At 36.0% G+C, this 64415-nt stretch overlaps 1 protein-coding gene across 2 annotated transcripts; it reads right to left on the bottom strand.

Annotated features, from left to right (window-relative positions):
• Positions 1-12089: 12089 nt before the first annotated feature.
• Positions 12090-22332, bottom strand: AGA (aspartylglucosaminidase). 2 transcript variants are annotated; one of them, XM_077144542.1, is made up of 9 exons: positions 22180-22332; positions 19816-19969; positions 19075-19187; positions 18096-18208; positions 16773-16887; positions 16054-16129; positions 15096-15203; positions 14246-14376; positions 12090-12760 (listed from the first exon to the last, which is right to left on the bottom strand). In XM_077144542.1, the coding sequence occupies exons 1-9, from the start codon at positions 22307-22309 to the stop codon at positions 12660-12662; spliced, it is 1041 nt and encodes a 346-aa protein (XP_077000657.1). In that variant the 5' UTR covers positions 22310-22332; the 3' UTR covers positions 12090-12659. The 2 variants fall into 2 exon arrangements, with proteins under 2 accessions (XP_077000657.1, XP_077000658.1); XM_077144543.1 differs by having other exon boundaries at positions 15096-15195; positions 16076-16129.
• Positions 22333-64415: the final 42083 nt, after the last annotated feature.

Here is a 64415-nt window from a genome sequence, read left to right as displayed (position 1 = left end):
TTACCCAGTTATTTCTGTGTTGCATACCAAGCAGGGAGGTTCTGAACAGGCTGACGAAAAATCTCCCAGGTAAAAAATGATACATAAAAAATTGTCCCGTACACAAGTACTTTCAAAAACCCCTGACCCTTTGAGTCATTCTCTTACATTAGATCGGAATCTGAAAAGAAGACAAAACTCCTAGAAAGGCATCTGTATTTAGAGCTCAGTCCTCTTCCCCGTAGAATATTTATCTCTGATATGACACGGGTGGTGTGAAAAAATCCTCTCTTAACTACTGACTGGGAGTTCCCAGAATGAAAGTAGGTTTGAGGAAAGCACAAGTCTAGATGTTTTTGGATGAATGAATTTTCTGAATGAATACATGACTGAAAATGAGTTCTCTAAAATGTAAGAATAGACAGAAAGACATGCTTAGTAGCATCGGAAATGCATACCACGGTGAATTAAGGCATAGTTTAAAAAATAACATAATTATGTCTGGGCTTAGATCTGACTCTCAATTAGGCCAATCTAAAACCAACTTTCCAACACTGGCAAAAATGTTACCTATATCCTAAATAGCTGATACATCCAGAAGAATGGTAAAGAAATAAATAAGCCCAAACTACAGATAACCAAAAATGCCTGATATTGAACATCTTGGCAGAAGATGTAACTTCTCAGGATGTTCAACTTACAGAAATATTAGAATCAACTGGCTTTCCTTGAATTCAACTTCTGATGTCTTGCAGAATATTGTCAACATTTTAGCTGCAAGTTTGGTCTTGATTTTGAATGTGTTTTAATAAAAGTTATTGAAAAAGTAATGTAAAATAGTCATTAGAATTAAAATATATATTAGAATTGTCTGTAGTATCATTTCTGTGGTTAATACAGTACTTAATATGTCTTTTATCCACAAATATTTTAATACTCATATTAACCAGTGGAGCCATCCAAAATGTATACAGCAAAAGGTAATAAACATTTGTGCATGTTACAATACGGGAATGACACTCATAAATTTGAGGTAGGAATGGAAGGAATGAGGAGAGATTTTGATCTAGGGAGAACACACAGGTGTGAATTCTCACTAGTCTCAGACAATAACTGAGAGAAAAAAGGAGGAGAAAGTGTACATTTGGTATGTGGGCATATGTGTGCGTTTATGCTTATTCCTTCACACTGGATAATGAAATTGTTGTCTAGATTTGTAAGATGACATAAGGAAATCCATCAGAGGCTTTTGCATTTGAAAACTGCTGTTAGTCTATATCCTTACAAGAATATTATATTAGCAGAGATCTCCAATCTCCTTCCTTCTTTCAACCAGTTTTGTCAGAATCATAATACAAACAATTCAGTTTCAGAAAACAAAGCTGTTAGGGAATGTGAGTGCTAATGGGGCACTTGAAAGCCCTTTTTGTTTTGACAAGCCAAGTTCAAATAGCTTGTGGGAATGAGAACACGGTTTATTTTTATCTGCATCTAGGAATCTTATCCCAGGGAAAGTTTTGTGCCATGATTTTTAAACAGAAATCATGTCTAGAGTTTTGACAGTGTTTTCTACTGATAATCTTTAACCAATTAAAGATGATTCACCAGAGACCTTGTTCATAAAGGTTTGCAGAAAAGTCACAAAGTAGTTGAATTCAAAATGAAGAGTGTAATGATAAGTGAACAATTTTTGAATATTATACAGTAAAGAGAAAACATATCTCAAAATACAATGGAAGAACATTAATTTTAATATCATAGGAGACATTCTCTCTCCTAATTGCTCTTTAATGTAAACAAATTTCTTTACTTTGAAGTACTGTAACACTTAAAAGGCAATTGAGTCAGTGTTTGCTCTCTTTTAAGACACAACCTGAAGATGCATACAACTTGCCCCCCTGGCAACAAGTATCATTTTGATGAGCCAAAGTCATAGAATATTGATTCTGTAGGAGGGAGTGAGGACTGAAGGAGGAGAATCAAAATATATTCAATTCCTATTGTATGTCAGGCATCATGGTAGGTGCTTCATAGTTTATAATTGTCTCAATAGCCTCAAGCAGATATTAATGTCCCTATTTTTAACAGATGTGGAAAAGGCTCAGAGAAGTCAAGTAATTTGTCCAATGACATACAGATAATATAATAGTCATAAAAAAAAGTCTGTCAAATTCCAATATTATATTCATTCTGGTTCACTAGATTGACCCATCATGAAAGGAGTTTGATACCATTTATCTCAGTCCTGCCCAAATTCTAATATGCACATGAATTGTGCAAATTTTGTGACAATGCAGATTCTGATTTGGTAGGTGGAACCTGAGATCCTGTAGTCTAATGGGCTCCTAGATGAGTTGGTGCTGCTGGTTCATGGGTCATAGGTTGAATAGCAAGACTCTAGCTTACCCTCTTGGGTTCCACTGTGGAAAGCAAAGGTTCAGAGAGATGAAGAGCCTGAGCTCATGTAAGTACTTAGTGGCCAAGGTGAACTTTGAGGCTGGGTTAACACTATACAGGTAGCCCCCCACTCCCCATCCATTCAAAGTAGGGTTGCTTACTGAAGCCCTTTAAGAGGGAAACATTTTCGGAAAAAAGCTCAGAGCCAACAGTGCCGACAGAGCCGACACAACCAGAGACCTTTGGAGATATGGAAGGAAGGTTCCCCTGGTGAAGTCTTATGAATTGAGGAGAGAAAGCTAGCAGACTTCTCTGTGTGATTTCTCAACTGAGCGAGGTTTCCAGAATCCAAAGACCCCAGCAGACACCAGCCACGTGCTTTCCCAGCTGACAGAAGTGTTCCAGACACATCAGCCTTTCTTGAGCTAAGGTATCTTTGGCCAGATGCCTTAGTTTGGATATTTTCATGGCCTTAGAACTGTCAACTTGCAACTTAATAAACTGCCCCTTTTAAAAACCATTCCATTCCAGGTACATTGCATTCTGGCAGCTTTTACAAACTAAAACAGAACCCAAGATAATTTAAAAGAGGCTATTATTCATAGGATAATTTTAAATATATGTTAAAAGTTTTATACATAAATTAAATATATATATATATATATATATATATATATAAGAGGGTGCAGCTCAGCCAGGTGCCTCATCTAGCCAAATATTGTCATTACTATAATTTAAAAAGATTCCCTAACAGTCTACTGCCAATGAGACCTCCTACGCAATGTAGCATTTAGAAGCCAAACTGCCCAAGTCATTTTGAAATTCCATAGCTGATTTTAAAATGAAGAATAAGAAAGTCTCTGACACCATCCTGTATATGAAGAGAAGGAAAAACAGAAACACATAAATATCTCATCTGAAATTGCATGACGATGACCCTCTCCCCCATCTCTGTCCTCAGAGGAACTAATCAGGATGAGGCTAGGATGCTAACCGGTTGCATAAGAGTTCAAGTCAAATTAGATTTTCTAAATTAATTTGAATTTCTAATAGTCTGGCTTGGAAACCAACTTACTCTACACTTGTGGTCCCAGCTTCTTAAGTCTGCATGGGGTTGGCTAAGGCCTTTGCTTATTTTTCCTCAGAAGCCAGTCCTTCTTCCTTCCTTGTCCTACAGGTGGTGATTGCAGGAGCAATCCCCAATAACCGCCCTGCACACTAGTCTCTGTCTCAGACTCTGCTTGCTGGGGAACCTGTCTTCCAACAACATTCATAACAGAATGTTGAAACTCACGGCAACTCTGGGAGTATTCAAAATATACAATTGAAGGATTCTGGTACTGTGGACATGGGAAGATGCATGAAATTAATGATCCTAACTGTGCCCCAAAGGGCAGTTAACATATATATGCCTCAGTTGTCTTTAAAATGAGGGGGTTGATGTTATACCTCTCCCTAATTCTTTAGCCCTACTTAGGGCCCACAGGTTCCACTGAATGTCCTTTTCGAGAGAACTGTTGTTCCTTTCTTTCTGTAGAGAGTAATAGCTTCAAACCAGCACAGGTTCTATAGCCTCCATTTCAAAATATGATTTGTTTTTTGCACCTCAGAATACCAGAATCATGTGCTCAATTAATTTATTCCAATATCTGTAAGTTTATTGAAAATTTTTAAAACTAGAAGCTTAGCAAGAACATTGGGTATTGAATAGCATATTTTAGTGAAAATACAGACACTTGGCATTATAATTTACATATGATTTATGCAAATAGACCAACTACATAAGCAATCAATCAATCAATCAATCACTCAATCATGATTAAGCCCCATTAAACTGCTGGACATTGGAACCTGTGTGAGCTTCTCTGGTGGGCAGTACTCCATATTGGTTCACTGTCCAACACTAATGCTGAGAGAGGACTGTGTCCTGACTCCACATGAGAGGATACTGGAGGATACTCTGCCCTATGCATCTCTTCTTTGGGTTTTCATCTGTATATTTCCCTGTAATAAACTATAGGTGTAACAGGTTTCAGTGATTCTGTGAATCCGTCTAGGAAATTTGGTTTTGTTAATATCCCAAAGTTGTAGTTGGTGACAGAAATGAGAGCAATGCTGTGGGTATTGAACTGTCTGAAGTTTGCAGTTTTGCAACTCTGGGGAGTTGTGAGAAGACATTCTTTGGGTATTAAACAATTATCAAGAAATAAATTACCCAAAAATAAAGTTTTGCATGTAAGCAAGTCAATTCAGGAACCTCATTATGATGACGTTTCTCCCTGTCTTGAGTTTCTTGCAGGGGAAATACAGTGGAGAAAAGAAAGTCTGTAGGTATATATGACTCCCAACTTTACTCACACAAGCAGGGCTCAACTGGCACAAGTAGTTATATATTAATTAGTACATAGTTTTCTAGTTGCATTATTGGACATAGTGTAGTGAATTGGAGCAGAGGAGCTCAATATGAAACAAACTGTGGCTATTAAAGTACATGATATAACAGATACAATTGTTCAAATATAATATTTAGATTCTGATTTTCTTGTCTCAGTCTTGATAACAATAATATTGGTTAGCATTTATTGAGCAGCTTCTATGTGCCTGGAACTGTTCTAAGTATTTTAGACAGGTTGCTGCAACAACCTATAGCACCTATAAAGTAGGTACTATTACCACATTTGCTTATTATAGAAGCGAAAAATGAGGCAAAAATCCAGAATTTGAACCCAAGCAATTAAGTGTGATGGAATCTCCTAAGTAGTATATGTATGTGAGTACGTATGTGTATATATATGTGTGTAAAATGTATATGCTACTTTGTGTATGCATAAAATGTATATGCTACACAATCTCAAAACAATTTCAGCTAATAGTGCTGTGCTGAAAACTGCCTCTCCAGGGGAAAAAAATAAGTCCTAATTCATAGTGTTTGCTGAAACCTGTGGTGAAAATACCCCCACCATGGTTGATTTCAAGGTATCAGTGATTAAAAATTGGCCCTGCTTGTAAAAGTGGGCTTCAGCACAGCCCTGTATTAGCCTTATTAGAATTAAATCGAGTGAGCTTGAATGGCCTGATATTTCTTTTATTCTGAACTCTGCTTTGGTTTAATTTTCAATTGATTTAATTAAAATGGACAGACCAAGAAAGGAAGACAGATGATTTTGGTTTTATTTAGGAATGGAAAGAAGTATCTTGACACTTATGGTGCATTTATTCACAGGTTAGGAAAGTAGACTGCTAGTGACTGGGAAGGATTTTTCTTTTCCTAGATCTACCCAAATATCTGATTTTCTTATAATTATTATCTGTCACCATCTATATTATAGGACCCAAGTTTTAATTAAGGAAAATAAATGAGCAACAAATAGCTAACATGTAGTATAGAAAGATCGCTCTTTTCAATCTGTCGGCCAATTATTCAGTGCACTGTCCATGCATTAGAACTATTACAACTTTCTTTCCCTTTAAATCAGAAGCAAATAGGCTGATCGAAGCACCTTTAATTTCTGTTACGTCCATTTCAAATGTGATACATGTTTTAAGCTCTCAAATGGATATGCCTTCTCCAAACACTGAAATATGGCACTTTTGCACTTGCTGAACCTGAGTTGCATAAGGAAGAAAACATATATAGCAGAACAGTAAAGTGGCTTTCTAAATCAATCCAGGCTGTATTCAAAAGGGGAAAATTCATATTAACTGCAAACAAACCATTCATATTTTTTTAGCCCGTCTTTCAACTTCCAAAGACTCAAGTTGAAAGCATACCAAATAACACAAAAGCATCATTATACATGAGAGTGCAGAAAATTTTTTAAATATCCCTTTCTTAAAACCTTTAAAAAAGTCTAGGAATCTTTAAAAAAAATTGATCAGTAAAGTGATATAAATAGGTCTTAATTTATCTTCATAATAAACATAATTATTTATTTCACCTCTAATTTTCATTCAAATTTATTTAATTAAACTATTAGAAATGCTAAATGAGTTCAGACCCAAATTCAATCACAGAATTCCAGATGTAAGGAAACTTAACAAAGAAATTCAACAATTACAAAATATGAGTTGAAATTATACACAGGCTATAGTTCTAATTAAAAACACATTTATCTATGACTTCTTATCTCTCAAACCAAAAGGAATCTCTTCAGTGCTAGTATCAGAAATAAACATTTATGTTTAGGTGTTTATAGCATACAGGCAGGTTCCTAACAACTTCAAGTCACTTACTCCATAAGAATAAATAAGATCTATAAATCATGGTTTGAACAAGAGGAAGAAACATAAAGTATTATTTGAGATATATTCTCATTAATGGTCGTATAGTAGTGTTGTTAAAATTCAAGTTATATGAGTTACTATTTGATTATTTTATTCAAATGACTGAGGTTAACATTTAGATATTTTAGATGGTATTCCTGGATAAGGGATCTTTTAGAAATTTTATCATAATTCATGGTTCATTATTTTAATTACCTATAAGACAATCTCAGAGGGCCCTGGTCTTTTTGAAAGAAACATTCTTTAACTTTGGAACTTACAAAAAACTGCTGTCTCTTCCTCTCTTCAATTGGCTTGTAGGTCTACAATGTTTTACACCAATTATGAAAGGGGCATCGAATAATAACAAAATCAGGAATAAAAATATCAGGGATCTGTTACTAATTATCATTGCCAGTGTTAAGAACTGTAAAGAGACAGAGATTTTACCCTACGTGTCAGCTAACAAGTTCGACTACCACAGTTTTACGGATACCGGCCAAAGACAAGAGACTCCTGGGTCAGAGACCAAGGACTTTGTTACAGCAGAGCAGGCAGCACGATCTTCATGCTCACCTCGGTTCCCCTCATCCCTGAGTCCCATAATAGGATGGAGAGGCAGGCTCAAATGAATACTGCAGCCAAGAAGTTTGCATCACAGCTGAGGAAACTCAAGCTTAGGGAAATCTCAACCTTTTCTAAGGGGCGGTAAGCAAACCTGCTTAATCTTTGCATCAGAGGGATACACTGTCTTCATTATACTGCACAGCAAACATACCCATCCTGTGTCTAAGACAGAGACTCTAGCTCAATCTTCCAAGGATGTTTGCTATATAAATACCCTTGAAAAGGAACTGGAACAGAAGCTGTTTGTGCAAGACATGCAAAATTCCTAGAGACCCATGGAGAGATGCAAGGCCTATGGTGGCCACACCTGGTCTCTTCCTTCTCTCCTGGGCTGTGTCAGCTTCTGGCTTCCTGTGGCTTCCTTCTTTGTCTGAATGTCATTCTCTTACGAAGGACTCCAGTAATAGGGTTAAGATCTTTCCAGATTGAGGTGGGCCACATCTTAACCAAAGAGACCTTATCAAATGGCTCTACCTAAAATAGGTCCACACCAACAGGAATGGATTAATTCTAGAAACATGTTTTTATGGGGTATATACAGTTCCAAACCACCACAGAGAAGATACAAATATTACCTTTCTCATTGGCTTTTTGTGGGAAAGGGTTTAATCGTGTTAAGTGTTCAATTAATGCTGGCTATTACTATAATCATATAGTATGCTAGCACATAAGCAGATATTAAGACCTTTAATACTTGAGCCTCCATTATAAAAATTATATGCTTTAAAAAATATAAAAAAAGTACTCTTAGGAAAAAGATCACTCCCAACTTTATACTTCCTAGGTATTTTTATCTCTATGCTTTCCCAAACATTCCAAGAGTCTCATTTGTCATTATTTTCATAAAACCCACAAAAATTTTTTAACAAATCAAGCATACTTTGTGTATTGATCAGGATAGGGTAATGTTATAGTTTCCTTGGGTTCTCAAGAAAATCCCATGCGTTTGATTGGCTTAAACCGTAGGAACTGATTAACTCACAGTCCTGAGGTTAGAAAAAATCTAAATCAAGGTGTCAAGGCGATGCTTTCTTCTGGAAGACTGCTCTGGGGCTGGCTTCTGGTGATCTTTGGTCCTGGGCTCCTTCCATATGGCAATGCGCACGGTGGCCTCTCCTTCTCTTCCAGTTTCCATCGACCTTCAGCTTCTTGCCCCTCATGGTTTTCTTTCTATTAGTCTGAATTTCACTCCACTTATAAAAGGACTCCAGTAATAGGATCGAGACCCATCCTGATTGAGGCGGAACTTAATTGAAGTAACCCCACAAAAAAGTCTTATTTATAATAGGTTCCCACCCAAAGGAATGGATTAAGTCCAAGAACATGCTTTTCTGGGATGTATTTAGTTCCACAGCACCACAGCTAGGTAATGCTGGGACACGATAGCAAAGCTTTGTTTCTGGTTCACAGTACATACATCCATTATAGACTGTTAAGGGTGTCTGCTCATTATGGTCACTCAAGGACACAGGCTGATGGGAGCAACCATCACTGCATTTCCATGCTTGTAGGGGTGCTCAGGAGGGCATCACACTAATTATTTCTGCTTAAAGCCCATTACCAGAACTAGTCACACGGCCACACCAAAACGCTAGGCTGTGCAATCCTACCATTTTCCGGGGCTGGAAATGTTTGGTGATCAGGACACATGTCTACCATTCTTTATACTCTGGCTAATAAAAATAAGCTTCCGCTACAAGTTAGAGACAGTGCTGCCCCACATAAATAAATACATAGCTAATAAAAGCTAATAAAAATCCTAGTGACATCAATGTTCTCAGAATCACTGAAGAAAGTTGCTTAATCTGTATGTGTGATAGGCCAGTTTAATTTCACACAAGTAGTAAAGTGGTAGAACACTTTATAGGGCCAAGGGGGAAAAAAAAGGCAGATTGGGGAAGAAGGCTCTACAACCATCTCTCTTAACTTTTGCTATGCTATCCAACAGTCATACAGTCTATATAACCAGGATATATGTAAAGCAAAACACTACCATATGCCTTAAAAAGTTAGATTATGATTAAATTTTCTCTTCTTGCTTTTCCCACATTTTAGTGAACTACCTCTGAGTTCAATATAATTTTACTTGGATCACAATTCCCTTTACCACCTGTGCTATTTCAAAAGTTTCCTGTGTGTCTTTCATACAATCCCAGTGAACACTGATATGAAAACATCTTCATCAAAAAATGAGCTCCCTTTGTACACATCAACACCACGGACAAAAATAAATAAATCTATCTTTTCAAAAGAAAGGACATATCTGCAGCATTTAAATATTATATCATATCTAATACTTTTAAAAAAAAGTATTTTCAAAGCTAATTCCATTTCTATTTTTCTACTTTAGTTATATAGGGAAAATTATTTCCATCAAGAAGAATGTGACTTTATGAAAATACACCTTTTAAAAACATGTGTGGGCTGTTCTTGGCAGTTAAGCACCTGATTTGCAGGGAGTGTGGGAACATTGAAACTTTCAGCTTCTTTATTTTCTCCCCCTTGTTCCAAGACCCAGTATCAAACTCGAGCAAGCAGACACACTTCATGGGAACCCTCAAAGTAAGATTTCCTCTTCTCTGTGAGTGCAAAGCTGGAGGATTATTTCTGGTGGCTTTTAGGCTACCATTAGTAGTTGCCAATCCCCAATTCCTGGTCCCCCTCTGTGGAGACTCTGATTCAGTGGGTTTTGTTTAGTCATGGGCATTTAAAGAAAAAAAAACAAAAAAACTTTTATTTTGAACTACTTTCAAACTTACAGGAGTCACAAAATAATACAAACCCATATGGAGAATTCCAACACACCCCTACTTGTACCCCAGATCCACCACTTTCAGTATTTTTCCATATTTGCCATATCTATTAATCTATGTACCAACCCACTTTCTGAACCCTTGCATGTAGATCGCACGTATCATGCTCCTTGAACATGCAATATTACCATGTACATTTCCTAAGAACAAGGACTTTCACCCTTATAATCATTTCAAGCACACTTAGCTATCAAGTTCAAGGAATTTAACATTGATATAAAGTTTATAGCCTATATTCCAACTTTCTCATGTCCCAACAATATCCCTTTCCTCCTCCCTAGCAAGATTCCACCAAGGATCATGTATTGCATTTAATTGTCATTGTCTCTTTGGTTGCTTGTTTTTGTTTTGTTTTTAACTGTAGGAACATATATACAACATAAACTTTCCCACCTCAACCACTCCCAAGGCCATTCACTGGGATTAATCACAGTCACAATGTTGCAATACCCTTACCACCTTCCCTCACTAAAATTTTCACATCTCCCCAAACAGCAACCCTATACCCATTAAGCGCTAACTCCTCATTCTCCCTGCCCCCTGCCCCTGGAGAACTGTACTCTAAATTCTGTCTCTATGAGCCTGCATATTCTCAGATGTTTTCTTTGTAGTTACCATGGAGCTTAAATGTAACATCCTAAATCTGTAACAATTTCTTTTGCTTTGATGCCAACTTAACTTCAATAGTATACACAAAATTATGTTCCTATACACCTCCATCTCCCCACCTTTATGCATTTGTCAGATTATGTATTTATACATTATGAGTCAAAATCAGTGATTTCTCATTACAGTTCATGCATTTTACCCGTAGCGAGTAAAAAGTAGAGTTATAAATCCAAAGTACAATAGTCCTGGCATTTATAATATACCCATGTCATGACCATTATTGGAGATCTGTATTTCTTCATGAGGCTTTGATTTATTATCTATTGCCTTTTTCTTTCAACCTGCAGAACTCTCTTTAGCATCACTTGAAGGCTCAGTCCAGTAGTAACAAACTCCCTCAGCTCTTATTTATCTGGAAGAGCTTTAATCTCTCCCTCACTTTCGAATGAGTTACTGGATATAGAATTCTTCCTTCTGTTTCTCAGACTGGATGATTTCAATCATCTTATCTTCAAGTTCTTTGATTTGTCAGTTCCAGTCTGCTGTTGAACCCCTCCAGGGAATTTAAAATTTCTGTTAACGTGCTCTTCAGCAATGTGTGGTTCCTTTTTAATTTCCATCTCTCTATTGATAATCTCTTTGCATTCTTCTATTGTTTTTATTTCCTTTAGTTTTTTGTCCATGCTTTCCTTTGGTACAAAGCACATTTAGGACCATAAGTCTCTGTCTGGTATGTTCCAGGACTGGTCTTCCTTACTGGTGGTTTCTAATGCTTTAATCCTTTTTTTTTTTTTCACGGGCAGGCACCAGGAATCAACCCTGGGTCTCTGGCAAGGCAGGTGAGAACTCTGCCTGCTGAGCCACTGTGGCAGTGCCTAATGCTTTAATCTTGATTTAATTGTGACATTCAGCAAAGTGTGAGAACAAATGGCTGATACTACTCTCAAAACTATAGCTAGCTAGCCCTAATTATAAAGAACATTAAACCTTAAGAAAAGTGAAGAAAAAAAGAGAGCAGAAACATTAAAATTTGAGGGCTTTGCCATATATGCCATTTTATTAATAACTCCTAATTTAAAAGATAATGACTTTGAAGGAAAATGATGCTGAGAAAAGCACACATACAACTTGTAAACGGTTGTCAGAGATACACTTGATTCAGAACTCAGGAAAACAGTACCAAGCTAGGTAAAAAGCTTATTGACTTATTTCTATTTGAAATCCCCAACCTCTATATAAAAGGCTAGTAAAATCACAGTATAAATCAAGTTTCCTTAGTTATTTTCAAAAGAAATTATCAACATAAAATATTACCAAAACGATCAGAGATTTCTATGGCTTATGAATATTTATACATTGCAAGGTCCATCAAAAGAAACTAAAGAAAATCAACACAATTGCTCAGCATTAGATTACTTTTATTTTCTAAGATATGCAAAACAAAAAACATCTTTATTAATAGCATTCTTTCCTCTTCAAAGTATTAGGGGACATATGTAAAATTAATATTCAGTAATAAGAGATATATCACTCCAAAACACTGATTCAATCAGGTCTAATCATACTGTAATTCATTGTTACTTTTGTATCTGGGTCTAAAAACCTAAGATACTCTAAAAATTTAAGTATCTAAATTTGAATATAGATGATTTCTTTGGCTTTAATATATCACTGTGGAAAATAAATCCCCAAAGAAACAACTTCTTGAAACATCAATCAGAAATACAAATATCACTTAGAATTTAAATATATACAATATATACTTATTCATTTTTAGGGGATATACAACAGCATAAACAAAAATAGATAATATGTAAATTTCAGGTACGTAAGGTGAAAATGACACCAGCATACATTTATTTTCGTGCTTATCTTAAACAAGGAATTCAGAATATATAAGCTGTACTATATGATGACAGTAACCTTTTCAGTCTTGATTCTTTTTTAAATAAAGATGCTGACAAAGATGGATTAGATGCAGTGTACTTTTTCCTCAGTTGGTTGATTTTTTAGAGAATTATAAACCATGAAACTAAAATGAGTAAATGTTTCAAGTTTATTACAGGCAGCACCTGAGGCCAAGAAACAAGAAAGTTGTTTGGTTAAATATAGGATATACATATTTACAACCAACAGTATTACTGTAAATTTGTCTAGATGTGGGTTCCTGAGTACCTTATATCCATGTATACACAAAGTATAGGCACAAACTATGCCAGGGTCTCCCTCCTTAGTAGTAGTAGCTAATCGTTCATGAGAGGAAAGGAAGACATAGTGGATAAGCCATGTCTATGAGCTTCAAAAAATTGTCTGATTTTTCTGCTCTACACATGCTATGGCTGTTATCATTATTTTATTCTGTTGTTGAATCGTTTCCTTAGCAAAACAAACAAAAAATAAAAAATACCCTTTTAGGCACATGCTGAAAACTGTATGTCTCTAGACACGATGGTGTTTCCGTCATTCATGCACTGCTCACCCTGTGCTCTCCTTCTCCACTGTCCCAGAAGAGAGAACAATCCCTGCTTTGTCAGGTGCTCCCCTTCTAACCAAGCTCACCTCACTGCAGGGGTTTCCCGCTGCCCCGCCTAACAACGTCATGAGTGGGTTTCTTCCTTTGCTCAAACACCAGGGGTGGGGCAGGGGTGTTACCCTCCTACTGTCACTACTTTAAATCAGGAACTAGTCAAATTTAAATTCATTTACCAATTACATAATTATCACTTTACATCACGTAATTTCCAACTTTGAGCCTCCTAAGGTTTATTTCTTAAGAGGTAATCAATAAACCTGCCTTATTTTATACATAAAGCCTCTTTCCATCATAACTTATATTGACTTTTTTATCTTGATACTTAGAAAAAATAAGGAATTCCTCAAACAAGGTTCTTAAATACACAACTGTGGGAAGAAAAAGATCAAAGAACAATAACAAGCAGTCTAACCTAACAAGCCATATTGATCAGTAGATCAGTAAGCTGTGTATGTCCCCATCTGAAAATTCACTAATGAGAAACAGCAGTGGCTGATTGTGAAATGCTTTGAAACTGCAATAGGCTCACACAGAAAGTAAATGAAACAAAGGACATGCCCAAAACACAGTGCAAAAATAATTCCACTAATTTCTTTAGTTTAGTCATTAGTAATACACCATGTACCTTGGAACTCCAAAATGACCTAAACGGCTGAGACATTCAAATAAGAAGGAAAAGTAGGGAAGACAATTTATCTCTATCCACTTCTAATAAAATAATCTGAATAAACTGAAGAGCCCACTTCAACATGTACTGGAGCTGAAGCTAAATCTTGCCTAGGACAGAAGTTTTGAAACAGAAGAACTAGTAGCTGAAGACTAGATCAGAACTAGTCTCTCAACCAGGGGGGACTTATGGTTTATTTTTAACACTTCGTGGGTCTCGACATACCACCAACAAACATTTACCAGTGCCTATTCTATATAGTCTCTTTTTCTACTGAGCACATTACACTATTCACACATGTACATTTTTATCAACATTTGCAAATTCACACAAATACAAATTCCAAATGTAACTTACCATAGCTTCCATTGACATTCGCACATATAACAGCCCCAAAGAAGTTTGGAAAATACTTCTGAATTCTTGAAATCACTTTTTGGCAAGCAATGGTTGGATCTTCTGTTCTCATATATTCTACAGCTTGGTAGCTGATTTAAAGAGGTGAAACTTTAGTATCACAGAATAAACACTAACTCCAAATTGGAGTATTTTAAGCTGGAAATTTAAAACCACCAAAACTGTCACATCTGACAGAATTCATAATGAATAGGAATTGGAAACTTCTGTTAAAGCATCAACAACAAAGCACGTAAAGCTGGATAAAATGTCTATCTTTTCAGCTGATCTACCCATTAATTTTAGATAAGAAAGACTATTATTTCTGGACTTGGCTGAATAACAGTCACTTAGTTTATTACAGCCAGAAGTCATAAAGCATGGAGGTTATAGTTAAATGAGAAAAAGACTTACAATCAAAGAGGAAAACACTATGCATGTGCAAAATATCCAGCTGTAATGGTTACTTTTCAGTAATTAATTGTACACTGTGGCTACATTTTCTACTTTTATCATCAATTATCACAGTTCCTTTACTCAGTGACCTTACATAAATTATTTAAATAGATCTTAAGTTCTCTCATCTGTAAAGTAGGATGAGGAATACTATTCTATTTCAGAAGGACTGTGATTACTTAATTTGAATGATTATCATCATCAAAATGATAGGTAAAACATTTTTATGCAAGCAGTTTCCAGAATGCTCCTGTGCATATAAATTTTGTACGTAGCACAAAAATTATTTTCCAGCTTGACAGAGAGAGTATCTTCTTTAAAGATCTCTAAAATTCATGCACATATGAAGTCACACCTTGGGAGAAAGCGCATCAGTATGTCACCATCGCCAGTGGCTGCAGCTGCTCCCACAGTATCATCAGCATACGCCCCCGCTCCAGGTATTGGTGAATCTCCTATACGACTTTGAGGACAGCACATTAATTTAGGGTACAAAATCAAGTGTAATAATGAAATTGTTTTATGAGCTGCTTCAATAATGGAAGATACTTCCACTTAACCACTGACTGTTTTCAAAGAAATGCTTCACCAGCAAGAGAAGAGGTTTTCATTCATTTTTCAACTTAGGTTTTCTAAAACTGTATTTATCATATAAGAATTTAAGAATTTGATACCAGCCAGTTATATACCAAGACGGTATAGATTTACTGTGACTATTCTACTACAGTATCATCTAATTTCTGGATTATCTCAACAGTCTTAAAATTGGCTTCCCTCTTTCACAATCTGAATCTCTGCTTGCTATCTAACATGCCAACCAGTATCAAAGTTTTTCCTTGTAATAAACCTTCATTTCTACTACTTTCAAAATTAAAATCCAGAACTCCTTAAAATAACTTAAGACTCCTTGAAACCTGCCTCTAACTCCCACTGCAGTCCAATCCTGTATGACATCTTCCCCCACACCTCCAACCCAAGTTTCTTTTCCAGCCAAATTAAGCACTAACCTTGAAGCGTGCTCTTTTGAATGTGCTAGGGCCCTTTGCCTGGACATTCCCCTTTACCTCCCATTGGCTTGGGGCTCAGTTAAACACATAACTGCTAATTTCCCTAAGCTCTAAAGCATCGGCTATAAGTCCCTCCCCTTTGGCATTTAGCGGGTACTGGTATATTTTCTTCCATATTTACTCATCTCAACTGTGAGGCTGGAAGAGTGTTCTGCATTTCCATCTTCCCAGAGCATCTAGCACATATTATTGCATGCTTAACACTCAACATATATTTGAGAGATCTGTTCTTCTGGAAACACTAACCCATGTATTTTGAATTTTATACCATTTGTAGATGTACCAGCAGCAGTATGTCCTGTCTTATGGATTACAACCATGCCTAGAAGTTAAAAACACATACACAAACAAAAAACAAAAGAAAAAAGTCATTGTGGGTACTAACTTTAAAATTACCTCAAATATAACCAATCAAGCAGTTGGTAACACAAATTTTCAGTAATTTCATGTAGAAGAGAATAGGAAACTTGGAAATACTGAACTACCCCAGTAGTATAATTTGTGCATTTTAATGATCTGGTTTCATGGTTTTAACATCATTTAGTAGCTATACCATATCCTCACCTCTTCAAATTGCTCATTTTTAATACCTTTCTATCTAAGGGTAGTTCCAAAGAAAATGACTGACACAGACTAAGAGAAATTTTCAATGTTACAGCTTGGAAAAAATTATTAAAGATCACTTTAACCTGGCAAATAATATAAAATTATCAAAACTAAACATCAAATAAAGATTTAAAAATCCACATGTGGCTATTCATTGGATTACTGGGGTCATATATGGAATAATTAACCAAATAGTATACAGATGTTAAGAAAAGAATGTATATTTGTAGTCATACTTGGAGCTAAAATAATCAAAGTCAACTTTTGGTACCTGAATGGGGTGAAGAAATTATGAGCCACATGAAGGTGATTAAAATTGGCTAAACTTCGACCATCAAAACGCATAAATGGCAACTTACCAATAGTATCATGACCATAATTATCTCCGGGTTCTTTATAGGTAGGGCTATCGTGCTTTAAGATATCACGTGGTTTGTATGGTCCACAGTATTTTGAAGCATCTGGTATAACATTCTAAAAACAAGATTTAAGTTTTATTTTTAAAAAGGGTATTTTTAGAAACTGACAAGTAGTTTATGAATAATCAGTAAATACTAGCAAGAAACCAAAAGAGATAAGAATTAAAAGCTGAAGATTAGCTAAGTCTTATGTGAACAGATGGACATAATCTTCCAATTATCTATAACAGTCTCAGAATTACATAATATGGGTTACACATCCTACGTTGCATGGATTGGTTCCCTGATTTTTCTCTTTCTAGGCCCCACATTTTCAGTACAATAGTAGATATAAATGCAGATTTTTATTAGCTGCTAATCCTAAAAGTAACTAGGTCGACAACCTGAACTTCAAATTTCAGAATTATTTCATTGGTCAGACTTCTTAGATTTAAAGCAAAATTTGCTTTAAGATTTTTTTTTTAATCGGAGCAGACTTATGTGAACATGTTCTAAGCGTTACTCTAAGATTCTTTTATAAGTCCTAAAGGTTCTAGAAAACAAGCCAAATTCATAACTTTAGGTTGTATATATAGACTGACATTAAGGCAAGAAACCTATATGCTATGGAGATTAGTAAATTAGGTATCTCTCTTAACCCAGTTTTATGAAGGGCCTATTTCAAGTGCTAATCTCAGAAACTCATTGGGTATTCAAAGGTAATCAGGATTTAGGGAAGAAGTAGATAAGAAACTAAGTCATCCCACAGAAGGATGCTGGTTAGAACAGGTAAACTGACTCATGCTAACACTCCATTAATTTAAGAACAAATTATCCCATTAGTAACATCCTAGACAACTAAGAGTATAAACTGTTCAAGTCAAAAAAGGGCAAGATATTGGGCATACATCACAGACACAAAATCTAAAAAACTAATTGTTTTCAAACTTTTGATTTTTCAGTCTTAGAAGCTTTTGTTATAAGGAAATACAACCAGAGCAGCTCTGAATGAGGCAGCCCCTCTTCCCACAGAAGAACCTGCTAGTTTGAAACTACTGCCAGAGACCAGCAGCTTTCCACTCAGGCCATGCATTAGATGCAGCTATGGAGCTTTCAAGAACATCTGTGGCCAGAGATCCAACTTAAATGGCCAGCTCTTTTAATGTGCAGGCAGAATGCTGACCAGTGCCTACACAGCAAATAGGCACTAGTGGACACAGCAGACATCCTACCATTTAACATTCTCAAAGGATTTACTTTTTAAAATGAAATGTGTACACATACCCGCCAATGATTTGGCTGACAATTCCTAGCAAGCCAATCTGAATGAAGAGCTCGAGAAGTATTGGTAGATAAATCCTCATTGGTAAACCCCATACTCTCGGCAAACTTGGTAGCTGGAAGTTGAAAAGAAAAGCAGACACTAATCAAGTATTCTCTTTTAAACAAAGTATATATACACGAGGCACTCTGAGTCGATTCTTAACCCGTGTACAATTTACCCATAGGGGGACACGAAGACTTGGAAAGGCATATTCTCACGTGAACAGTTTTAGGGGAATGTTTCCAGATGTTCAACTTTCATATGTACTTTTTCCTATACATGATCTGCTTGAGACCCCTGCTGTGTGTTATGACACTTCTCCTTTCTGAGCACCCCTCCATGATCTTCCTCCTTCCATTTTACAAAAGAAAAAGCAAGCCGCACAGAATGCTTACTGGTCTGACTAGGATGCGGTGACCAAAGGTGTAAAATGCTTTGAGGCACTAAACAAAGGGTCAAGTGGATTCCAATGAAAGGTAGCAATTACTTTTGCTTGTCAGGTAGCTTCCAATTCTGTATTTTCAAAAAATTGACTACTGGAGTTGTCAGCTCATAGATCATTAAAAATAATTTTTTCATAGCTCACTATATAGCATGGATAGAGTTCAAATAATTAAGTGACCCTGGCATAGGAAAACTTCTTCCATTCCCATCTTTTTATGTTAGTAATACTCTTGGGTTTTATCCCTATAAAAAATGTAATAAAAAGAAAATTGATGTTGTATCTTGCTTTGGTCTAGTCATTATTCATCTACAGATAATAAACTATTTTTTAAAAATTCTATTTTAAAGATGAAGAAAGTGAATATTTAGCAAAATGGCTGGAATTTGAACTTAGATCTGCTTTTATCGACTATTTTACACACAGTCTTAATTTTCGCAGTGAATACTATGAATTGATAAAAGACTAGATAAATCCACATGATAGTTAAAATATACCTGACTCTCCTGCTAAAAGTGTATGTGTTGTATGGTCCAGTACTTTTCGTGCCACACCAATAGCGTTTTTAATTCGTCTAAGATCTCCTACTGCTCCTACATCCATAGTAGTGCTGCAAGGAAAAAACAATATGGAGTAAAATTTATTAAAGTATTTTCATAGGTTCATAGATAAAGATATTACTTTCGTCCAAGCAATAGTGTATTACAGGAAAAGCTCCACTGTCTTTGACACAGAATTGACAACACATTCCATGAAGTTCATATAAATTTCCCACAACCAGACAAAACTAAAAGAACAGAAGAATCAATTTACCATATACCTCAACAGCACGAAAATTCTCAGTTTCTCCTGGCTTGTTTTAAATATTGCTTTTGAAAAGGGACTTAAGGCTTTATTTAATTCAGGCAAACCACAGCATTTGAGTACTGTAGGTAAATGATGGTCTAAAAGGTCAAGGGGTCTCCCTGTTGTAAGGAGACTATCTACTTCCATGTGATACTTCTGTTGTTGTTACTATCATTATTATTATTATTACTGAGAAGGAAACACCTGGTCTTTGGAAAGGCCAAGTAAACTTAGGGGTTTGCTCCATGACAAAACTCACTCATTCTTCCATCTCGTTTTTACTAGGAAAATATCGTTATAGATGTTATAAATGTAAGATGAATGTTATATGATGTTATAAATGAAGTCAAGTGAAGGCGCAGAGATCAATAGATCCTAAAGAGCATTCTTACCCATCCATGATCATGGCATCCAGCGTGGTTTCTCCAAATTCATCGGGGCTTCCTCCAAAGCCTACAGTGCCATCACACTGCTCTCTCTCGCACACAGCACAGCCGTTCTCAACTGCATCCACGGCAGAACCTCCAGATGCTAATGTCCTCCACGCTGTTAATCAAAACCCAATAATTAACATTTAGAGATATGTTTTTGAATGCCAAATCCAACAAATCAGAAATGTTTTGAGAACTCACATTCTTTTGTTTTCAGGTTTGCTCTAAGTTAAACTGAACTTTTGACAAATTAGTTTATCAAATGCAATAAAAGAGTCAGAGTGCTACAGACAACTATTTACCATTAAGCATTCAAAGACTGTTTACTGATGTAAACTCAGGGCCTTTTCACTTATTAATACTTGTTTCTTCTGAGTATGTGATAAAATAAATAAATACCCCCTGCTTCAATTCTAAAAGGTACAAGTGAAATTACTAAAAGGCGGGTAAATTTAAAATCCATCATCTTATAAGTTTCTTCTACAAGATTACATCAATTTACCATATACCCTAACAGCAATAAAATACATACATAACTAATACTTTTGAGGGAATATCTATCATAGCAAATCTAAATAATACTGTAACAACATATAATTACTATGTGGGCTTCATATGGATTAACTCATTTAATTGTCACAATAGCTCTTGAGGTAAGCACTGCACTATTACTATTCTCATTTTAAGAAATAATTGAGACCCAGTGAGCTTATTAACTTATCCAAGGTCACATAGCTGGTATGTGGCAGAGCCACAATTCAAAAGTAACTATCTTGGCTCCAAAAGCCACATGCTCAGCACTACATTATGCTGCTTCTGGGGAGCATGGGACATCCGGGGAAAAAAGGTTTTTTGGTGGACAATTTCTCTCCCATTCCTTGGAGGATGGGTCCCACTGTAATTAAAGATTTTAAGCATCATTCCTGGACCTTAAGGTTTAAAAGTTCCATGTGAAAAGTTCTGTTTTTGTATGTGCAATTTACTCAGAACTGTCCCCTACCTGGGCTGCTGAACTTACTTTCCTCTCTCATCATTACTGGGAATTTCTTCCTCACGTTTCATTTTCTTTGAATCATATACACTGCTAATATACAAACTTAGCTCCACCAAGGTCTAAAGGCAATTCTGACAAAGAAAAGTAATGTATTAGCAGCATCAGATGATGGGATTTGAAGTTATTTTTGTGGCTGAAGAGCTGAAAGCCAATAAAACAAACAAGCACAGAACACAGGCATCTAGCTCAGACTGGGCGTGAGGGTAGTAAGTCAGGGAAGGCTTTCTGGAAGAGATGATGCCTTAGATTAGTGGTTTTCAGTCCTGGTTGCAAATCTGAATCGCTGGGAGAGCTTTAAAAAATACAGATGTCTGGTTCCAGCACTTAAATAAAAATCTCAGGATAAATAATACTCTATTGTAAACTATGAACTACAGTTATGGACTAGTATATAATTTTAATAGTATGCCATCCATTTAAACAAAAGAACTACAGCAATACAAATGTGAATAATAGAACTATGCGTGTGGGGGGGGGTACTGAAACTCTACTTTCTACATGATTTTTCTGCAAAGCTATAACTGTTTTAACAAAAATAAATAAATCTAATTAGTCAGTATAGAAGTGTTCACTGTAAAATTCTCTCAACTCTTCTGTATGTCTGACAACAGGCATAAAAAACGGGATGGAAATTTAATAAAACAAACAAAACAAAAATCTCAGGAGGCAGGGTGCAGGCCTGGCTAATTCTGAAATCCTCTGCAAGTCATTTTAATTTGCAGCCAACGTTGGAACTTATGGTTTAGCTAATTTTAAAATCAAATAAGTTACGCAGGTAAGGAAAGCTGGAAGAGCATGTCAGCATGTGGAGAAAAGCACAACCCTGAGAAAGAATATGCTATGCTGGGGAAAGCGGTAGTGGTCTCCATGCTGGCATGCAGGGTGCTGGGGAGATGTGACGGGTCAGGAAGGAGAAGTGGAGAGGCCGAATAGAGCCCGGGAAAAGAATGGGTGCCAGGCAGAAGACAGCGCAGACGCCACTTATATTCAAGCAGAAAGGTCAGAACTGCTTTAGGTCAGGAGCCCGGTGGAAAATGCACTGGCGCGGGGGCCTGAACAGAAGGGTAAACCTAAGCAACGAGGGCGGCGGCGGCGGGGAAGACGGAGTAGGGACTCAGCTGCACGAGACGCAGGAGCGGCCGCAGAGCCTGCAAGGAGACTGCGGAAGGCCTGGCCCGGGTGCGCCGCTGTTCTCTCCCCCCACCAGCGAACCCTCGCGGCGCGGCCACCCGCCCCCGGCCGCCAGCATCGCCCCTGCCGCCTCCCTGCACCTGCTGCGGTTGCATTCTTAAAAGGCCAAGTGTTGAGGACCAGGGGCAGAGGGCTGAGGCCGCGCACGAAGGCTGGGCCGAGCAGGAGCAGCCCGAAGACCCGCAGCAGAGGCCTCGACGTCGGCGCCATGGCTGGGCGCTGGGAGGCGCGGCCCCGGGAAGGGGCGAGGGGGACGCGCACGCCGCGCTCCCCTGGCGCCCCGCCCACACCGCGGCCACACCCACTTCCCGGAGGGTCCCGTCGGCCGTATCCCCAACTCTCGCGATACGTGTCCGGAGAGCCCGCGAGAGGCCTGGGGCCTCGGTGCCACTTGCTGGCCTCCTGCGCTGAGTGGCTTCGTGGGGTCAGCCAGAGTTGGTGCTTTCCAAACTGAAGATGTAACGTTAGGGAGCACCCTGCACTGGGTACCGACTGTAGGGGAAGCGTGCTTGCTCACAACCACATTCACTTTAGTTGTCCACCACCTTTTTGTAGGACGTCCTTTCCTCGCAAATCCGTGCGCTGGCAGCAAAGGGGAGACCGTGGAAGCGGAGCCCGGCCCTCTGCTCAGCTCACGGAGGCGCGTCTTCTACGCCCGGGGCGGGCACGCCGCCTCCTTTCCTTTTTGAGTGTTTTCCACCTCCGGAGCCTGGCACCATTAAGTACCAACTAAATGAATGAAAGGATGGATGCAGACTTCCCGGGCTTGGTTCCCGCGGCCCGGCTGCTGGGCGGCTGCACCGCCCGCTTCTGCAGCCGAGGAAACCGGCTGGCAAATCGTTTTAAAGCGCATCTATCAATCACTTCGAGCTTAAAAACACAATGAACTTAGTTATGAGAGTTACAAAATTATGAAAGTTATGAAATTGAATATGCAGTTTAAGCAACATCATCCCGAGCAGGGAAATGATACTGGTTGAGAAGTGTAGCAAGTTCCTCCTTGGGGATTTCGAGAGGGGAGAAGTCGCGGGTGCTGGGGTAATAGGGCAAGTTAATGAATGCCAGGGGAAATTTGAAAAAGAGTAGTAGGCAAGAAAGGAAAACATCCTTTGTCCTCTGAATTAAGGTTCATTAGCAGTTGAGCTGAGCCTTAGTATTTTCTATATGGCCTAAGGAGCCAGGACATTTCTTCAGCGAAAAATTGTGACATACAATGCATGGAAAATTGGTGTCTGCCTGCTGCTCATTTGTATTTCTTTTGGCTGAAGAAGCCTGGACTCTGATACCTCCTCTTAGAGCCACTCTTTTCTCAAAAATTGTCTCTCCCTACTTGAAATCAAAATTTTTATCAGAGAGGTTCACCTCATCTATTGGTTGGAGGAAGACAGAAAGGTTATACTGCAGTGGAAATGCATGTCTTAGGGAAGCTCCATGTGCCAATTTTCTCAAGGTTGTTTGTATTAAAAGTAATGTGCTGCCTTCAAAAGCATGTAACCTAGATGGTGACATTGCAGTATCTTTTAAAATACCCTGTGGTTATCCAGTTTGCCTTAAGTTTCAAGTCATCTGTTGCTATGTCTTAATCAAAGATATTAAATTACTCTGGATTTTTGGACTCCTAGATTAACCATTCGTTGGCTAATGCTTAGAGAATGGTTTGAGTTTTAGGTCTCACAGTCATCTCATGTGACTCTCACTTAGGTTTTCAGTTGGGCCTAAATATAACTGAATTCCTTTTGTTTTATTTTAGGTGAATCTACATGAAAAGGAAATCTGTTAATCAATTAGGCAGTAGATTTTTTTTAAATGACCCACAGTTTTCTTCCCTATTTTTCATTCTTCTAAATAATTAATGATACATAACAACAGAGATATGTAGTGTTACTGATAAAGTAATTGATTATAAATTTTTAATTTAAATTTAGAGTATATTGTGTGGTTGTCTTTAGTAAAATGTTTATATTCTTAAATAAAACTTAGGACCTTCAATCCTGCAGGAGGATTCTGAAGACCTGAATTAAAAAATGTATGCCCACAACACATCACCTGTGGTTAACTCATTTAATCTTCCTGAGTCACAATTTCCTGATCACTAAAATGTAAATATAATAATAGTTTCCTTATTTAGCACTCTAAGTTTTGTAATATGAGGTAAATGTGAGAGGGTTTTTGAGAATAGATTGCTAATTAAATAAAATTTGTTAATTGCCATTTACCAAGCGTCCATTAAATGCTGTCAGGAACACACTATTCCAGAAACAGACAAATTAGCAAAGAGATACAAATTTAAGATTTAAAAATGTTCATAGATACTTATAAGATATTTTAAATACGCACTTAGAATTTCTTTGACTGTCTTAGTGGGAATTAAAAATAGTTTTCTTTCTACTTTGAGCTGCCTAAAATTTGGTTTAAATTTTTATAAAGATGGTCTGCAGCAGGATTGTGAGATTTCTGAATGTCTTTCAAACACTATCCTCAAGTTTTACCAATATGACAGCCTCAAATGGAACCTTAAATGATGTTACAAATAGAGCCTTCCTGTTAGCCGGTACCCCTGCAGGCTCACTCCAATTCCTCTAAACTTCATGGCTTTCAATTTATCAGTCTCAGAAGGATGAAGAGTTGAGTCTCTCCTGATAGCATTTGAAGCTGTGGTTCCACAGAGGATTTAATGCTGTAGTTGCAGGGAGTCTAGGTATTTCAAATCTGAGGCTTAAAAAACTAAGCCATCCCCTCCGGCTTTTGCACTGATGCTGTGAAATCCATTTGAGAAACATGCCCATGTTTTGCTACTTGTTCAAAGCCATAAGCGTGACTCGGCATTGAAATAATAATTTCTTTTTCAGAAACTCCCTATTGAAATATTTCCTAGGTTATCTAAATACAGGCTATTTATTTGATTGGCATTTGCTCTCATCAGATTGGCAAACCATAAGTAATGATTTTTGCTGATATTAGAGAATTATAATACTGTGTTTCTAATTTAAACCTTTTTTTTTTTAAGTATTAATCCAGGAACACTTGAAGTTACTACCTGATTGTACATTCTGAATGTAATTAGAGTCATTATAAAGAAATAAGTTCCATCTTATTCTTTAAATAAGAAAGGAGAGTATTCTTTATTCCTGAAATAATTTTCTTTGGTTCATGGCCCCAATTTGTCAAATCAATAGCAGATTCAAATCACAAACTTTTTTGTTTTTTAACTTTAAAAAAGAGCAAAGTTGTACAGTAGAATATTGGTCTATTAAATGACTTCTTCTCAAAATAAGTTATGTGTAAAATATTTTCAATTTGTAAATGTAATACTGGGCGCCTGCTATAATAAAGTTACAGGTACATCGTAGATTATTTTTCATGGTAGAATCTGCTTTTTCTGACACTTGTTTGTACGTTGTGTTGTCTTTATAAATGTGATCCATTACATTAACAAAGATCTAGGGCAACAGAAGAAACTTCATGATAATTTCACTTTAACTTGGATGTTGTTAACTAGTGTCACAGATGATTTTAATGCACAGCTTTGACATTAAAAGCAAGATTCCAAAATAACAATTTTTTATGTTAGTACATTTTAAAAAATACTTATATATATAGACCATGATTTAAATGGAAAAATATTCTTAACGTTTATAAATGTGTCCTGTATTAATTATCCTAATAGGATATTGTTTCCTAATAGTTCATATAATGATATAAAAGGAAAGATTCTGTTACTTGTCAATATTTAAAAAATTTTTTTAGAAACACTTAGGTGTTCTTCAGCAATCTCTAAGTAACTCGAGCACTCATGAAAAATCATTAACATTTTGGCATATATCGGTCTTAGTTTGCATTCTGCTGTGGCAAATCCCACACAAGGAGTTGGCTTAAACAACAGTGTTTATTGGCTCACGTTTTCAGAGGCTAGAAGTAAAAATAAACGAGTTGGCAAGGTAATGCCTTCTCCCCAAAGTCTGCAGCACTCTGGTGCTGGTTTGTTGCATTCCTTGGGGTTCCACAGTTTGCATCTCTGTCTCCTACAGTCATTTGGAGGTTGCACTCTCTCTACTTGTATCTGTTCTTTTGGCTTTTGTTGCTGGCCATCTCCTGACTTCTGTCTTCCAGTTTCTTCTCTTTTACTCTAAGGCTTCCAGCAATATGAATTAAGACTCACCTTGATTCATTTGTACCACCCATTTACTAAAAACAACATTTCAAAGGGTCCTATTTACAATAGATTCACATGCATAGGGGTACAGGTTATTAAGAACATGCATTTGTTGGACAACATAATTCAGTCTACCACAATATCTGTTCAATGGGAAATTTTGAGGTTATGCACACTGTATAATCTGCTTTAAAAATTTTTTTATAACTTCCTTTTTACTTTAATATCGTTTTAACTTCTTTACATGTCAGTATTCTTTTTACTATTTTATAGCTTTTGATTATGAAATATAACATACGAAAAGGGAATAACACATAAATATGCAGCTTAAAGAATTCTGTGCAGAATGAACTCCAATGTCCTAGTCATTCATGACGGCAGACAGAATATTGTCATTACCCTAGAAAACCAGTACCTGCCTATGCAACATAATTTCTGAGGGATGTTTGAAATTCATTGACGACTACACAAGACATACTTAGCCATTGTTTCTGCTGTTGTGTAAATTTTAGGTCTATTGATGTATAGAACTTTTTAGAATTATCTTACCAGACATTACACTGAGTTACATGATAGGCTATAGCAATTAATATAATGTCATACTAGATCATGGGTGAAGGTCAATATTAGAAATGCAAGATTCAAACAGGACTCAGGTTAGCTCAATACAGTTAGCTCAGTCTGTTGTCAACACTAGGGTCTCTGAAGAGTCAGGGCAGATAAAGAGATTAAGCAGGTCTTCAAATTCAGGGCAAAGTCAGGGAGTCAGAAGATTTGAAGGAACGTGAGCTCTGATTTTGCAGAAGGAGCTTTTGTTCCTCCTGTCATCTTTATAATTTCCTAGTACATAGAGAAATCAGTAGCTGTGAACCTGCTAGCTTTTAATTGTCTCACAAAGCCTGCTGATGCTCAGTAGCTTAGCAGGAAACTTAATCATTGTTTAAAGCAATAGGGATTTATTTTGCATATAACAAGAAGTAAAGAGCTGTTGGATAAGTAGCTCTAAAATGTCAGGATTTATTTGTTGCTTAATGCTCACAAGACAGTAACTATTGCTCCAGCCATCACATCCACATAAAAGCCAGGGAAAAGGTAGAAAGGACTGGTATCAGCCATATCTTTCCATTTTTATCAGGAAAGCAAATGTATTCCTGGCAGAATATCACATTTCTCATTGTCAGAACAATATCACTTGGCATTTACTGTAAAGCTGACAACAGTCAAAGCATTATTTTCTTTCTTCTTTTAGGTTATGAAGGGTCTAGGATTCACTTCAATGTCAGTGCAGTACTTAACAGGAACCATGTGTACAAAAACAGGAGTTCTGATGCTTACATGACATTGAGAATTAAGGTCTGATGAATTTCTAGAAACTATTTGAAGGATTTTTGACATCATCCAAGTGTGAATTTAGAGTTTGAATCAATTTTACTTAGAGCTCAATGATCAGAGAAGCCCCAATCTATATCAGAATTATGACTGTGAGGTCTCTCAATGGGAGATTGAAAGAAAAAGAGTAATTCTCCCTCTGAGATAAAAAAGAAAAGGCTGCTTTCGAGAATAAAAGATTAAAGGAGAATGGTTGAATTAATTGCTGCCTTATAAACTTGATCTTCACTATCAGTACAAATCACTGCTAAGATTAGAATAAGTTTGGCTAGAAATTGGTAACTAGAAATTGTTGAGGATTTAGAAGATTCATTATGGGAGGTCTAGTAAGGTGGGCAGTGACTGAACAAAAAAGATAATGAAATATGGATGAAGAACCTTTTGAAATACAATAGCCTGATATTGGTAAATTCTAATTAATCATAGTCTTATGCCTTTCTCCAGTATAATTTTAAAGTACTTAAATTATATCTTAAAAAAGTGAGACTTATCTATCCCCTGCTGGATGGAGTTGATCCATGGGAATTTTATTGATACTGCTGATAGTGGCGAAGTCCAGACACAGCAAGAATATGTTGTTGTTTATTGGTTAGTTTTCAATGGAGAGTTACCTGAGTGATGTGGAAAATTTCCAGTTATTAAGATGCTCTAGTGAGGACGGAGTGCCCATTTTAGTGGGTGTCAAGAACTACAGTGTTGGAAAACAAAAAGGTTGTAATAGATGATAACAGTTCTTTTTACATATTGCTGACTATCTCATTCTTGATTTCAAAGGCAGGTTCATTTCTCAAATCGAAGGGTCGAATTTACAGTCTGGGGTGAGCCTAACCTAGAAATCCCAGGAATTGTCTTCCTTTTTCTTTCTTCTTTAGTTACCTCTCTCATCTTTTCTTCTTTCCTTCCTTTCTTCTTTCCCTCCCTTCCTCCTTTACTCCCTCCCTCCTTCCTGCCTTCTTCCTTTCAAAATTATTTGTCATCTAGCACAAATCAGGAATGTTATTATGTGTTAAACATACAGTAGCGAAGGGTGCATGGTATTTCAGTGGTAGAATGCTCACCTTTCATGCGGGAGACCTGGTTTCGATTCCCGGACCATACACCTAAAATATGTGTGTGTGTGTGTGTGTGTAGTGAACGAAACAGACAAAATTCTTACCCTTATGGAACTTACCTAAACTACTAAACAAATACATAAAATATTAAGGGCTAATAGAATCCACAGAGAAAATTAAAGCAGTACAATGTGATTGAGGATACTGGGATGGGACGCTCATGGTGAAGATGAGCTGTAGTGAGGTTTTGTTGGTTTCTAAGAAAGAGCTACAGGGCTTGCTGATGGTTTGGATATGTGGCGTAAGAGAAAGGCATTAAGATTGGCTCCAAGGTTTAGCTAGCTATATATGATAATGTGACCAGATATAATTTAGGGTGGGAAATAGAATAAGAAGTGAATTATTAGCTTGTTACAAAGTGACCTTGATGTTGATTAAATTAATGTGTAGCACTCTTACTCATTTCTGACCCTTCTCAAGGGAAAAATCTCTGTTGCCCAGCAGTCGTCTCAGGAGGATACTCTGATATTGGGAAAGAGTTTCATCAAAATAGAAGCAGAACTTTCCAGCTAAACTGCTGGTCTCCTCCTCCAAAGAGAATAGTTATCTCCTTGTCTCCTTGGGTATCCAGAATTTATTTTTTAAGTCAAATGGAGTAGGAAAACCAGAAAGAAAAAAAAAAAGAGCGAGAGTATGAATTAATGATATTAGGGCAAGACAATTTTTCTCAATCCCTTTTATTTCCTTCTCTGTTGAACCTCTGGTCTCTTTACTCCTTAACTCTGAGTGATTTGCTTGATAATTCTGGGAAGACTAAATTGAACATTCTAGGCTCATCTTTCCCCTTTTCCCTCTTGAACCTGAGCTGTACACAAGGGATAGTTTCTTTGTCATGCCTGAATTCTGGGGTTTAGTACTAGGGAGACCATGTACTCTTGCGTTAGGGGCCAACCTCTGACTTAGCTTTTATCATTTATGAACGTGATCATCAGGCCTCTGTCCGCCAATCTGTGATTTTATGTTTCAGTTTATTCAGAACCCAGAGGGGCAGAGGAGTAATATTTGTTCCCTTAAAGAACCAAACAGCAATAATAGTCACCCAACCTTCCTTCTCATACAATTTACGAAGCATATATCACTTATGAGATTACATCTCATCTATGTAATAGATAATATGATACCCATTTTATACATGAAAGACTTGAAGTTCAAAGAAGTTAAATGGCATAACCAAAGTCATAGTTACTAAAAATGTAGCCAAAAAAATCAGGATTTAAGGGATGATTTTGATTACTAAATAATATAGATGTTCCTTTCTGCTTTCTAGTACATTGGGGTAGACAGAGGGAAATTTTTGAGTTCTCTAAAATGTAATCCAGCTCCCTTGATCTCTGATAATGATTGTATAGCTCTTATCTTCTGTCCCTGTGATGGTAAAAACCGTGTGACCAACATTTATTTGTACCCAGTTATCCAGTTTTTCTACTTTTGAGTCTTGTAATCAATAAAGACAGCCCTTAATGTTTATTAATGAAGGATCTTGGGTCACCCCATGTCCAAAGTTATCTGAATAGCTGAGAATGGATCTAACCAAAATTAGCCCACCTGACATGCACAGTAACTTAGACTTTTACCTATAAGTCATCTTTAGCTCATTCTGCCATTTTCTTATATAAGTTCTGTGATTAAGTATGTAATCAATCTGCACATGCTCAATAATTAGATCACCTCTTGTTACATCATTTGGGACTACCGTGGTCATGATCCTAAACTCTGTCTATCCTTTTCTCTAATAGTACTATCAGAATTACAGTAGTTTGGGACCAATATGGAAATTACAGATTGGGCCCAATAGGTCATCTGGTGTCCTACTATGTGCCTGGTAATAAACTCTTTCTCTCTTTGAAACCCTGGTGTCTCAGGAATTGGTCATTGAATCCATGGTGTTTGTCCAGTAATAAAAGTATCAATGAGATACTATATTCAGTTCTCTTTGACTACTAAATTCAGTGTTTTTTCTTATATCCACAGCTAATTTTGATATGTATTAAAGATAAGCTTTCTTTGAGTCACTGAAATAATGTGTATATTTATCAAAAGTTGAGCAGCAGCAAAGGGAACCTCTGTCAAACTGTGAAAATAGAAAACTTGCCATCATATTTTATTAAAGCCTTGCCCATTAGTTCACTCATTTCTCATTTGAAATATGTCCAAATTTTCATTCATGTCTGAAATATATTCCAGTATATTTTCCTTGAGAGGCTTCCCTTCATAGGTTTTTTCTAAAAGTGCTGACTTTAGTATTGATTTTGTCATGTTTTGTTGAGCTGATGATACCTGTGGCCCAACTAGGAAATGAAGAACTTCTGTAGTAGTTGCCTTTCACCAAGCACCTTTTAATTCCTTCATCTTGGCAGGATGTAATATCTATTAATTATCACAAAATTTTAAAAGTCTCCTGCTTCACAATGGAAACTATGTTGTGCTTATTTTTATGTGAAAAAATATCTAACTTGGTAACTCCCCAGGAGAGTCATTATGGACAGATAGCAGTACGATACGAATGGCACTGGAATGCTTCCATGTGGCCATAAACTCTCATCTCCAGCCAAGACCCATCAACACAAATAGAAGGAATGTGAATTAGCAGTTGAGGCTGTGCATTCACTATTAAGGGGAACTGTGCAATCTAGTTTTCAAGACCCATGCTATCCAAACACATTTTTCTACATTACACAATTTTATCATTTAAATATTGTCATTCAAATGTGAAGACCAGCTGTGCATATAAGGACACAGCTGTTGGGTTGAGGTGCAGATACGCCATCTGTGCTTGGTTCTGGGTGGTTAAATTCCAGCCGGGGATTTAACTTCCTATCCAGCTGTGATAAAGTAAATTGAAGGCTGCGTATTATTCCTCAGAAATCACTCCTTTGGGATATTTCTCAGAAATAAATTTTAACCAGAGGTGTCATTGATTGGTTTTACACTTTCAATTATAGCATTTGCCAAAATAAAACCAAACAAAAAACTGTTCGGTCATTTCATTTTCTCTGTATGAAATAAAATAAAATAGTTAAAAGGGAATGAAGCTTCTCTGTCTTCTTCAAATTATATGTGTACAGGGACAATCTGCAGTAAAATAGCCTGGCTTCGCACATCTCTCTGAACAGTGAAGAGAAAATCAGGTGATTCCTAAAGGCTTCGTAAGAGAGCAAAGGTGGTAACTAGTCTGATTGCCGGCATTGTTGTGTCTATAGATATGTGAAATAAGGGAAAGCAACACAATTTTTCACAATAGTCATCTCTTAGACATACCGCTGCTTAATTCCAAATGTTTTCAAGGAGAGATCTTAAAATACTGTGTTGATCATTTGTATGTGTGGTTGATCATAGAGGCCAGAGAAATAAAAAGATCTTGAAGAATTAATCTTCAAAGTTTTCAGGTATTTCTGTGTATAACTATCTATATTATGAAAGTAATCTATACTTTTAAGTCTCTTGAAAGGAGCAGAATTTTTCTGTAATGTATTTCAATATTCCAGTCAATTAAACAGAATTAAATTAAATAGATAGTTTAATCTAAGGCAAATAGTACTGAGATATATTAATTAATAAGTCGAATAGAGTTATGGTATATATTGTGTGTGTTAGCTGTCAAATAATTTAGCCAGTACTTTCTTTCTTAAAACTAATTTATTTTATTCTACTCTGAGGCTTCTGATTAGAAAACTCACCTTTTATCTGTAGATGGAATTTTCTTCCAGCAGCTGCAATTGCTAATTTAAGCAAACAAAAAATGTGAATGTGGTGTGTATGGAGAAATTATTCTGTAAATATGTTGTATGTTCTTTTCAAAAAGTGTTTAAATAATATCTTTTAGGGTAAGTATGTGACTAAAAAAGACCACAAGAGATAACATAATAATGCAAAACTCAAATAAGAGTACATTCAGGTTTGGCAGCTTATTTTCCCTTTTAGTGCAGAAATATTTAAGAAACACTTTTAATTTCAACAATACAGATTTGAGTCTAGGAATTATTTCTAAAGATTTGAGAGGACTAAGATAAACCAGTCAAAATATACTGTTAGAATTGTTTGTAATTCCTTTTGCATTGCTGGTTGGAAAAGAGAATTTAAACAGAAAAGGGTTTTAGAAATGAAATCAGGATTTGGTCTTAATTAATAATTTCTCCAAACTTCATTTAAAAAAATCCTACTAATGTTTGAACAGAAAAAGGTAGAAATTACCCAAGTAAATTTGATGTGTGTAGTACGGGTCAGATTGTGGAGTCAGCCCTTCATAAAAGTAAAGGGTTCTTTTTTCTTCTTCATCCAGAATTAGATGTAAGGTTCCCAATTAGGGAATGCACCAGGGGCTTGAGTTACAGAGTTGCCCAAATATGCCATATTATGTCCATAGTAATGACGATGATGAAGAATAGCTACCATTTATTGTGTTCTTACTGTGAGCCCAGCACTGTTCAGAGTATTTCATGAGTTAACTTATTTAATCCCATGACACTATTAAATATACGCATTTTATAGATGAGAAAATGAGACCCTGAGAGGCGAGTAACTTGCCCACATTATCAGCTAGTAGATGCTATACCTATAGTTCCAACCCACAAAGTATAATACCAAATAAACATTCATTGCTATTAAATTATACTATTCCCACTCTATATGTTTTGTTATAACACATAATTATATCTGATTGTGACCTCGTGTACACTGAAGAAACAAAATACACAATGCAAACACACACACAAACACACTTATGTGTGTGCTCTTTCTTCCTTAAACAACCAAAGAGATTATGTTCAGAATATCTTAAATATCCTAGATTAATAATTCTCTAGTTACATTCCTTTACATCAGCATCTCATATTTTACAGAGAATTTGAGGAGAGCAACTTGGAAGATGATTAAATGAAAGGCAACAGATTGATTTTGCTGCTAAAATGGGTATTGGAGAACAAAGAAAACTAAGTGACTGACTTTCAGAGGACTGCCTTCATTGTGCTCACATGTATTTGAAACAAAAAAACAAACTTCCGAGCAATGAAGAACAAAATTCTATGTCTTCCTATGCCCTGAATTTTTTCTCCCATATTTTTCTAAATATACGTAGGAATTAAATTTGATTAGGCATAATGAAATGGCCACATTTTTTTATTAGTCTCTGTCTCAAAATTTATATTAGCTCCAAGTTTAGAAGACCCTAAGATCTGACTCAATAATCATCAACACCTGTCCAATTGCTTAGCCTAAAAATCTGGGAGTGGTCTTTGATTCTTTTCCTTCTCAAACCCATATCCCATTCTCTGACAAGTCCTGTTGACTCTCTTAAAAAAATTTCAAATCCAACCACTCTGACCATGTCTGTGGCTGCCTTTTTGTTCCCGCTATTGTCAACTCTCTCCTAGACTCAGCCATAGCAGCTCCTTAACAGGTATTTCTGCTTCTACTTTTGATGTGTTTCTTTAATCTGTCATTCCCATTTTAACTAGAATTTATCTTTTGTAAATATAGATGATGCCACTCCTATCTTAAAAAAATAAGCCAAAACACATGCAAACCAAAACTCCCAATGACTTTCTATTATACTTTGACTAAAATGCTTAGTACTTGCCTTGGCACAAAAGGACCTAGATTCCCAATTTCAGCTGTGCATTGATTGTCATCTGGGAAGTATTAAAACACTGACCCATCCTGGGAATAAGAAATTTAAAGCTCCCCAGGGGGATCTAATGTGCAGCCAAGATTGAGAACTTCTCTCTCATGTTATCTGGCTGCTGCCTACTCATCTCTAGGACCCCTTCTCCTACCACTCTCCTTTTCCTTCTCTCCACTTCAACCCCAATTACCTTCTTATTGTTTTAGCACACACTAAACTTATTTCAACCCCGAACTAGGAATCATTCTTTCCTCAGATCTTTGCATAACCAATTATGCATTCCTATCTCTTCACAACTGTTAACTTTTCAGGAACATTTACCCTGGCCAATCTACTCTCAGTCTCTATTTTTTTACCCTGTATATGAGCAGACACACATATGCACACACACACTTTAGCGTTTATGTAAAATTATATTACTTATTCGTTTACCTGTTGATAAATGTTTACCTGTTTGTTTTCCTCAGATGAATGTGAGGGTAAGTGCTATGAATGTCTTTTTCACAATGTATCTTCATCCTGCTGTGTGGTAGTTTCTTTAATTACTATTCTTTTGATATATTATAGAGGATTAATTAAGACTCTGGGGTCAAGCATTGCTACAAATAGGTAGGCAGCACCTTGTGGAATTCTTTATCCAGAAAGCCTTTTTTTTTCTATGCCATTTGCAGTCCTAGGCTTTCCTTCTGGCAGTGGCTTTAGATGAAATAGTCAAGGAGTCTGTTGCTTATCTATTCTAAGATACATTTGGTTGGACTTTCAAGCCAGTTATTTGGCTGCTACAGGTCTAGAATTCTTCATTATATTCTTTCCTATTGGAGGAACAGAATCCCCTATTTTTCTTAGCATGAGGGTACACATTGGAAACCCCAGCCATATATGCCAAAGACCAGTCACCTCTCGCTCTTTTCATTGTGTACCCTTCTGGCCTTTTTACCTTATGATATGGAAATGCGGCTCTTTCCTCTTGCTGATCCATTGGGAGGTATGTGCATATTGGGGACTTAAACCGCAGACATAGATCGTGCAGACATCTGCCTATGCTGCCCTGGCTTAGATCTGAGAGCCTGGACAGCCACACAGTGATATAACATGGCCGTATTTCAGCTCCAAGGCAAATGTTGCAAATTTTGCTCCCTGAGTTAGAGCTTGGACAAATGAGATAATTCAGGAGTTTGAGATCAAATTACATTCTGGCATAGAAGCTGTGGGCTAGCTGTGGTCAGGAGAAAGCTAAGAATTAAATTGAGATACTAAATATCTGATTCGTACTCATGTTGTAGGAGCTTTCAACATGCAAGGCACTAATCTCACTTTATTTAATAATTGTGGAATTGTTTCATTTTTGTGATGAGGAAACAGATTAAGTTTTTGGTCTAGTTTCATAAAACTAGTGAGGAAAAGAGCTTGCTATTTGATTACAGGGATGATACACTCTATATTTTACATTGCTGCTCTTTTAATACTGAGAAAAAATACACTGAGAGTCAGAAAGAGCTGAAGGAAATTTGGAGACCTCTAAAAATAAGATGTAGAAAGAATAAAAAGCAGAGTGAGAGAAATTCTGTTTTGGGTTGATGACCAGAAACCTATCTGGCTATTTTAAGCAGAAAAGGATTTAATATAGACAGTGAAGTGCTACTAAGAATTTTTGTATTATTATGATGGGACAAAAGTGGGAGAAACAACTAAAAAACTTGAAAGTGGTGAGAAAAGTCACAGATGGATGTTCTAGGTATACATGGGCTAAATGTTTTGTCAATGAGGATGATTCTGAAACACAAAATGTTAATTCTGCAACATATGGGCAACAAGAAACAGGAACATTATTGCAACAGGTAAAGTACAGCTTTAATTGTGTATCATTCATAGAAGCTGATCATTAAATAAGTTAATCGATATAAATATCTTACAATAGTTTCTGCACATAGAAGTCAATAAGTATTAACTCTTAGTATCATTATCCTAATGTCTATCCAGGAGAAACCAGAGACTAAGTACATCATGTGAAAAGTTGCAACTAACAAAACTTTTCTTGAAGCCACAGAAAGTTTACTTTTTCAAAGCTCATTCTATTCTTCCAATGACAAATTGAGTGGCAAGGCAGCTGGCTGTGGTGGGTACCAGGTTCAGTATCTGCTGAGGTGCTTCCAAACACATCTGAAAAGTATTAAAGCTTGGGATGCCTACCTCAACAGATTCTCTCTCTATATTTTCCCCATTAGATGCCTTAAAAAAATTACCAAAGCACATATTGTTTATTATTTCAATTCAAACAACAGAAGTGTATAAAAAAAAGTTGAGAAATCCACCCAACCCAATTAATCCCATTCAAGTCTGTTAATAAATTTTAATGAATCTAGGTCAATCAACACATTTTTAATTCAGATAGCATTTTCTTGCTTTGGAAAAAGTTACATAGAAGCTAGGCATGGAATAGCATGGCTTCGAAAGAAGGCCAACTCAAATTATTTGGTGGAATTCATACAAAGAAGGTAAGTTTAAATCTTTTATGGGCACATGAACAAATGGAATTGTAACAGCCAAGTTACCTTTTTGATGTTTGCTTAGTAACTTCTGAAAATAAATCCCTTTTCTTTTTTTGGTATTATTCTGACAAAAAAAAAAAAGAATGTTTATTAAGCAGGATTGTCAGCTCCTTAAAGATTGGTATTATCACAAAACTTAGCAAAGAACATTACACAGGGGAAGAATTTTGTAAGTGCTCATTAAAAAAGAGAAAAAAGACCTCTAAACCTTTTAAAACTCAGGCTTCTTTTTTATAATTTTAATAGCGGTCTCTTTTTACATATTATAATATTATAAATATACTTTTTTCCCAACTGTAATCCTTAAAGATAGGATATAAAATGCATTCTTTGCTTAATTATGTATTCATTTAATATATTCTTATTTAATTACTACTACTGCAACATTTTGGAAAAGTTCCATGTATTTAAAAGTTTAAATTATCTATTTGTTTTATTTTAAAATGGCTAAATATTTCTTTTAATTTGTGTTGTAAATTGTCACTATTCCATTCGTATTATAGTTTAGACTTTAATAGCACAACTTATATCTGTTTCCATAAGAAAACACATTACAGAGCGTAAATAAACAGTTTCAAGGCTTATAAATCTGTTTATAATGTAGTGTTAACTGTAATGTTTCATTTTGGGGTTTAAACCATAGTATCATAGATATATGAAATATACATTAATATGGCACAGGGAAAAAGGGTGATATCTGTTTTAAGAAATGTTCTAGTTTACTAGCTGCTAGGATGCAATATACCACAAACAGAACGGCTTTTAAAAAGGGAAGTTTAATAAATTGCTAGTTTACAGTTTAAGGCTGAGAAAATGTCCCAATTAAAACAAGTCTATAAATTGTCCAATATAAAGCATCCAGGGAAAGAAACCTTGGTTCAAGAAGGCCGATGAAGTTCAGGTTTTCTCTCTCAAGTGAGAAGGCACATGGCGAACACAGTCAGGGCTTCTCTCTCATCTGGAAGGGCACATGGTGAACACGGCGTCATCTGCTAGCTTTCTCTCCTGGCTTCCTGTTTCATGAAGCTCCCCAGGAGGCATTTTCCTTCTTTATCTCCAAAGCGCTGGCTGGTGGACTCTGCTTCTCGTGGCTATGTAGTTCTGCTCTGTTCTCTCTGAATCTCCCACTTTCTCCAAAATGTTTCCTCTTTTATAGAATTTTAGTAAACTAATCAAGACCTGCCCAAATGGGTGGAGACACAACTCCACCTAATCCAGCTTAACAACCACTCTGGATTAAATCACATCTCCAGGGAGATTATCTAATTATAGTTTCAAACATGCAGTACTGAATAGGGGTTAGAAGAAACGGCTACCTTTACAAAATGGGATGAGGATTAAAACATGGCTTTTCTAGTGTACATACATCCTTTCAAACCAGCACAGGCACCTCTGAAAAATATCTAACAATCTCATACAGGTGGTTACCTGTTTTTTCCCTAATTTTTCTAAGCATGAACTTTGCTACAATCATTCTCAGTTCTTGGTATTGTTATAAACTAATCTAGCCCAGGCTATACTTGACAAATCTGGATTTCATCTGTTTTTCTCCCTCTTGCTCCTTTTCCCTCCATTTTATGAGAATTTAGCTCCTTGTTTACCACTTTACTGGTGGTGCCATTCATGAAGAGATCAATGCCCCATACTCAGGGTTTGGGTATAGGTATTGAGATGCAGTATCTATTGTTCTCAATGTAGGCACATGATTTAATAAAAAAAATTACCAAATCCACAGGTTTTCATGAGCTTCTAGCATATTTTTGCTTTAGTTTGTGCAAGGAATATGATCCTTGGGCATCATTAAATATGGAAAAGTTAAGGGAGAGAGAATGAGAAGTGAGAGTTTAATAATATGTAAGGTTATTTGACACTTCAGGTTCTTCTGAAATTAAAGCAATTCCTACTCAATTTGATGACTGTTTAAGAGGTGTATTAGTTGTGGCTATCAGGAGCAAATTTTAATTCTGTATAGTTCTAATTTTGCTAAAGATACTGATGACTCAGAAAAAAATTCATTTCCATTTGGATGTAGCTAGTTTCTTTGGTATAATTATGAAAGATGTTGGATTCTCTAAAATTGGGTCTTTATTCTTACTATCTTTTCTAAAAAGAAGCCAAAGAATACTGATTTGAAAAATAGAGCTTTAATTAAAAAATGTAAATTCCTTATCCTGAGAGAAAATAAAATTGCATTTTTAAATATTTGTGTTATCTAAATGATTGAGGGGTTATAATGAGATCGGTATATTACTAAAAGATTGGTATATTTAATTTGATATAGATTAAAAAATAAAGCTGATAGATTGTGGTTATTTCAAAACATGACTGAATATATCAGATACATGCATTTTTATTGACTGATGAATTTTCTAGTGAATGCTACATGACACATGAAGATGCTTCTAATTAAATTAAATTCATTTAGATGGGAAAAGAACTCATCAACTAATTGCTGTTAGTGTTTCCATGACCTTATTTATTACTATGGATTTTTTTGTTTAGTTTAACGGACTAGGAAATTATTGTCAATGCTAGGAAAACAGCACTGTGAGTTGATACATGCAAAAGGTTACAGTTAAGTAGTTTTTGTAATTAGTGCTACTGCCCCAGTGCGAAGCCTAACTTTACCACTTATTTACAGCATTAACATGGGCAAGTCATTTTACTTTTTCTCTTCTGGAAAATGTCTCCATGTATATCTGTAAACTGGCAATAAGAATAATAACCGTTCCTGAGGATTAATTGAATTACTTCTTATCAAGCACTTAGAACAAAAGAAATGCAATATGTTCTTTTTTTTTTATATTCAACAAATGTTATACTTTGAGCAAATTCCTCTTCTTTAGCAGATACGTCATCTCAGTTAATTTGGAGTTTTCTCTTCCTTCATCCTGGGATTGCCCCTATATTCTGGAGGCTTTGGTCCGTCTCCTGCAGAAAGAGGATCTGATCTTCAGTATCTTTGCTTAGACAGTGTTTTGCTGAGATGAGTTGTCTGTCGTCCTGATTGGTGTGCAATACCGTGGTCAGTTCTGACACCTGGCTGATAGGTCCATTCCCCTCTGTCCTTTGACATCTATTCACCCAGAGAGGCTTGGAGACTGAGGCCCTGCTACCAGCTTGCCTGCACTGCTGCTCCTTCTTGGGCTCTGCTGGGTTCTCCCTTTATTCTTTGGTTCCACAGATCGATCTGGCTGTGCATATATATAAATATGATGGACTATGGAGCTAATTTCCTGAACAAATTTAGAAGCATTGAAGCATAAGTACTTTATGGATTTATCAATCTTCCTTTCTATTTTTTTGGAGGAGGAGAGAAGATTTAAGGACAATGAAAAGGATATGCACAGGTGTTACCAATTCTCCTGGGTCCTTGTCCACTCTGAGCTCTGGCCAGGGACTTCTAGCATTTGATCAGCTACACTTTGGCCTTAGCACTAAAGAAACAGATGTGAGAGGTCAGGGGCTCGAAGGAGGGTCTCTAGGTGTTTAGCACCATACCGTGAGTATGATATATTGATGATTTGGTCAGACTGAAGAAAATATTTGGAGAATGTTAGAGAGAGATCACCAGTGAATCAGAAAAAGGAAAAAATGGAGGGGGTGGCATTTGGTGTGGGCCTTGGAAGACGAGCGAGGTTTTGAGGAAAGCTGAAGTGTGCAAAACAGTTCTTGCCTTTTTTCCCTGAAGTGTATCTTTTCAATCTTTAAATTTAATAAGAAAAACAGTGTTTTTGTGGTGGAAATCATGAGGACTTTGGAGTCAGTCACATTCAACACCATCAGCTAGAATTTGGATGACCTTGGGTGATTAATCTCTGCATCTCTGTAAAATGATAGCATCATCTACGTACTAGAGTTGAGGGGGTCACATGCGAAAACATACATAGAACACCTGAAGTATAGCCCTGGCATCTTGTAGCAACTCAATAAATGTTATTTTCTTTCCTTTCTCAATTTTGATCCCAGTGGCAATAATGTAAAGTTTATTTAATGTGTATTGGGGCCCTGGACAAAATTTCCTTCAGGAACTGGATTCTAAAAATAAGTATTTTATAATGATAGCCCACTTTCTCCTGGAAGGACCTGTAAAACATGGGCCATTTATTGGTGCTGATACCTAACCTAAATTTGTACAATAATAAAGTTTAATGGAATAATTGATATGCAGAGTCTAAAAAGAGTAACTTGTTCAATTTGACAGTTCTTTTATTTTAAATGTTAAATTCTACAGAGAGCTATTTTAAAAGGAAGAACTTCTGCAGAGCTAACATAAGCTTTTGCCAGTGGTTGCATTTAGTTGAAAACATGGTGTTTTTCTCCCAACTGACCTCCTCAGAATTAGGTCACAGGGTATACTCTGTTCCCTCTAATTAGGCTTTGATAACATCTAATTGGACAATTAAATTCCCTTGCCAGATCTTTTTGTTTGTATTTTATAAAAGTTTACCCTATCTCAAAAAGAATGAGAAAAGTATACCCCAGAGTAAAATTGGAAAGCATTGGAAACTTGGGGAATCAGAGAAAGAAACAGAACTATTTGCTCTCTGCAATGTAGCCTAACCTTGAAGCTGTTAGAATTCACAAATGTCTGAATAAATTTTGCCCATTGACATAGAGGAGAATTTCCAGCCTTTATACTGTTGGGGTACAAGAAAGGCTTGTGGAGGATGGGGGAGGATTAAAAGACAAAAATCCACTATGAAAGGAAAGGAAGTCAAACTACTGGTCTATATAAAGACAGTTTGATTTTGACTTTTGCGAAGGCAAAGCCTTTTATAATTATTCTGTCCAGCCGTATGCCTGAAACAAAGTTGAAATCACAAAATGGCTCAATTTATGATAAATTAAAATAATCAATGGGCTCTAAATAAGCATATTTCTAATAGAGCAAATAAAATTGTATCAGAATAAATTACTCATTAAAGATGCATACAATTGAAAGTCAGCAGTAATCAGCACTAATACACTCAGGAAAACAATTGTGTTTGGACTGATTTCCAACTTGGTTGTTATCCTAAATAATTCAAATACATTTCTCCACAGCATGATTTCTTCATGATATGCAGGCCAAATAGTGTTGTTAGGTATCCAGTTCACTTGGTGGTATTTGACCTGACTTCTCTACCATGCATTTCATATAACTGAATTTTTGCTTTTATTTGTTTAGTGGGTGTATGCTTGTTTTAACCAGGAATATTTAATAGTTTGGAGGGAAGGGGCGTACCATTATTGTTTTGAAGTGGTTCCGTTAAAGAACAATATTGAAAGTCAGCTGATGTTCACGCGAATGGTTTTCTGATGGTCTGCATTTCATTTTGCTGGTGTTAGGTTGGTACTGTGCTAATATTCATTCATTGCTAGAGAGCGACAGATTCAAGGTGTTATTCCTTGCGATGTGGTATATTTACCGTGGTGTCCTATTCTGTGCTCTTTATCCTCTGCTTTGACTTGGTGGCATATTTCCATTCTTCCCATTTTACTTATTCAGGTGGTAGCATGCTGTTAAGTGACAAAGAGCCTTGAGAATCTTTGGTGGTTCTAATTTGAATTGCTCCATTTATAATAAGTCCAAGTCACTGGTATACATACACATTTTTCAGAACTTACTTTTTACTGTATTAGAGATATTCCATTAAATATTAGTTATATACAAAATGATTTTTGTAAGGTTTTATTTATGCTTTTTTAAAACCCTCCTAATAACTAGTTAACTTTCTTATGGTACTTTCCAGACTAATATTTTGCCTGCATATCCTTTCTCTGTAACTATTTACAGATGCTAACCTAGGTTTTCCTTTTCTCACCTGAAGCTGAGGGTAACAAACTACAGGTCTTGGGCTGAATCTGGTCACCCATTGTTTCTGTACCATCTATGAGCTAAGAATGCTGTTCACATTTCTAAATAGTTAAAAAAAAAAAACATAAGAAGAAGCCTATATTTTGACACATGAAAATTATATGAGGTTAAAACTTCAATGTCTGTGATTTCAGTTTTACTAGCAAATAGCCATGTTAATTCATTTATGAATTATCTATGTCTATTTCATGCTACACCCAGTGGAGCTGAGTAGTTCCAACAAAGACTATATGACCCACAAATCCTAAAATATTTACTATTTGTCCCTTTAAAGAAAAAAAAAATTACTGACCTCTGCTCTCAAATTCAAGAGCATTGCTTTTCACAGTAAGTGCTCCACTAAGTCCTCTAAGATGATTAGGTAAATGTATATTGAATTGGAAGTCATTATTGATTCATTTAAGCAGTTAGTCGTACAGACAATGTAGAATTAAGAAGTTTCACTGGGATTTGAAGCTGGGAGCTAGAATCAATAAACAAAAATCTTTACTCTTCTGTCTTCATGATTTGGGGACCAAGGTTAGTAGCTATAGGGCATAGTCCATATGAAGATGATCCAGCCTTTGACACTTGTGGAAAAGATTGAACAGGTGAGTAAATTTGAAGAACAGTAAGAATTCCTTCCTTGAAAAGGAAATTAAGACTTTTAAAACTAATTGAGAAAATCCAAATGCCAATTTCAAGAATAAATCAAGAAGCAGAAACAGAGATTTCGTTTAAACAAGGTGAACTCTCAGAATCTGAAAAAGAAGCAATTCTGATTTAATCCAAGGCAGACATCAAAATATGACACACCTCTCTGCCTGTGGGTTAGAAGAGTGCGTATAGGACATTAGTTTGATACAAGAGAAAAAAGATGAAGAAGAGAAGAAAATTTTAAGTGTCCTACCTAAGAGGAATATGGGACAGATTTTCTTTCTTACTCTGACAACTTTTAGCTCCCAAGAAGGGATGGCAAAAATTGAAAAAGACATATTAGATTTTTCTTCTGCTTGCCTGCCTATCCATATTGGCAATGATGACCCACCACTAAAAATTCGTAATTATGGAAAATAATTATGGAAAAATTAGAATTTTCCATAATTCGTGATTATGGAAAAGTGTTTGTTATTGGAAAAATGAACTTTCTTTCCTTTTATTTTCATATGCTGGCCAGTAGTTTTTGTTATTCACAGAGTTTTAACAAAGCTTCCAATGTTTAAAAGTGGTTTCCAATATAAATCGTCACTTTCTGTGTTTACAATAAACTCATAAAAGAGAAATTATAGTTTCTCCTGAAAAAGAAAAGGCAAATTTTAAAGAAGTAACATTAAATAAGAATCATTTACTAAAGCTTAAGTTTGCTCTTGGTTATTTGGATATTGTTTTGTATAATAGATGTTTATTAAGTTCCTACTGCTGCTGAAAGTATATATTATCATCCCTCTTCTTCCCCATCCCCCTGACAACTAAAAACAACATGAAAATAATTATCTAAATAAATATAAAAATAGCATACTGTAAGTGTGTCCCAAGATGCTATGAAAGTCCAGACTGGTGGAAAATTCCATCTGGCCAGGGTCACCATTGATGAGTTAATGGCTATATTGGTTCTTGAACAATAATAGAAACTTATGGTGGCAAACTGAATTCTCGACATCAACAAACACATGTTCTTACTCATTAGGTGTGAACCAACCATAAATAGGATCTCTTGAAGTTGTTATTTTTAGTTAAGGTATAGCCCAACTGAGTGAAGGTAGGTCTTAATCCAAATTGCTGGGGGCTTTATAAAAAGAACCAGAAAGTCACAGCAGTAAGGAAGGAGAGAACATCACCATGTGACCAGAAGCAGAGAGAAAAGCCAAAGAACTCGAAGGATAGTTGGCAACTAGTAGAAGAATGCAAGTCTTCAAGGAAAAAACAAGCCTTGCTGATATCTTGATTTTGGACCTATTCTACCTGGCAGAATTTAAAACTGTTAAATTCCTGTTGTTTAAGCTAACCCACTGTGGTGTATATGTCGTAGCAGCCTGGCAAACTAAGACACTTCTAAATGGGTAAATTTCAGGAAGAGTCTACCAAATAGGAGGACTGACAGGACAAAGACCATGAAAGCAGAGAAATAAAAGATGTCTTCAGAAAATGATGTGTATCTTATTATACAATTTTTAAGTAATGTGAAGGAAAATGAAGAAAGTAAGGACCCAATTAAAATAAAAAATTATAAGGAGATAATCTGAAGTAATGGTCACATAGTGAATTTCCTAGTTTAAAATCTTTATAAATTGAAGTTGAATGAACATAAAACACTAAAACAAAATCCTGTAATAGTTCTAATATGAAAAATAAAAAAAATAATAATAAAACAACAACTATGTTAAGCACCAGTATTTGAAAAACTGGTCATTTGCATGCCTTGTTAATAATACTTCTCAGTAAAACTTGCTAGACTGAGGAAAAGTTATATTAGCCATGGTGTAACAGTGGTTCAACAACTTCAGGTTTTCTCTGTCAAAGAAAAAGGACGTGAGAAGTTCAGGCCTCCATCGGGATACTTTAACAGTAAAAATTCTTTTTGAGAGGAAGAGCACAGCATTTTTGATAGGCCACTTGCCCAAGTTGGTAGTTGCTTACAACTCCCATTTGCTCTTCCTGTGTGGGTTAAGGCATAGGGTTGGGTTATAGGAACATAAAACTAATGCATTCACTCGAAAATTTCTAAGGAGGCCAGAAGAGTCAAAGCTTTGTAGCGAAGGCTTTTGAATATCCATATTTATATCATCTATCATTATCAGTTTTATCTTTTATTATAAAGTAATCCTTTTGTAGACTTCTCCAAGGCCCAGGGTGCAACCAGAGTTTATAACTTCATGAAATAGAAACTTCGTCTGTTTTGATATGATGATAAAATTATAAAAGTTTTCTGACAATGTAGACAAAAGATGAAAGTATATTTATGCAACAGAATTTAGAGAATGGAATGATTAATCAAATTTAGAAAAGTAAACCTGTATTGATAATACAAAAATACATATCAGTTTACTTTCATGGAAAAAATACAAATGCTTGGAATTAGTTGCATTAAATCCCCAAATACCATATGTCTCTATGGCATAAAAATGAAAACCATCTATTGTATTCAAACCACGTGCTCAGTTTGAAAGCGCATGTTAACTGGATTTCCTGAATCCAGCCTAGGAACTTTGATATCCTTCTGTGCCATGTGAGGACTTAGAGGCCTCTGCATGCTATTAAGCTGCCTATGAAGGATAATACTGTCTTTTACCAGCCCTGATCGCCTCTTATGTGGTTTCGTTCCTATTAACTTGTTTTGCAACCCCATCCTGGTAAAGAGATGGAAGTTAAATGCTCTTTTTTTTTTTTTCCTGGCATTTTGCAGTGATGTGGCTCTGTCTGGGTCTGAGTTTTTCAGGAATAAATATATATTATAGACCAAGAAAAGCAAAAGGATAGAATTGTGAAGTTGACCTAGCTCGTAGAGAGTATTTTCACTGTTAGCTTGGAAGAACACCTGCTTCAATATCATATGATGTTTTACATTGGAGGCTTCAGATGTCCTGAAATATAATTCAGATGATATGAAAGAGATGCATACTAAATCTCCTAGAGCTCTGTACCTGCAGATTTCCATCTCTTCTTGTTACAAAGCTAAAGTGATAGCCATTCTCTTATCTGTACACAAGGAGTACATGCTAATTGATGGCTGTTCTTCCTGAATTGCATTCAGTGTACTGGAGAAAACTTATGTATAATCAGATTAGAAATAGAGTGAGAGTTAGAATATAAAGTCACAGATAAGCAGCGAAACTTTAATTCATGCTTTCATGATATCCAATTTGGATTACTATAATTCTCTGCCTGCAGGTCTCCTTCAGGTGTCCCACAGGAAAAAAAGCAGGGTAGCTTGTACAAGTATGCAGCCCATGAGACTTTTAAGCACACAAAGTCTGGTCAACATACTCCTCTGCTTGGAGATTTTGATTCTGGCTGCCAGTTAGGTACTGGATTGATTGTAAGAGTTCCTAGTGATGTGTTTTTGAAACACTGCGTGAATCCAAATGAGTTTTAGGTTCCCTATTGTCCAAGTTCAATTTTGTTCAACTGTAAAAATGTTGGGTTTTCATTTGTTCATAACTGCTATTATAAATCACAATGTCCCATAGCTTTTTCAAACAGTCGTGGAATATATTTTTCCAAGACAGATTCAGAACATCAGACCTGTCGCTGAATTTAGGTCAAGACTAAAGTGGCTTGTTTAATTTGCTTTCTTCCATAGTAGACTGTTCTTTCTGTTTGTTCTGTGGAGCTTTGCCAAGATTTTTTTTTCAAATCCTTTAAAATCTTAGCATTCTAGTATTTAGTGTCTTGCTTAAAATTGACAAAGGCGACAAAATCTTTTTAAGGAGCATTCGAATGTATATACATGCTCTGAATGCATGGTGACATTGCCATGCATGACATCCATGGGTGTCTTAGTGCTGTAAGAAATTAACAGACATTCTGCATTTTCCTTATAATGTTAATTCTATTGAATAAGATACTTTATAAAAATCTTTTGAGATTATTTTTCACAAGCATTCCTTTTATTTTAATTTCCAAAATAATTATCTGTGTCAATCATATTTGAAAATAAAGCATTAAAATGTACTTCCATATACATTTTTTAATATCTGGAAATTAAAATAGCAATAAGGACTCTTATTTCTTAATGTAGTTGCATAATTCAGTTTATCTACTGGTATTTTCCTATTTCTTTAAAACATTTTTTTCTGCTGTCTTGTGACACATGTGCTGTATGTACCATAGTCTGTGTAATTATTCTCCCTCTTTTCCTGTTGGTCATTTTTGGCATGTGCTAGCAGTTTTATTCAAATTAAATATCATAATACCCTTTTTAAGGGAAGGACATACTCTTAGTGACCTCAGTTTTATTCCTCCTGAGCTTGAGATATTCCTTAGCTGTGTAATTATAAGCTGCATGGTATAATGAAATAAAAATGAGGCTGGAAATTGAAAAATGTTGTGTTTAGGGACAAGTCACTTAGCTCTTTGAGCTTCTCTTCCTGTCTGTCAAACATTTATGGTACTTCCTGCCTCACATGTATTTTTTGTGAGGTTTAAAAGTAATGAAAGCACTTTGCAAGCTATAAGACTATTTGCAAATATTAGTTATGTCTAGTACTATTGTAGGGGAAAACTCTTATTGACAGGAAACAAAGTATTCAGCAATTAACTTCAGTATTTTATTTTGAGGCACAACATTTTTTCTAACGGCTGTATCTTAGTAAAAATCACACAATGAACAAAGATGTTTATTGTTTAAAAATAAATGTTTAAAAATATAGCAGAATCTATGGAAACAATAGAACCTCCAAAAAAAATCCATGGCGCTACACTATATAAACAGTGAATGCTACATTAAATCATGGACTATAGTTCATAGTACATTTATAAAAAATGTATTATCATCAGTTGTAAACAATGTTTCATACCGTTTCAAGGTGTTAGTAATAGGGTGGTAGAGGGGAACCCGTATTTTATGCATGATTGTTCTGGAAGCCCACAACTTCTCTGATAAAGAAAAAAATATAACAGTAAAATATATAGCAGTAAATATAAAACAGAATGAAAATACCAAGACCCTTTTGAAATATTTCACTCTATAAATTCACAATAGTAAAAATACTTTATACTCATAGTCACCATATTTCTGAACAGACACAAACCATGCTGCTAATTAGACTGAGATTAATACAAAACCTATTTCCATGCTTTTCTCCAGTGTGCCTTTAATGCTATTAAAAATGAGCATTGGGTTATTAATTTCCAAAAAGCTCACCCAAGTCATTTCTGTTCTTATCTCTAAGATTTTCGTACTAAAAAAAGCCCAAAGCTTGAAGTGCAAGCACCTGCGTGTATAGATATGATGCCTTACGGAATGGGAAGGGGTGATCTCAGGGTGAAAACCTAGAGTGCCCCTTTCCTTATTGGCTCTTCCTGTTCCCACTCTATTTGGTGTAATATCTCCCTTCTCTGGTTCTCTGAGAAAGAAAAGACCTATCTATGTTAAGAAGCATATCTGCAAGCTTTTCTTAGGGAATTACAAATGAGCTCTTTTAATTCTATGGGCCAAGTCCTTTTACAATCCACGTAAAGCAGTTAGCCTACTGACCAAGAGCCAAAAAATAAAGCAGCTTTTCCTAAGAACTGTTTTCAGTGTACTAGCCTCTTATCTTCTTGCTTCGGTGTATTTTCTCCCTGAACTGTTTACTATTGACTTTTTTCTTCCTCTTCTTTGATCTCCTAGCCAAACTTAAGTGTATTATTATTTTTTTAAGTGACTATAAGTGGGAAAACTTGTCTGAGAGATGAAATGAGCCACAGGTTTTTGCACATTGAGTATAATGCTTACTCAACTTGACAGTAGTTCTGGGTTTGAACTGTAATAGAAATTCATGTGACATAATAAACTCCACCTAGCATCAGTTTACTTAGTTTTAAGAAAGGGCACAGGAGTGGTGACATTGCATGAATGGATACGGCGTAGTGAAAAGTCTCAGAACACCCAGGTGAGCTCCCATGTCCACAAATTGCTTCCAAAATCTGCAAATTATTTGTTCGTTGACCAACCATTAATCCTTTTATTCCAACTGGTACACACGGGAAGTAAATGGAAGAAAATTTCATATAAATACATTTTTTTAGACTTTTATAGAATAGGTTGAAATAACTATAGGGATGACCTACTTAGTGCCGAAATACTTCTTTTTACATAGAATGAATTCTTCTCTACATGGCCCTACTGCTTTCCTGTCCTTGAAGTTAATATTTTTCAAAATTTATGGAACATGCTGCATGTGGTAGGTGATATGGTACAAGCTGGACACACTGATAAGAATAAATTGTTGTCCTTGACTTGAGGAACTCATAAACCGCTTATTTGACTAGAATATTTAAGCAGTGGAGAATTTCTTTGGGGGAATTTTCTATCTAAAAAACAATGAAAACAACAAATACGTGTTGACTTAGAGGTAGGATAGGCATAGTAGCTAAAAGTTTGGACTGTGAAGTTCAAAATTTACTGATGTTGGTACAGTGGATTAATCTTTCTGACCATCTACATCTACAAGAAGGAGTAACAATAAAATCTACCTCATAGGATTGTTGTAGGGTTTAAATGAATTAATATTTATAAAATGTTAAGAGCAGTGTCTATGTTACAATAATCATTTAAAAATAAATAAAATGCCTTACTTAAACCAAGAATAACTCTAACATCAGGATTTTAAACATTGTATTAGTTGTCTATTACTGTGTTAAAAAAAAAAAAAAGAATTACCCCCAAATGTGGCAGCTTAATGAAACAAGTACTTGTTATATCATAGCTTCTAGTTGGTTAGGAACTCTGTACCTGGATTACTGGATGTCTCTGACTCAGGCTCTACCAGGCTGCAGTTAAGCCTTTGGCTGCAGTCATCTCAAGCATTCACTGGGAGAGGGCTGGCTCCTAATTTCACCCAGTGACACTGGCAGACCTCTCAGTCATTGCAGACTGTTGGCTGGAGTTCCACTGCATATGGACATTTTCACAGGGTATTTTAGAACTTGGCAACTGATTTCCTTCACAGTGAGGGCAGGAGAGAGTGAGAAGGGAAACCAAGGTAGAAGGCAGAGATTTGTTTTTTTTCTTTTTATGAGGAAGTGATATCCCATCACTTTTGCTCTCATCTATTCATTTAAAAGTCACTGGGGGCAGTGCGACAGTGGTTCAGGGGTGGCACTCTTGCCTGCCATGCCGGAGACCCAGGTTTGATTCCTGATGCCTGCCCAGGTGAAAAAGAAAAAGAAAAAAAAAGAAAGGAAATGAATTACTAGGGCTGACCCACACTCAAGATGATGGTCTTTAGATAAGACCATGGATAGATACCAGGAGGTGTGGTTCATGGTATTCTCTTGGGAATCGTTTTATAGGCTGCCCACAACAGAAATGATTAATATTATTTTTTAGCCCATGCATACTGAATAGAATATATTTTCAGTTTTCGTCCATTAATAGAGGTCCTGAAGCCTCTTAAAATCTCCCGAATTGGCAATCTTTAAGTACACATTTTGTCTAGGATGCCAGATTGTTAATTAAATTTCCCTGACTCATCATTAGTTCATTATCTGTTTTTGAAAGATATGAAGACTGCAGGTTATTGAAGGTTAGCAGGTTATTGAAGGTTACCAGGTGGATGTCTTCCTAGAGATGTCAGCTAGAGGCTGGCCCTGCTCCTTTTCTTTGAATCTCTTCCTTCCTTCCTCTCTCTCTCTCTCTCTGCATGTCTGTGTGTGTTCCCACTCTGATTGTGAGTTTGACATATAGACTTTAGTTAGGACTACAGCTTTGTAAAAGAGTTCTCAGAAAAATCCAACGTAATGGTCTCTGCCTCAAAACACCAAAAGTATAATTCAGAGTATTTTACCCTTAATGGTTTACAAGAAACAATGTCATGTTTTAAAATCATTCATATCAAACTAAGCTATAAGGATAGAACACAAAATGTTGTGAAAAGTATATTTTGAATTTAGTTTGGATACTCAACCTATATAATTTAGGATAAAAAGAGGGAAACAATATTCTGAAACTTGGGGTCTGTAATTTTATTTGCGTCCTGAGTTATCCAGATATATTCTATTTTTTCCAAATTAGTTCAATTTACAAATATACAAAAACTGAGGGGTTTTTTTTCCTACTTGGTCGGACCTAGAAAATGTCTCCTTGAACTACCAGCTTTATGTGAACTATTTCTGAAGTGTTTGAAAGAGAAAATGAGTTTTTTTAATGGTTGTTTTTCAAATTAGAATTCATGTGCTTCTATTGCACCTGACCTCTTTTAAAACCTTAATTTAAATAATTAGAAAAGAATTCAACATTCTCTTGTAAGGTCCATTCCAGCTGCAACATTGTTAGATTCTGTGTTTCTAAAAGGTATAGTTGTTCTGAATTATAATTTGAATAGCAGTGAACTCTTGCTCTCCAAGAATGCGATTGGTAAGATACAATCTCCTAACATCATTGCAACAACTACAAAAATACAATATCCTAACATCATTGCAACAACAACAAAGATACAACCTCCTAACATCATTGCAATGACAAAAATTGTTTCTATGTTCTTCTGATGAGCGGAGAAAGTAAAACGAAACAAAACAAAAAGTCATAAGAAATGTATTGGTTAAATTGATTTTTTAACCTCTTCAGTAAGTGAATTTTTGTTGGAAGAAAAATTTATTTCTCTTGTCTTTCACTAGATAAATTGCATATCCTAATTTTCACCTCTTATTTCTGTACCCTCCTTTATTAATTATTCTCTCTGTCGGGGGTTGAACTGAGACCCCACAAAAGATATGTTAAAGTCCTAACCTCAAGTACCTCAGAATGTGACCTTATTTGGAAAAAGGGTCCTTGCAGATGTAGTTAGATAAGGAAAGATGAGGCCATACCAGAGTAGGATAGACCTTAAATCCAGTATCACTGGTGTCCTTGAATAAGACAAGAAGAGACACAAAGACAGAGAAGAAGGTCAGGTTAACATGGAGGCAGAGATTGGAGTGATGCTGCCACAAGCCAAGGACACTTGGGGTCCTCAGAAGCTGGGACGGACAATGAAGAAGTCTTCCTTACAGTCTCTGGAGGGAACATGGCCCTGCTAACTCCTCAGTTTCAGACTTCTAGTCTCTAGAACTGTGAAGGAATACATTTCTCTTGTTTTAAGCTATCCAATTTGTGCTACTTTGTTACAGCAGCCCTAGGAAATTAATATACTCTCTTTCCATTGCATCTTCGATTTCTCTCAATTTTCTAAGCTCTGTGCATCTGCCTATAGACAATCCCTTGTCTTCCCTATGAAGAAACAGAAAACAAAATAGAAAATCCCATTTGGTCATGCTCTTTTCTCAGGGAACTGAAGAAAATATCATTTTCCTTCTTTGCCAATGCATTTTTGAGATAAAATTTTTCTACCCTTAATAATTAAACTTTCACATTACACTCTCATACTTTAACTCTCAATATTCTACCTTCCATGTTCTGTCATTTATAACTGACTGGCAACCTTGAAGGTCACAGGTTTGTTTAAGAAAAACAATTGTTCTTCAGTTCTCATCCTCCTTGATAAGTCATCAATATCATCAATATTTAATATTAATGTCTCCACCCCTTTTTCAGAAATCAGTTACCCCTGGCTTTCATGAACTGGCTTTTTTTTTATTGTGGAAAATGCATATATACCAAACAGTGGTAAGTTTCAAAGTGCATTTTAACAAGTAGTTTTAGAACAAATTTCAAAGTATGTTATGGGTTATAGTCCCACAATTTTAGGTATTTCCTTCTAGCTGCTCTAAGACATGGAAACTAAAAAGAGATATCAATATAATTTTTCAGTAGTAATAGTCATTAATTAAATCCTGTCTTCTGTAATACAACTCTTTCTTCTCCTTTGATCCTTCTCCTAATCTTTATGGATATTTGGGCAATGGCCATTCTAACTTCTTCATCTTGAGAAGGGTGTCAACCTTATGGGATAGGGGAATGCAACTGATTGATACTCTTGGAGATACTGGTAACTTTGGGTTTCAGGACTTATCTAGCCTAGGAACCATCTGGAGGTTTTAGGTTTGTGATAAATGAACTTAGTGAGTGAAACTTTATTGTAGAGTCTCAGATAGAGCCCTGGTATTCTTTAGGGTTTACAGGAATACTGTTGGTTGGGGCTTGGCATACCATGGCAATTAGCAGTATCTAGCTGAAGCTTGTATAAGAGTAACCTCTAGAATAGCCTCTTGACTCTATTTGAACTCTCTTAGCTGCTGATTTTGTAACATTTCCCCCCATTTTTTTCAGGTAGGCATTGTTGCTCATGGTGCCAGGGTCAAGCTCATTCTTGGGAATCTAGTCCCACATTGCCAGGGAGATTTTCACACCTGGATGTCAATGACATGGCATTTTATAGCTATCCTCTCTTTCTCTTTTTGTTACTGTTAATTTCCCCTTTCCACTATCCAAAAATCCTTGGGCCTTCTTTCCTGTCTGTGTGGCCTTCTCTTGGTATTCATATCCACCACCCTAACTTGAACTTAAAAAAAAATAATTTGTCTAGTCTCTTTCCTGAATTATAAGCCTCCACGTTTGATTTAGAGAGATTTTGATATCAAAGATTTCTTTTTTCATATTTATTATTTTGTCAAGTAAATTATCAAAAAGGAGAGATGGTAAAAACAATGATCTCACTTGAACAAACTACTTGCTTCTTATCTACACCTAAGTGCTAGCACAATTGGTTAGTTTAAAAGAGAAAAATAACTAAGATAAAGAGAGAGCTCACAACATCTCTGAAGACCTAGGTTTAGAGTTGACATTCCATGAATGACACCACATAAAAGTGGCTTCTGAGGAATCTGCTGCTTCTACCACCATCCGGAAGTTATCATTCACTGCTTGCATCAGAACCGAGTCACATCTGCCAAATCAGGAAGTTTCCTGTATTAGTAACCTAGGGTTGTCATAACAAATGATCAGAAACTGGGTGACTTAGATCAACAGAAATTTATTGTTTCACAATTCTGGAGGCTAGAAGTACTAAGTCAAGTTGTCGGTAGGTCTTTCCTTCCTTTAAGGTTGTAAGGGAGAAACTTCCCTTGACTCTTGTGGCTTCCAGTGTTTTCTGGCAATTCTTGGCTTTCCTTGGCTTGCAGCTTCAGCACTTCAATCTCTGCTTCTATTGTCACATGGTTGTCTTCTTCCTGTGTCTCTTCTTGTTCTCTTATATGGACATAAGTAATACAGGATTAAGGGCCCACCTTACTCCAGTATGACCTCATTCTACTTAACTGATTCCAATTCCTGTCACCGGGGTCCTCTATAAGCTGAATGAAGTTCAGACAGATAGAAAACCATAAGAAGCAAGAAGCTGAAGGTCAGCGGAAACTGGAAAAGAAGGGAAAGTCCAGGAGAAGCCCCCGTGCACTGGCATGTGACAAAGAAGCCTTGGACTAAGGATCATGAGGAGCCTGCCCAAGAATTCCAGACTTTAGGGAAAAAAGCATCACCTTGATGACAACTTGATTTGGGCTTTTCTTAGCTTCACAACTATGAACTGTTAGTTCCCATTGTGCCATCCATTGTGTGATATTTGCTTGAGCAGTTAAAAATACTAACACAGTTCATGATTCTACCATCATGAGATAATCAGTATAATAATTCAACTTGATAGCTTATGAACAGTGATATCACCATCATTCCTATAGATTAATTTATGGCATAAAATTAGACAAGAGAGTGAAAAATTGCTATCCATGCCTGGTGAAAGCAAACTGCTTCTGGTATTTTTTACTAACTGTATTGGAGAAAAAAACATTCTTTAGCTTTGTAGTAAGCTGAGGGGCTCTGTTGATTTGTTCAAAGAGACAATATTTTATTCAAAAACTTGAATTGGAAGAACTGCTGACTAAGCTCTAAATCTACTGTCATTCTCCAAATCTTATTGATTTTTTGTACAGATGAAAAGACAAATTAAAAGGACACATAAAAGGGATCAAGCCCCCCGCGTTTTTCAATTCATTATTTGTCACACTAATTTACAGAGTCTTACCAAAGATGTAGTACTGTTTGGGATTTACTTTTCTTAGTAAATCTAATTGCCAGAAAACACTGGAAGCAACAAGAGTCAAGGAAAGTTTCTCCCTTGCAACCTTAAAGGAAGGAAAGACCTATCAACAGCTTGGCTTGGTACTTCTAGCCTCCAGAATCGTGAAACAATAAATTTCTGTTGATCTAAGTCACCCAGTTTCTGATAATTTGTTATGGGCTCCCATTTGGCCCTTCCTATGGTGGTAGTTCTCACTTTAATGTTCAGAAATTCAGTGTAAAGATTTTGCTAGTTGTTGAATGTATCCCATCCAAAAACACACCCAGATTCTAAGGAAGTAAGAAAAGGATGAGAACAATGAAATAGATTCAGATCTTCACTCTAAATTGTGTAACATAATGGCATTCTAGATCTCCAGGGATTAGCCAACAAGGATCCAAAAGTCTTTCAAATGCCTATATATTTTATCTTTCACTGTACACAGTCATACTGATAAATGGGGCATGAGCTCCTTGGGCAAAGGTAAGGAAGGAAGAATTCTATAATATACTCTGGTGTTATCACAGGTCCTTTATCAAAAAGATTTGGCTTTGCCACCTTTCAATGACCTTAGGTATTCCTATTTTATAATTGATTCAAGAGTCATGGTACTTTATCAAGGTGATTAAATAAATGTTTTAAGATATAACATTCATTTTGGACACTAAGGATCTTCTAATTAATTAGACACTATCAACAAATCCTGTGGTATCAATGCTTTACTATTCTGGTTCTGCTGTGCATTATAGTAAGAGTCTTATCTTGTCACTGACAGTTAAGTGCTGCTACCTGGCCTTCTGCTATCCCCAAGTGTCAGTTTTCCCATTGATAGCTAGGAGCCTATTTCAATGGCAGCATTTTATCCACAGTTGTTGGAGGGTGAGTCATGTCCTCCACAAAAGACATGTTTAAGTCTTAATCTGAATTCCTGTGGGTGTGGACCCATCAGTAAACAGGACCTTTGGAGATGTTATTATTAGGTAAGGTGTGACAAACTGAATGGGGGTGAGCCTTAATCTAATATGACTTAAGTCCTGATAAACCAAGGAAATTTGGACACAGAAAGAAGCCAGAAGTCAGCAGAAACCACTGGAGAAACACAAAGAGAGAGAGAGATAGAGAGACAGCGAGATACTACTATGTGGTAGAGGGATTGCCTTAATACAACAGACTCTGGGAGACAGGAAGCCCTGTTGGACTTGTAGCCTCCAAAACATAAGACAATAAATTCCTGTTGTTTAAGCCAACTACTTTGTGATATTTACCATAGCAACCATGGCAAATTAAGACAACAGGGAGTAGCAAATTTCAAGAATGCTAACGCTTTCCCTCGCCCCTGTATTCCTCAGTGTCTTGATGAGCAGACCAACTTCTGGTCCCTGGGAGACAGAGTTAACAGGTGGGTGGTGGGTCACACATTAAAAATCTATCAATATGGTTTGTTCTTGTAATTGGTATTCTTTTTACATTACTCTAAGAAAATGCTGGCGTCTCAACTTCATTTATCCTAGTCCATTCTTGAGTCCAAGTTTCAGCCAGGCAAACAATCAGAACTTTTAGCAGATGTTTGGGTTGGCTAAAAATAAATCACCCTGATCTAGGATTTTGTTTTTCTTTCTCTGAATGTAAATTCAGATATCATGGGTCTATGAATGTCAAAGTAAGGAGTTTGGACATATTTTTAAATGCCATTGAAGGCCTTTCAGCAGATTTTTAATATAGGTAATTTATTTTGGTAGCAATACAGAGGTTGAATTGAGGGGCAAAAAAAGCCAATTAAAGAACATATTGCCATAGTCCAAATGAGAGATGAAAATGTCAGGGAGAGTTAAAGTAGATAGAAAAGGGGGTACATTTGAAATTATTCATGAGAAAAAATAGGAAGACTTTGTGATCAATTAATTCTGGGAGATGAGGATGAGGAGGAGGTAAATATATCTTCTAGATTTGAATAGGGTTAATGGGGTTAGAGACATTTGAGAAGAATATTGCCTATATCTGCAACTTCATGGTACAGAAGATGAAAGAGCAGACTACAGATGTTTATGGTGTGCATATTACTAATCACACACTGACCTTTGCAATCTCATACACAGATATTATCTGAAGTGAAAACTTCAGTGCAAAAGACAAAGAAGACTACATGTTTATATAATCATTGCTTCACACAGAGTCTGTACCTATATACCAGTTATTCACACCATCTTATTTGCTATTGATAAAGAAAGTGGCTATGGTAGAAGACATCCACATGCTTAAAGATAAAAAGGAGATAAAGGAACACAGAGAGAAAGAAAAAAGGAAAGACAAAGAAAATAAAACATCCATATGGAATTTAAGTTTGTTTGGACATAAAATTAAAAAAAAATTGATATTGGTGAATATAATAATACAAAAAGCAAATAATTAGATAATGAAAAATTACTTTGCATTTGTAGTCATCTAATCTCCACATAATCATTTTACAATTTTTTAATTAAACAAATTAGTTTAATGTAAATTATTCCATACTGTAGATGTATTTCTCTGTTATTGAAACATTGGTGGCAGAATGGAATAATGGAAGGAAAATGAGCCTGGAGTACTAGAAACCTGTGTTCTAGTTCTATCCTGTCATAAACTTGCCTAGAAAGTAACTAGAGCCCTTTCATTTAATCTGCTCTCTAAAATCCGTATCTGATCAACACTCTGGTTCTAAAGCAAGGCCTGAACTTCTTGATTTTTATTTTTCTTTTCAGTTACCCTCTTGTTGAAATATTTTGATATTTATCATTTCATTGATTGCAGTTCTGAAACATTTGCCTTCTTTTTCAAAATGCTGTGAAAAGAGAAGACTCACAAGAGAAGTGAGGTCCAGCACATGATTGCTCACAGAATGCCAAAATCCATCAATAATCTAAAATGATATAATAGTACCAAATTAAGAGTCTGGGCTGAATAATTTTAATATCCATCTTATAAAGGGTTAAAATATGATGAAAAATAATGTACCAGTCAACCTCCAGGAACAGAATTAAATGAAACAGAAATAAGTTACTAGATAAATGCAATTACAAAGTGTTTCACATTATAAGCATTTAATAAATTTAGGTTGAATGAATTAATGGAAGATCCCAAAGTCTGAGCTTACATTTTGCACTGAATTTTACATTTAAAAATTTTATTATTTATGTCCTTCTGAGGTTGATGTTTATATGTACCTTTAGCAGTTGAACAATCCATATTTCCTCAGATTTTCTTATCTGTAGTTAACGTGTAAAGAATTCAACAGGTGTGTGACTAGACTAATGTTGTCCAATTTTGCTACCCACTACTAATAAACTTAAACTGTAGTTGAAGAAAGTTGTTTCAATTGATTTTATTCTACAGGTGAATGTTGAAGAATATTGTTATTAGAATAAAGGTTTTTAAAAGAGGAAATCCTTTCTTTCTTAGAGGAAATTTAAACTCAATGAGATTTAAAAATAATAGGTATAACTATCACTTGCATAATGTAAAATACTTTAAATTAAGACATTTTTAGAAAATTTGTAGTGTCTTTGACTTGCAGACTCATACTAAATTGTACAAGAACTGGTATGAAAATGAATATAAAAGTAATCTAAGGCAGAAATGATGCAAATGAAATAATTTGCAGTATATTTTGTATAGAGTTACATGGGCAATCTCCACAGGCCTAAGGAGAAAATAGGTTGTTCACAAAACTTATTTTCAGTGGGGTACTGATTAGATTTTTGAGCTTATGTTAGCTGCTAAATAACTTTCCTCTTTCCAGACCATCGTGTCCTTGAAAAGTTAATTTTATTTTATCTCTGGATACAGAAGGCTTCACATGACAATGACAGTTGAAAGCTTCACAGGTAAAGATCCTTCAAAGAAGAAGCGATTCATGATAGGGAAGGATAAAAGTCAACAGTTTATACTACTCAATTGCTTTAAAGATTTTCATCAAATGCATCCCCTGCAGTTGAAACTTACTAGAGAAGCTTCCCAGCAGAGTTAAAATCACAAAACAATGACAATGTTACCTTTGTTTCTCTGAGCTTTCAGACAGAAAAGACAGTACCCGAACTGTGTATCAACTTACTTTCTTCCTTTTTGGAGTTGGGAAGAAAAACCAAAAAAACAAAACCTCTTACCCTGAGGTACATAGTGTTAGCCACAATTTAAGCAAAAGATACTTGATTTTTGCTACCAGCTAGAAAAATGCAACTTTTTTTCCAAGAGTGTGTTTTATGGATTCTGGCATGCATATGCTATGTATTTACCCAAGGACAGAACCTTTTAAAAGACCAAAATGTAACTCATTGAAATTTTAAAAATAAATATTAACCTGTGGTTGATTTTTTAAAATAATATCTTTCCATAAGATGCCTAGAATTTAGCTTTGAAAATATGTTTATATAATGGCTATAGTATATTAAAATATGCATTTGCAAAAATCAAGGGGTTATATTTTCTTGTTTCTGCAATGTTGCCAATCAAAGACTTTGCTGTGCCCGTTGACCCAGAGACTACCATAAGTAACTAAAAGAAGGTCCTCCTCCATGCCCACTTGTGTATGGTAATGTTCAGTTCCTACTGACGAAGTCAAGAAGCTTTATTAAAATCTGCATGGTAGGGCGGGCCACGGGGGCTCGCTGGTAGAGTTCTTGCCTGCCATGCCGGAGACCCGGGTTCGATTACCATGTAAAAAATATCTACGTGGTAGCTTCTTCACCAAAAAGGCATCGACTGCTGTACAAGATTTACTTAATACTATACTGTAAAGTAATAAAAGTTTAAATTAGCTCTTAGATGTTCAATGAGTAGAAGCTTTGCTGTCTTATTACCTTTTTTGAGCTTTAATTACAAAAAAAAATCCTTGAAGTTGGCACTAAAGAGACACAGCCATAAGGGTCACTGGTATAAGCTACGAATCTGGCTAAATTCCAATTGGGTTAATTACATTTTGCCTACTTACAGTTTTCTGAATATGATATTTCTCTTTGGTCATATAAAAGCCATATTCTGCTGCATGATATTAAACATCTGTTCCATTTCATTTCTTAAAAGTTTCTGAATTTTAGGAGTTTTGATTACATTAATTTCTGTGTAAGTGGTTATAATTAGAATTAAATTTAAAATAAATTGTCATGCATTTTTTTAAACCTTATAAAATGAATAAACATACCCATGATGATTTCATGCTACTACAGTTGAATTAATATTGAAGCTGCGGTTTAAAATTTTCATTAGTGAGAACAATCAGTACACTTAGCAGAGTTATTAAGGTACATGCAGTTTTTACCTGAAGACTTGCCACTCCATACCTGGTTTGATAACCAGTCCACTCCCCTCCACCTCTGTTTCTCCTGAGGAGAGTTCACATTTGAGGATGCTGACATAATTACAGAAAGGGCAAAATTTCAACATTGTATTCTGTGGAAATTAAAATATTAATTAAAATATTGCTTCTATTGTTGTAGCTACTACAAGGTCAAGGTAATTAGATTAATCTCAAGATGGTTTCACTTTCTGTTAGATGTTTACATATCCCTCAGCTTCTCCTCTTTCAGCAGTGTCACTAGAATTACTACTTTTGTCCTTTCCTCAATGATTAGGTTATGTAAACCTTCCTTACACATTTCATCCAAGTGCATGTGATCTCTAGATAATCTCTTAGATTTCCTATTGACAAAGGGCAGGGAGTCCAAGGACCAGATGCTCATTAGTCCTACCAGCATTCTGGTCACCTGTAAAATGATGAATAAAATTGGCATTTTTGGAATCTAACATAAAGTGTACATGAAAGCGTCTTTGGATGCTTTGCCATTTCTTTGATCTATAACGCATGAACAGCATAAAAACATTGTCCCTGCTTTTAAAATTTAGCTCCAAGACAAATCCTTTAGCCCCATTACCAACAAGTCTGCTCTCCCTAGGCCCTGCTGTACAGAAGTTCTGTACTTGAGGTGCAGCAGCCAAGTGGCTTCAGGGACAGTGGACACAACCAAAGCAAGTCTGAGCAAGAGAATACTTGGCATGGTTCTTAGAAACTAATGTGCGGTATCGTCCCAGACATGCAGGCTGGTGAGAGATGCTTTGGAAAGGGAGAGTGCCCAACTGAGCAGGATAGCACAGCAACCAGGCACTCCGGGAGTGAATGGGGTGAGTGGTGTCCATTCTCAGGCACAGGGCAGTGGCGCACAGTAGATTCCTCAGCGGGTGCCCGCTGGACCTGGAGGAGGAGACCAAGCTGTGCCTTCCAACAGGCAGAGCAAAAGGTGATGAAAGACTGATAATATTACATTTGCTTTAAAAATTTGCGTTACTAGGTATCTCATTTGCAGATGGTCATTTTTGGCCATATTACTCTGTCATATCAGGACTCGGGACACTGTAGCCAGAATGTAACTCAGTATAATTCAAGTTACATCCTTGCATTTGTGGCAGACAGCTGACTGCGCTGTTCTCCTCAGCAGAAAGCAACCTCACCATACCCTGTGACTCAGCAAAGCCATTGTTAGGCTGAGAGCCCCTTCTGACTGTAAGACAGGAGTCCAGAGTTGTCCCATAAGAGATGCTGTCCAGGAAGGTGAATTTCCTATAGAGCAAGGAAACAGGATGGGGGTCTCTGTTAGGGTCCACAACCAAATTACTTTGGTGAGAGTATTGATCTACTTTAAAGATTGGTAGGTGTTTGAATAACTTCACTAGGACACACCCACAGAATCCTACGGAATCTTTAATAGCTCATTGATGTTACATATGAGACTAATTTGAGATGCAGTTACGTCCCTTGAACCCTTAAGCAACTTATTGTAAGTGTTAGTGACATTTTATTCACTTATTTACTAAAAACTGTCTTTCAGAAATTGATGTTCTTATGAAATTTATGGCTACCAATGACATGAATTGAGCCAACGATCTTAAAAAGGAAGCTTTAGAGAAATTGTCCAGATGTGTACTCAATATTTCAAATCAAAACATAAGGATGGAACTTTTGGGAAAAATTGAGTCAAGATTTCCTATTACCTATGCAAATCAAAACTTCAGCATAAGCAATCAGTTAGTTATGCATAGGACAAAAAATGTTAGCCACTGTCTTGACTAACTTATTGAACTGGTTGAAAAATGAAAGCTTTTAGTTTGGTAGATTAATCAGTGTAAAATTGAGGAAAACCAGTGAATAAGTGAGTAAATTTAGAGTTTGACAACTTGTAAAATGACTTTTATAACATGTATTATCTCTGAACCATTAAGATTTGATGTGCTTTTGTGGGCAGTTCCTGTTAGGGGTTTCTGTTAGTGTTTTTTTTTTTTTTTTTCATTTCAAACTCACTCAAAGAAATGAAATTATATTTTAAAGATAGAGTAATCTACCAAACTAAAAGCATTCCTGGTTTAGGAACGAGGCTTCGCTATATATTTCTAGCTGCATCAGAGTCTCCTGAGATTGGTGCTTTTTAAATGGTTTTGGCTGAAAATGGTGAGATGAGAGCAACGTTTCCTGCTCGCTGGCCCCTTTCAGTTATTGTGATGCAAGCTCAAATATCTTGGACTTTCTTACTAAGAAGTAATCAGATTTTAATAACATATGATCAGATTTTTGAAATTCAGATAATAAGTGTGAAATTCTCAAATTTACATTGTTAGAAATATATGAAATTTAATAGCTGAGATTAAAAGAAAAGAAACTAGCAGCTTTTGATGTTTCTTAATCCCCATCAGAGGGTTTGAATTCTTGAACCTAAATACTTTATCACTTGGTGTGCTTTCTGATGCTTTAGCAATAGGGGCATTTGTTTTTCCATTTGATAAAAGTTAAGAAGGAGAAAATACATTCTATAGTTATTAGATCTGCCTCTCAGGAAAAAGTACCAACCTGTTCTTTCTTTTCCTAATTTTCCTCAGTTTGTGAGATTACTCTATCTTTAAAATATAATTTCATTTCTTTGAGTGATTTGAAATAAAAAAAAACACTTTAAAACAATGACTGTATTTTTTTGTGGGTTTCTTTATGTTAGATAGCAAGGAAACAGTTCAGGTGTCATATGGCTCTAAAGAGCAGGCAGATGTCCTGCTGTCTTTTGTGTTCCCAGCCCAGGGTGCAGGAAACACGAAGAGGTGCTTTAGTCCAAGTCTAGATTGCCCTCAGTGGACAGGAAAATAGTTTTGGTCACTTGGTCTAATCCGAGAGTAGAAACCAGAGTGGGGACAGCAATAATGGAGTCCCTGTTGAGACACTTTGTGTCTCAGTGTGTGGTTTCCATTTACAGCAGGGTAGGAATTGCTTATGTTTTAAGGTAGATGTACAAGAATATAAAGTAAGCCTTTCCCCTAATATTACAAACTTATAGTGGGTTTTTATCACATTTTCGTTTTATGTGATGCCATCGAGAGTTTGTAGAAATGAATTCATAAAGATTGTGGGTCCAAGAAGCTTATTTGGAGTTTAATTTGTTTCTAGAGAAAATGTCATTTAGACACATTTCTTCTATTATCCTTCAATTATTTTCTTGTCTTGGAAAAGAAATTTCCACTTGTTGCATCTTAATGAAAATTATAGTCCAATGATGATTTCTATTGGAAGTATGTACCATTTCATTTTTATGAATTAGTTGGAATTTGAGAAGGCAGCATATTTTTATCATCTACTATCAGCTCAATTGCAGCTCCTATCTTATAGTCCCAATGCTTAAAGATTTTTCATTCAAGATAAGATAAATATCTTTAAGATGTATATTTGCATAATTCACAAGAACTGATTGTATAAGAAAATGTACAAGTGACATAAAAATAATATTATTTCATTACAACCTTATATAAAAATCATTTTATTGTAGAATTTGACTGCACCGAGATACTCTCTCCCCTCAGATCTTTGCATTTTTTCAAATATGGCATAACATAAGCCCTGAGTACATTGCTAATCCAAACTCATTTTCTTAGAATCAGTGTGCAGAGACTCAGATTTGAT

This window comes from Tamandua tetradactyla, chromosome 26 (genome assembly GCF_023851605.1).
Source record: "Tamandua tetradactyla isolate mTamTet1 chromosome 26, mTamTet1.pri, whole genome shotgun sequence".
NCBI lineage: Eukaryota > Metazoa > Chordata > Mammalia > Pilosa > Myrmecophagidae > Tamandua > Tamandua tetradactyla.
This window is presented reverse-complemented; position numbering and strand designations above follow the sequence as displayed.

Excerpts from the sequence above, each read along its gene's own strand:
- AGA (XM_077144542.1), bottom strand. The coding sequence starts at position 22,309 with ATGGCGCCGACGTCGAGGCCTCTGCTGCGGGTCTTCGGGCTGCTCCTG. Across the intron at positions 19,970-22,179 it reads TAAGAATGCAACCGCAGCAG|CGTGGAGGACATTAGCATCT; the intron begins GTGCAGGGAGGC and ends TTTGATTAACAG. Across the intron at positions 14,377-15,095 it reads CTGATGCGCTTTCTCCCAAG|CTACCAAGCTGTAGAATATA; the intron begins GTGTGACTTCAT and ends TCTTTAAATCAG.